Source organism: Myotis yumanensis, unplaced genomic scaffold (genome assembly GCF_028538775.1).
Source record: "Myotis yumanensis isolate MYYU_CA2020_CCGP unplaced genomic scaffold, mMyoYum1.0.hap1 SCAF_19, whole genome shotgun sequence".
NCBI lineage: Eukaryota > Metazoa > Chordata > Mammalia > Chiroptera > Vespertilionidae > Myotis > Myotis yumanensis.
In genome coordinates, this window is record NW_027223770.1 from 27,553,728 (window position 1) to 27,606,361 (window position 52,634).

Genomic DNA, 52,634 nt, shown 5'->3' on the forward strand with positions numbered 1-52,634 from the left:
CAATAAAAAAATAATAATTTAAAAAATAATAAAATAAAAAAGAAGCCATAGCCAGTTTCCTCAGTGGTTAGAGCATCAGCCCGTAGACGGAAGGGTCCCGGGTTCGATTCTGGTCAAGGGCACGTACCTCAGTTGCAGGCTCCTCCCCAGCCTGGGCCCTGGTCGGGCGTGAGCAGGAGGCAACCCATCGATGTGTTTCTCTCATATGGATGTTTCTCTCTGTCTTTCACTCTCTCTAAAAATCAATGGAAACATATCCTCGGGTGAGGATTAAAAAAAAAACCCAAAAAAAGAAAACAGCATTCACCCGGCCCCTCCCCCCTCCCCCTCCCCCCTCCCCCTTCCCCCTCCCCACTTCCCCTCCCCCTCCCCCTCCCCACTTCCCCCTCCCCCTCCCCCCCTCCCCCCTTCCCCACTTCCCTCGCCCCCCCCCCTGCCTCCCCCCCCCCCCCCCCCGCCCTTGCACGCAGGGAACCCGCTGCCCGCCCCACTTCAGCACAAAGCCTCCCCTCCAGGCCCGGCCTGAGAACCGAATGTTCCGTGTTCTGCAAGCTCACGTCTCTCTTCCCGCCCGGAGCCGCCTCTGCAGGGAAGCCGCTCCTCGGGGAGGCCTCTGAGTCAGGGAGCTGAGCTTCTGCAGCAGGAACCTCGCTGCCTCCTGCCCAGCCCCACCCCACCTGCGGGGCGGGGGGGGTGGGGGGGGCGCTATGTCGGCACCTGCCCCCAACACCAACCCAGCCCCCCGGGGCTCACGGGGGCAGGGCAGCCAGGCTGGCTCTCACCGGGGAGCCCTGGGAACGGGGCAGGGACAGAGGCGGGACCCCAGCCTAGAGCTCTGGGGGGTCATTCCCTGAGCGGGTGCTGGGCCCGGCCCTGGTCTCAACACCCCAACACCCCATCTTTTGATCGTCACCATCTACAAATAGAGGCTGGTGTCCCCGGGCCCCGAGGGCAGAACTGAGGCTCGGAGCGGGGACTTCACTGAGAACTTCACTATTATTTTTGCTGCTGTTAATCCTCACCCCAGGCTATTTATTCCCGTGGATTTTTTAGAGAGAGTAGAGGGAGGGAGGGAGGGTGGTGAGAGAGAGAGAAACATGGATGTGAGAGAGGCCATCAATTGGCTGCCTCCCACACGCACCCTGACCAGGGCCCGGGATCAAATCTACAACCCAGACACATGCCCTTGACCGGAAATCGAACCTGCAACCCTTGGTGCACTGGCCGCGCGCTGACCACTGGGAAACACCAGCCCGAGCAGCGTTCTGTGTTTTTTATCCCCAAACGCACACACCATCCTCATCGCTATCAGAAGAACTGCTGTTCTAAACGCCCCCCACGCCGTTGTAAGAATTTGACTTAAATTCACCGACAGATTCCCAGCCTCACGAGGCAAATAAAGGCCCGTTGTTTGTGGTCACGGCTCCTTGGGGCCACTTGTTACGCAGCAACCTTTTTGTTTGTTTTTTAATCTCAGAGAGGAAGGGAGAGGGAGAGACAGAAACATCAATGATGAGAGGGAATCATTGACTGGCTGCCTCCTGCACACCCCCCACTGGGGACCGAGCCCACAACCCAGGCACGTGCCCTTGACCGGAATCGAACCCAGGACCCTTCAGTCCTCAGGCCAACGCTCTACCCACTGAGCCAAACCAGCCAGGCATTCTTGTGCCAACGGGTAACCGATACAACGCCCTGTGAAAGGCCTCCATGCCTTCACTCACTCACCGCACGGTTCCAATACCTACTTACTGAGCATCTACTCTGTATCCGGGCCGGAACTGCGGGCAAGGCCTGCGTGGAGCCCACAGTGGGGCAAGGGGAACCCAGTGCTTATGTGAATCCAAGCTGTGAGAGGCTTCAGTGCAGGGGCTGGGGAAACAGCGAGTGGGGGAAGGCGCATGTCCAAGGCTGGGCGGTCAGGGAAGGCTTCCTGGAGGAGGAGTCCTGGCAAGGGGACACCTGGAAAGGTGAGAGGCAGCTGGTGTGTGTGTGTGGGGGGGGGGGGGGGCTGTGTGCCGGCAGGAGGGTGTCTCAGGCGGGAGGGAGGAGGGAGGAGGGTGCAGGGCGTGGCTGGCGGCGGGGAAGAGCCGCAAGGACCCTGGGAACGTTTTGCGGGCCATTTCGCAGCTGGGACGAGGGTCCAAGGGGCCTCAGCCTGCGCTGCCTGGTCAGACCAGCACGCGAGGAAGGTCACGGGCAGCCGCGGGGGCGGGGGCAGGGGTGTCAGAAGAGCCACGACGAAGCCCGCCCGGCGGCGCGGCTGCCTGGAGAGCAGAGGTCCCTGTGCCAAGCGCACTGCGGGCGGGGACGGTCCCGGAGCCCGGCGCGCAGGTCGCCGCTGTCCCCGGCTGCCCGCTCCCCGCCCAATCGGCTGGCCCCACCCGCTGCAGACGCCGCCCCGCCCACCCATGAGCCAGGACAACCCCCACTCACCCCCGCCCCCCCAGCGCATCCCTGGAGAGGGAATTCGCTGATTGGGGCAGTGACCGAGGGCAGCCAGCTCTCCAGATGTGCCACCTGGCCCTGCAGCGGGCACCCCACCCCAGCAAGGCCCCCCAACCCCAGCAAGGCCCCCCCAACCCATAGCAAGGCCCCCCAACCCCAGCAAGCCCCCCCCCCCCCAGTCGTACCGCCCGCCTCCATCACTCCCGGGAAGGGACGCGCAGACGCTGCCGGTCCCGTGGGGGATTCAGGTCCCGCTGCGCGCGCCTCCCGCCAGCGTGCATTTCTGATAAACGCTGTGACTTTGCCTTGACATTTAGAGGCAGCGGGAGACCATTACCGCCGCAGCGTCCGTTCCCACGACATTATTTCTTAATTATCAGAGGCAGCCGCGCTGGGAAGCGGCCCAGAACCGCGCTCGGTTCCGAGGGGCCGCCTCCGGCTTGCGGGGCGCAGGGCATTGCATTCAGCCCTTCAGCCCGTGCAATGCGGGGGACACAGGGGTGCGGGGCCGCGTGCGTCCTGCCTGGGCGGCGGCGACAGCGCGCGGGTGGCAGGGGTTTCAGGGCATCGGCCTGGCCTCTGCCGCCCCAGGCCCCTCCCCGCCCCTCCACGCGCATCTCAAGGCCACAGGCGCCTCCCCCACAGCACTGAGCCCCCCCCCCCCCCCCCCCCCCGCCCGCACCCGGTTCGCTGCTGGGCAGGGGACAGAGGGGACAGGAAGAGCCGGCTTCTCCGCCCGGCCAGGGAGGTCCAGGGAAGTTTCTGGGGGAAATCCCATCTGCAAGCCCTCTGGGTCTTTAGGAGCCTAGGAAGGTTCCCCCAAGTTCAGAGGGGTTGGTTCTGGGAGGGGGTCCCCAGGCACAGGGGGACAGGAGGACAGGGGGGAAGGACACGGGACACACCATCAGACCGGTGGACAGCGGAAGAGCTTTTTTTTTGCTTTTTAAAAAAATGTATTTTTCTTGACATCAGAGAGGAAGGAAGCGGGAGAGACAGAAACATCCACAATGAGAGAGAATCATGGACCGGCTGCCTCCTGCACACCCCCCACGGGGGATGGAGCCCACAACCCGGGCCTGTGCCCCGACCGGGAATCGAACCCTGACTTCCTGGCTCATGGGTTGATGCTCAATCACTGAGCCGCACCGGCCGGGCTGCAAAGGCCCATTTCTTGCGCCAGCCGCACAAGTCCACGTGGCCGTGCCCTGCGCTGGCCTCCTGGTGGGAGCCAGGCTGACGGAGCAGCCGCCACCTCTGCCTTGCCTGTCGCCCGCAGAGGGAAAGGGGTTCTGAAGGTCGTCACCCCCAGCAGTTCAGTGCTGCAGCCCACGGGGCCGACCAGCGATATCCGCTCTCAGCCCGTGGGCCAGAGTGAATAAGGGGGTCCCCCCTCCACCCCCAGGGGGCCCAGAGGGAGGACAGGAGATTTGGTGCACACATCACATTGGTGTTCTCATTATCCCCATGTTTGCACAGAAGGATGTTGAGGCTCAGAGAGGTTAAGTGACCTGCCCAAGGTCACACAGCGAGGAAAGAGTGGCCCTGGGACTCACACCCAGTTCTGTCTGACTCTGTCAGTCTCTCAGCTGTCACCACTGATAAGCCCCGAAGTGCCACCTGTTTAATCCTGTTTGTGCAGAAGATGAACGCCCGCAGGGAGGTCAGAGGATGGGAACCACCCACTCCGCCCTCCAGCAGGGGGTGCACCGCCCGAGACCCCGAGACGTGCACCCAGAAATCACACAGCCACCGGGGAGGGAAGCACTGGTCCAACACCGGCTGGCTCAGTCCTGTCCCAGACACGTTTCACGTGGCCCCATAGTATTTAATTTAAATGGAATTTGTTGCCAATAATGAGAAATCAGTAGATTCCAGAGAGGAAGGGAGAGGGAGAGAGAGAGAGAGAGAGAAACATCCATGATGAGAGAGGGTCACGGATCGGCTGCCTCCTGCACGCCCCACACTGGGGATCGAATCTGCAACCCAGGAATGTGCCCTTGACTGGAATCGAACCCGGGACCCTTCAGTCTGCAGGCTGACACTCTACCCACTGAGCCAAACCGGCCAGGGCTTCTATGGATTTTTAGAGAGAGTGGAAGGGAGGGAGAGGGAGAGAGAGAGAGAGAAACATCCATGCGAGAGAGGGAGAGACACATCGATTGGTTGCCTTTCGCTCCTGCCCCGACCCAGACGGGGACCGAGCCTGCAACCCAGGTCCGTGTCCTTGACTGAGAATCGAACCCGCAACCCTTCGGTCCGCTGGCCAGCGCTCCAACCCCTGAGCCACACCGGCCAGGGCTGAAGGGCACTTTTCTGTGTGGAAAGTGTTAACGTGTGAAATGTGCACATACAGGGAGCACCGTGCGTGAGGCCCTGGTCCATCCACGTCTCCTGTGGACTGTCCCTGTACCCAGAGCCACGAACACAGCCCGCGGCTCCGCCCGCAGGGGGCCCCAGGTGGGCACCGGCCTTCGCACCCTGGACCCTGCGGAGGGCGGGCCCACAGCGCCCCCTGGTGGCCGCGCCTGCACTGCCGGCCTCGGGAGGCCCTGGGCCGGACTGGGCCTGAAAACGGGAGGGGGAGGGGAGAGGTTAGGGGAGGGGAGAGGGAGAGGGAGGCGCCGAGAGGGGCAGCCACACCTGGCGGCTCTGCGCTCCTCCTCCTGCAAGTCGCCCCCATAACCCCCGCTGCTCCCCCATCATTCATTCAACAAAGACTTGTTCGCACTCACCCGGCGGAGCCAGGCCCGTGCCAGGCGCTGGGGCGCAGGGGTCACCCGCAGAGACGCCGCCGGCCCAACCTCGGGAGCTGGGGGTCCCCGGACCCAGGCGGCGCGAAGCCCATAAAGATCCGAATGCGAAGGGCAGGTACCCGGGCGCCTTGGAGGGCAAAGCGGGGAAGCCACCTCCCCGGGAGGAGCGGCCGGAGGCCAGGGGCGTCGAGCGGCGAGGCCCGGCCTCAGTTTCCTCACCTGTCACGCTGGCCTCCTTCTCCTGCTGGGGCGTCTCACCGGCGGCGCTCGGTGGTCCCCAGGACAAAGAGGAGGAGCAGGAGAGGTTTTCCCAACTGCAGCCTCCCTCCCTCCCTCCCTCCCTCCTTGCGGATCCGTCCGCACCCACACCTGCGGGCACCGCGATCCCACTCCATCCGCACCCACACCTGCGGGCACCGCGACCCCACACCGTCCGCACCCACACCTGCGGGCACCGCGATCCCACTCCATCCGCACCCACACCTGCGGGCACCGCGATCCCACTCCATCCGCACCCACACCTGCGGGCACCAAGATCCCACTCCATCCGCACCCACACCTGCGGGCACCGCGATCCCACTCCATCCGCACCCACACCTGGGACACTGCAATCCGACACCCCACAGCCCAGGAGGATCCGGCCTTCCCCCCGCACAAAACCCGCCAGCGGGTTCTCATTGTGGTTAAGACCCCAACTACAGGGCCCTGCGGCCTCAGCCCGGCCTGACTCTCCAGCGCCCTCGCCCGCCCGCTCACTACACTCCAGCCACACCCACCCACTTCCGGCCTGTGCGCTGCTGCCTCAGGGCCTTTGCACAGCCAGGCCCGTTCCTAAAGTGCTCTTTTCCTGATTCCTTCCAATCCTTCAGGACGCGGCAGAGGACACTTCTAGAAACACTCATCTCAGTGGCACACACCCCCCCCCAACACCTCCTCTTATCACATCACCTCGCTTTTCCTTCTTCCCGGCCACCCAGTGCTCTCTGCAGGCATCTGACCTACTCGCGTCCCTGTTCACTGTCCCCCCTCAGGAGGGCAGGGACCACTCCTGCTTTGTCCGCCACAGTACTTCCAAGGTGGGGAACACTGGGGCGCTACCAGATCCAAATAGACCCCCTTCCACTGTTTCTGGGGACCCCCGGCTGCCACGTGCTGTCACATCCCAAACCCAGATCCTGCGGCTCTTCCTTGGGAAGCTGGAAGCCCTGGGACAGCCCTTGGCCAAGAATCGTTGCCTCCGCGTCTGCAACTGGGGGACCCAGCCCCACGCAGGTCCCAGATGTACACAGAGGGTCTGACACAGGGTGGGGACCGCAACGCAGTTGTCGGATGGATGAATGAATGAATGAACGAACGATGGATCTACATGGCCCTCTCAGCTCCACTCCTCAGTGCCCAGCAAGTGCTCTGCACACAGTAGGTATCTAATCAATGCTTGCTGGGCGCCCTGCACCTGAGGTCTTCTATTAGTCCTCAACCCCACAGGGCAGGCTCCATTTCCATGGCACCCTCATCGGGGAGCTCAGAGAATCACGCGTCTGCACGCCCCCGATTCCGTTCCTTGCTGAGCCACGGCAACTTCACATACGTGGCCCTGGCTTCGATTTTACTTGCCCACACGATCCATGGAGAGAGGGTCGAGACCCCTTAGAAAATCTGAAGACTATTCAGTAAACGCTTCCCGGGGGGGGGGGGGGGGGGGAATGCCTGGACACACGCGTGAAATGCAACCTCGTAAGGTTACACGTTCCAGGAGCCAGGCTGTGACCTCGGGCCACCCCCACCCCCAATTTAAGGAGGTCTCCTGCAGCCCCTCTGAGAGCGCAGGTCCCCGGACAACCTGCGGGGACAGCTCGCCCCCAAGTGGCCGAGCCAGGAATTGCCCGGAAATGAACCTATTTGTGTAGGGCCCCGAAGTGGGACCTGGGACCAGGCCCTGTGCCTGCTTTGCCCTGGTTTATGGGACGGAAACCCAGCTGCCCATCACCGGTCGGGAGCCCACCACCCTGTGATGTAAGAAACGCACAGAACGGAGAGTCTCTGAGTGTATCTGAGCCAGGCTGGCGGCCACTCCCAGGAGGCAAGCTCAACTGCGAAAGTGTGCAGGTTTACAGCCTTTAAAAAAAAATCTCTCTCTCTCTCTCTCTATATATATATATATTGATTTCAGAGAGGAAGGGAGAGGGAGAGATTGAAACATCCATGATGAGAGAGAATCATGGACCGGCTGCCTCCTGCACACCCCACACTGGGGATGGAGCCCGCAGCCCGGGCCTGTGCCCTGACCGGGAATCCAACCGTGACCTCCTGGTTCCTAGGTGGACGCTCACCCACTGCTGGGCTGTTGAGCAGTTTTTATGCCCAGACCATCCTCTGTGGTTACTTTCGGGCTCTGGGTCTGCAGGGCTCCCCTGAGCGGGTCAGGGTGAGCACCGTTATTGTCCACAATCCTCACCCCAGGGCCGTGGAAGGAGGCGGGGGCGGGCGGCTGCCGAGGTCGGGGGCCCCATCCCAGAGGCTGACGCGGATGCTCAGTGACCGGAATCCCACCTGCGTGTCTGCCCTGGAGAAACGCGTCCGCCCAACCGCGCTTGGGTCCCTGACACGTCCCAGCTCCTAGCACGGCGCCTGGCGTACCGTAGGGAACGGAGGGAGAGGATGCTGGGAGAGTTAGCCACAGGGGCCGACGGGAGACAACTTCCATCCGTGGGGAGGGGCCCTGGGGTCATGTGTACCTTGGAGGCCATGCAGCCATGCAAAGGAAAGCGGAGACTTGCCCGGCCGGCGTGGCTCAGTGGTTGAGCATCGACCTATGAACCAGGAGGACACGGTTCGATTCCCGGGTTGTGGGCTCGATCCCCAGTGGGGGGCGTGCAGGAGGCAGCCGATCCCTGACTCTCTCTCATCACTGATGTTTCCCTCTCTCTCCCCCTCGCTTCCTCTCTGAAATCGGTAAAAATGTATTTTAAAATAAATAAATGCATACGTAAAATGTGAAATACACGCCACGTGGAAATTATAAAACAACGGAGAGGCAGGTATGCAGCCCAGCCTGAGGCTCGGCAGCTTCCGGAAAAGAGATATTGACTCAGAGCCCAAAACGTCCCAGAAAGCTGCCCCCACCCCCCACCCCCACCCCCACTCCCCCGCTCCCACACCCCTACCCCCCACCAGCAAACAGGCCGTCTCAGACTCGTGCTCGCTTTTTTAAAAGGTTTATTACTCCAATAGTGAATTCTTTTAAAAAGATGATAAAACTCATTTTTCTTCCAGTAGAAAAGAGACAGAGGCGCTCTCGGGGCGGGAAGCCGTGAGTGGACAGGCCCCCGCCAGGCCGGACCCCCAGGCTGCAGGGCCCTGACCTCCCCGCCTCTGGCCCGGCACCAAATGATGGGGGCCCTCATGGGGGACAGCTGGGCGGGGCCTCCGCCACCCCAGGGGCCGGCTCAGGAATGCAGCTCCATGTCAGTGTCGCGGGAGGGAAGGGGCTCCCCACCGCCAGCCCCAGGAGACCAGAGTCCTGTGGGGGTGGGGGGCCGGCTCCGAGGCCTGTGTGAGGGGCTGTGCCCACGGCCCCCCTCCACCCGGCTTTGGCACGAGAAGTCTGCGCCCCCGGGCTGGGCTTCGGGACAGTGGCCGCCCTGGGAGGAGGAGCCCTGTCTTGCTGGCTGATGGACAAGGCGCTGGGGCCCAGTGGTCCCGTGGCTGACCGACTCGCCCACGGGCCCATGAGGGCCTTGGGGAGAAGGTTCCAGAACAGTCCCCGCTGGTGCGCTGCTCCCCGAGTCCCCCCGGTAGCATCCCCATCCCTGAGCGTGTCTGACACACCTGTGCACACGGACAGGTGTGGGGGTGTGCAGTGTGTGATCACACGTGTGCAGTCAGACGCTGGGGCCGGCAGGCTGTCCGCTGAGAGCGTCCTGAAGAAGCGGGGTGCTGGGGCTGGGGAGCCTGGCTGGCTGAGCAGCAGGGCTGGGCTGGCTCTTGGTATCTCGGGGAACCTGTGGAGAAAGGGGGAGCTGGGTCATCAGGCCCCGCCCACATCCCGCCCAACCTCCAGCAATACTGTTATCACAGCCAAACTGCGAATAACGAAATGCCCGTCACCAGGAGGAAGCCAGCAGCCGGTGACACATACACTCTGACACCCAGACAAGGCGAAACGCGGCAAAATGTTAGCCCTTAGCTTCGGCAAGTTAAGGATCTTAGTGCTGCCAGCGAGGCTCAGGGGTTGAGCATCGACCTGTGAACCAGGAGGTCAGGGTTCGATTCCCGGTCGGGGCACAGGCCCGGGTTGTGGGCTCCATCCCCAGTGGGGGACGTGCAGGAGGCAGCTGGTCCATGATTCTCTCTCATCATGGATGTCTCTGTCTCTCTCTCCCTCTCCCTCTCGGAAATCAATAAAAATATATTTTAAAACATATCCTTCTGGACTCGTGGAGGCCGTGTTTCCTGCCTTCTCCCAAGCAAGGCCGCCCCTCGGGCCACCCCAGCACCCGGTGCAGGGCAAGCTCCCCAGGGCCCGGCTGTGGACACAGCTGTCCACCCCTCCCCCTCCCCCTCTTCCTCCTTCTCCCCCTCCCTCTCTCCCTACCCCGTCCTCCTCTTCCTCCTCCCCCTTCCCTCCCCCTCCCCCTCGCAGGGCCTGCAGCACCTGCCAACACAAACACACCGGCTCCCACTGATTCTCATTTTCTACTTTATTTCCTCCTCCGCCTGGCAGCCAGCAAGTGGGAGGGAGGCAGCCAGCGGGCCCCACACAGCAGGCTGCGTCTCACCGGGCTCCCGGCTCCTCCGGGGCTCAGGGCGGCTACTAAACCCCCGCAGGCCCAGAAGCTGGAGGGGCCGCACGTTATTCAGAAACAAAGTGACATCCCGGCTGGGTGACTGGTGAGCCTGTCCTCCCGGGACGGACGCCAGGGCCGCGGGTTCGATCCCCAGTCGGGCTGTACCAGCATCCACCCGTGAACACATCCATAAGTGGAACAACAAACTGGTCTCTCTCTCTCTCGGATCAATAAATAAATTTAAAAAACAAAAACAGGGACTGGGCCCAGGAGGGAGGGCTCCCCACGGCCCAGCTGCCTCCCCCACCGACGGGTGCGGTGCAGTCAAGGAGCCCGACTCAATTCCGTTCCCAGGGGAACCGCGAGGGGCTTTCCAAACCCGAGGAGCAGGGCTCGGTCACCGCTCGGGGCACGCTGGTCCCAAAGCCGCTCCCTCTTCCCCTGAACTCCAGTCGGACTGGGCGGCCTTTTGTTGCTGTTTCTGCCTCGTTGTGTGTATCTGCCTGTTTCCCCTCCATCCAGGCGACCCTACCCTCAGGCTGAGGGCGGCTATTCAGTGGGCACCCCAGTTCTCTTGGCCAGTCCCCCCCAGGTTCACGTGGGCCCGTGGCTGCAGGATCCCCTCAGGGGCCGGGGAAACAGCGTCCACCAGCCGGTGAGGGAGGGGCTGCCCTGGCAGCGAACGTCCATGAAGAGGCTCCCGCACCAGAGCTGCTTTTCTTTCTTCCTCCTCGGCCCCAGGATATTTTCCCATTTATTTATTTTTAACATTTAAAAAAATATATTTTTCTACTGATTTCAGAGAGGAGGAGAGGGAGGCAGAGAGACAGAAACATCAGCGATGAGAGAGAATCCTGGGTCGGCTGCCTCCCGCACGCCCCTGACCGGGGATCAAACCGTGACCTCCTGGTTCATAGGGCGACGCTCACCCACTGAGCCGCCAGCGGGGCCATTTTTTTTTTTTAAGAGAGAGTGGAAAGGAGGGGGAGGGGGGGGCGCGAGAATCATCGATGTCAGAGAGACACATCGATCGGCTGCCTCCTGCAACCCGGGCCGGCTATCCAACCTGCAACCCAGGTATGCGTCCTGGACCGGGAATCAAACCCTTAGGTCCGTGGTCGGCAAACCGAGGCTCTCGAGCCACATGCGGCTCTTTGGCCCCTTGAGTGTGGCTCTTCCACAAAATACCGGCTCTCCCACAAAATCCCGACTTCTGCGCATGGCCCACGAAGTTTCCATCGCATTGTACGTGCCTGCCCGCTCGTGGTATTTTGTGGAAGAGCCACACTCAAGGGGCCAAAGAGCTGCATGTGGCTTGCGAGCCGCGGTTTGCCGACCACGGCCTTAGGTGCACGGATGACGCTCTAACCATTGAGCAACACCAGCCAGGGCGAGGCTGTCGCACCCGAGCATTGAGAGGCCGCCGTCCCACACCTGGATCCTGCCTTCACCAACACAGCCTCATCGTCGATAAGACACCAGCCCACAGAACAGGAGGCGCCCCGGGTGGGGATGGGAGGGCGGGGGGCGGGGGGAGGCTGCCATTCGCTGGGAATCTCAGAAGAGCGGGTGGTGCGCCCAGAGGAGAACAGACAAACGGGGTCTCTCGGTACCTCGACCCTCCAGGGGGATCCGGGCCGAAGAAGCCGACCAAGCCCGCCCGTGTCCGGGGTTCTACTTGCTACGGGCGGGGCGGGTGGGGCGGCCGGGAGTACCTGGTACCCACCTACAGTCGGGCCTCCTGCAGCACCGTGCCCTTGGGAGCTGCCGCCATCAGGGACTCGGAGTAGGCCTGCATGGCCTCCTTGTCCCGCGAGCCCTTTTTATCTCGGCTCCAGAACAGGTAGCACCTCTCCTGGAAGAAACCAGCGCGGTTACGGGCGGCGGGAGTGGGTTACGTGGCTGGTTCCCGGAGGTTCCGGAGGCCCGGGGTTCTGGAGTCCAACACCCGAGCGAGGGGGGCTGGCCCAGATGTGGGGAGTCGCGCTGCCCTTCCCCGGGGACAGGAGAACCCGTGTCTTTGGGAGACACGCTTGGTGCGTGGGACAGGCCGTGCTGAGAAGCCTGCGTCCACTTGAGAATTTAGGAACTGAGGTGGGAGGAATCGGCCGGGAATCAGCGGGTCGAGCAGGTGGCATTTTAAATCAACCAGAAACAGAGATTTTTCTGCTAAAAGACTTTTGATTTGTCCGGTTGGCGTGGCTCAGTTGAGCGTGGACCCATCATGCACCAGGAGGTCACAGGTTCGATTCCCGGTCAGGGCGCATGCCCGACTTCCCGGCTCACGCACCAGTAAGGGGGTGTGCAGATGGATGTTTCTATCTCTCTAACCCTCTCCCTTCCCCTCTCTTTAAAATCAATAAAAACATATTTTTTTTAAAAAAAAAGCGAGTCCTGCATTAAAAAAAAAAAAAAAAGGCTGTTGATTCTTTGTAAAGAGTGAATGGAGAAGAAACACTTCTCTGAAATTAAAATATGTTGAGGTCACCAGCCAGGTGACCCTTTTGTTGCTGTTTTCTGGTTGCTGTTTTTTAAAATACGTTTTTATTCATTTTTAGAGAGAGAAGAAGGGAGAGGGAGAGGGAGATATAGGAACATGGCCAATGAGAGAGGAATGTCAATCAGCTGCCTCGTGCACGCCCCCTACAGGCGACCGAGTCCACAACCGGGCCGGTGCCTTCTTGGTGCATGGGACAGCGCTCAACCACTGAGCCACCCTGGCCGGGCATGACCTTTCTCTTTTTATTAATCAGGACAAGCATAGCAACATTTCAGGCTAAGCCGAGACCTACATCATGGGAGAAATTTCCACCAAGGGGCGTCCAGTGAGACCTGTGGGGAGGGAGCCCATGGGAATAATGGAAGCAACGGCCTTCTCCCTGGGTTTGGGGGCCGGACTCGGAGCTGGGGGGTGAGGCAGGGAAGGGGCCCACGCCAGCCTGTCCCGTGGTGTCCTCGCTCTCCTCCTGGGCCCCCTTTCGGATGGACGATGAGGAGAGAGACAGAGGGGACAGGAGCCCAGCCCCTCCCCGGCTGCCCCCCTCGGGGAGCCCCCAGGTGGGGCTGTCTGTTCACAAGTGGAAACCCACGCAGGGAGGCAGCCACGGGCTGGGGGCTCTGCTCTGGCCCCGTCGCCCTCCCAGCGTCATTTAAGCCAAAGAACTGTAGGGGGTTCCCTTCTCACGGGAGTGACAGCCCCGCTCAGCCTGGCTGGGACCGGAGCAGTGAAGGGCTCAGGGGCCCCAGCAACGTCCCTCGGGGCTCGGACACCAGGGGCCGTGGCGTCACCCTCGCTCTCGCCAGTGTGAACCCTCCCCCACGGGAGGGGGGTCTGAAGGCCCAGGCTGAGCCCCGGGGAAGCGTCGTTACTGCCCAGCAAGCAGGCGAGCGAGCACCTGCCCCGAGAAAAAGAGAGAGAGCGCGAGCGAGAGCGAGCTCGGAGGCAGAGAGTAGGCGTTGCAGAGGGCCCGGGGCAGCCGGAGCTGGGCAGCACCCCCAAGGCCTGGCCTGGGGCCCCAGGGCGAGGAGGGGCCACCAAGGTGGCTTTCTGGTTCGTGGGTCCCCAAGGGCTTCTCCGGGCTCCCTGCCACGGAGTCGTGTCCCCCCCCGCCACGCAGCTGCCACCCTCCCCACGGCCCCCGGAGCCCTGCACTCACAGGCCCACCCCGGGGGGCGCACCTGGTCTCAGGCTCACGCGCCAGCCGTTTCTGTGTCCCCCAAGCTGCACGGAGCCTCAGAATCGGTCCCCCGCTCACTCACCGGAGGGGGGTCCATGCCATGAATGAATAACGAATGAACGAATGGCATCGAGTCAAGAAGGGGTCCTTCTTGTCACCCCCTCTTCTTCCTGCCTCTAGGGGTTGGGTGCCTTCAGAGCCCGTCTCCGACTCGGCCTCCTTCCAAAACCAACCCGTGCCCACCCTGGTCCCAGCCGCCACCTCGCTCACTGGCCCCGGCGTCTGCCCCTCCCACCGAGGACCACACAGCAGCGGACCCAGCCCTGCTCCCCTGAAAAGCCTCCAGTAGCCCGGCCCGGGGGGCTCAGTGGCTGAGCGCCAACCTATGAACCAGGAGGTCACGGTTCAATTCCCAGTCAGGGCACATGCCCGGGTTGCAGGCACGATCCTCAGTGGGGGGCGTGCAGGAGGCAGCCGATCCGTGATTCTCTCTCATCATTGATGTCTCTCTCTCCCTTCGTCTCTGAAATCAATAAAAATATTAAAAAGTAAAAATAAAATAAAATCGCGCACGTGGCCCAGGCGCGTCCCTCCTGGGCAGCCCTGCTCTAGCCCCTCCCGTTCGCCACCGCCTTCTCATCTGTGACTTGATCTCGTTGATTTGCCCGGCCTTCCCCTGTCTCCCGGCGGGAATGCCAGCCCCCGGCCCCGGGAGCCCCGTTCGCTGCCCTGAGCCCCGCCCCTGACAGCCTGGCTCCCAGCAGGTGCCCCCGTGATGAACACGCCATTCGACCCCAGGCCTCCCAACCCCAAAGCCCACCGCGGCCCCTCCATGGCCGGGGTCCCAGGCCTCCCAGGACAGACGGAGAAGTGGCAGGCAGGACAGGAGATGCAAGCACCCAGCGACAGCTCCCCGTCCCCAGCACAGACCCCGGACGCTGCCCGAGGTGGGCGCCAGGGTCCTGCAGGCAGCAGGGAGGGACGGCCGCCACTTACTTGGCTCCGGATCTGGTAGATGACGGGGACGAGCAGCAGGAGGCCGCCCAGGGCCAGGAGCACGTACTGCGCGTACTGCAGCACCTTGGGCAGCAGCACCAGCTGCAGGTAGAACTTCTGCAGGGGCTCGCCCTCCATGGCCCCCCTCTGCGGAGCGAGAACGACAAACACGTGGGCTGGGGCCACACGCATCCCTGTCCCCCAGGCCCCTTCCCCATCTCAAGCCTGCAGGGGCGTCCGTGTCTTCCGGGGCCACACGGAGAGACTACATTTCCCAGGCTCCCTTGCGGTTGGCAGGGCCATGTGACCGCATTCCGGCCAATGGGACGAGGGCACGGTGATGCGAGCACTTCCACCCCTGGCTGGTGAAAACCTCTCCATCACTATCCCCACCCACTGAACGCGGATGGATTCGGAGGGTTTCCAGGCGGGTGGGCCCAGGACGGGAGGAGCCTGGCCGGCCCCAACGGCTGGCCCGTATCAGACCGGGCCGTGAACTTGACGTTCTGAGGCTGCCTGTTCTGGCCCCGAGTTCACTCTAGGTTTTTTTGTTTTGTTTTTTAATATATTTTTATTGATCTCAGAGAGGAAGGGAGAGGGAGAGAGAGAGAAAAACACCAATGATGAGAGGATCATGGATCGGCTGCCTCCTGCTCGCCCCCTACTGGGGATCGAGCCCGAAATCCGGGCCTGTGCCCTGACCGGGAATGGAACCGTGACCGCCTGGTTCATGGGCTGAAGCTCAACCACTGAGCCACGCCGGCCGGGCAGGAGATCACCCTGGTTTAAAATGAACTAGGCCAGGCCCTGGGCCGTGTGGCTCCGTGGTTGGAGGGTTCGATTCCTGGACCAAAGGGTCACGGGTTTGATTCCTGGTCAAGGGTGCGTACCGGGGTTGTAGGTATGATCCCAGCCCTGGTCGGGGCATGTGCAGAAGGCGCCGTGTCTCTCTCACATCAATGTTTCTCTCTCTCTTTCCCCCTCCCTCCCTTCCACTCTCTCTCTCAAAAAAAAAAAAAAAAAAAAAAATCAATGGAAAAACATCTTCTCGAGTGAGGATTACAGTGAACTGGGCCAGCCCTAACCAGTTTGGCTCAGTGGATAGAGCGTCGGCCTGCGGACTCAAGGGTCCCGGGTTCCATTCCGGTCAAGGGCATGTACCTTGGTTGCGGGCACATCCCCAGTAGGGGGTGTGCAGGAGGCAGCTGATCGGTGTTTCTCTCTCATCGATGTTTCTAACTCTATCCCTCTCCCTTCCTCTCTGTAAAAAATCAGTAAAATATATTCTTTTTAAAAAATGAACTGGGCCAGGCCCTGGGCAGGGTAGCTCCGTTAGAGCGTCATCCCGATACACCAAGGTTGCGGGTTCGATGCCTGGTCAGGGGGCACATAAAGAATCAACCAATGGATGGAACAACTCAGCGTTGCCCTCTCGCTTTCCCTTCTCACAAAGCGAGCGAGGCCAGAGGAGCCCTGAGAAGCCGGGATGAAAGAAGTTCCCACGCGGAGCTGACGCCCGAAAGCAGTCGCGGTACTTTCAGAAAGTGCCCTGCCCTGGGGCTCGGGCTGCACCGTGTGGGGCAGGTTCCTGTCTGCGACGGGCGAGGTTTCTCTGGACTGTTCTAGGTCCCACCGTGGCTCCCCTGGCCCCACCCTCCTCCAGCCTCAAGTGCCCGCACGGCCTCCCCACTGTGGCATCAGGAGCCCAGCGCAGGGACCGCCAGGCGGCCTTACCTCCTCAAACCACACCAGCGGCATGACCACGGGCGCGATCTTCCTGGTTTGCCTGGAAATAAGGGAGACGGAGCCAGTGAGAAGCCTCCTCACGGCATTATCCGTGGGTGCGGACGCGGTCGGACACCCCGTCGGACGCTGGGGGGCAGGAGGGCTCTAGCAACGACGCCGCGGTGCGGGCTGGAGGGGAGGGCATTTCCTGGCAGGGAGCCGCCTGGCAACCAGACAAGATCTTTTTCAATTAAAAACTCACAGCCAGCCCGGCCGGCGGGCTCAGGGGGTGAGCATCCCCCCATGAAGATCAGGGTTCAATTCCCGGTCAGGGCACAGGCCCGGGTTGTGGGCTCAGTACCCAGTGGGGGGCGGGCAGGAGGCAGCCGATCCATGATTCTCTCTCATCATTGATGTTTCTCTCCCTTCCCCCCTCTCTCTCTCTCTCTCTCTCTCTCTCGCTCTCCCTTCCTCTCTCTGAAGTCAATAAAAATATATTTTAAAAAAGGGAAACACTCAGTGTGGGAAAAGTGCTCCGAGTTGACCACTATCGTCCCTGTTAGCAGATCTGAGCCCCTCCCTGCGGGGTGTGCTGAGAGGCCCGCTGCACAGATGGGGGGTTGGGGGGGGCAGGCTCAGCACAGAAAGCCACAGCCCGGCCACAGCTCCCCAAACTCCCTGGGGCCACCCGCTGGCTGAGCCTCCTGCAGGGCAGCGAGTTCACACAGCGCCACCCGCAGAGCTGAGGCTCAGAGGACACCATAGAAACACGCCTGTGTTTATAAAAACGGAGAGGAGTTCAGGGCAAACAGACCAGACCTTCCCAGCAAGCAGCCCAGAAGGTCCCATGCCGTCCCTCCTCCGCCCTCCAGAGGGCGCTAAACACCGCGGGGAGACCAGCTCCCCCGAGAAGGCTGTCCCAGCCGCAGGGACATCAGGTGGCGGTGTGGCCCCCCTCCCGTTCACAGGGACACAGTAGCCCAGGAAGGTCAGGGTAGCAGCCCCCCGCCCCGCCCCCCACCATGGGTCCTGCTGGCTTGAACTCTGAGCAGCCCCCATATGGGCCAATGAGAAGCCCAGTGAGGGCCTGAAGGGTCTCGGGTTCCAATCCCGCTCAAGGGCACACACCTGGCAGGCTGCAGGTTAATTCCCGCCCCGGTGGGAGGGGGGGGCGGGGGGGACATGCGGGATGCAGACCTCAATGTGTCTCTCACGTCGATGTTTCTCTCTCTCCTCTCTCTCCCCCTCCCTCCCTCGCTTGCTCTCTAAAAATCAATGGAAAAAACATCCTAGGCCCGGCCTGCGTGGCTCAGTGGTGAGCGTCGACCTATGAACCAGGAGGTCACGGTTCAATCCCTGGTCAGGGCACAGGCCCGGGCTGCGGGCTCCATCCCCAGTGTGGGGCGTGCAGGAGGCGGCCGATCCATGGTTCTCTCTCATCACTGATGTTTCTATCTCTCTCTGTCCCTCTCCCTTCCTCGTCTGAAACCAATAAAAATATATTTTAAAAACTGAAAACTAAAAACAAAATCAGTGCTTAAAAAAATTCCCCCCACGAAGTGAACTGTCACAGCAGAGAACGCTGTCTGGTGGGTTCCGTTGTCACACACTTGGTTTGGCCCCGGTTTGGTTTCTGCCCCTGGCTGGGCGCCAGGCACGCAACTCAGCGGGAAACTTCTGGGGGGGGGGGGGTGCAAATGGAGGAGAGAGTGGGGGTCCTGGGGCGGGGCCTCCGGCAGAGCTAAGACTCCCGTTAGGGGAACGATGGCCCGATGGCCCGGACCAGAGGCCACACCCAGAGGCCGCCCCTCCCGCAGACCCCGTCCCACTCACCCGATGCCTTGCACGGCCTTGATGTACAGGCTGAGCTGCAGCTTCACCGAGCAGTTCATGGGGATCCCCGTGACCTGCGGCAACACGCACAGTGAGGGCCTGTCCCAGCTCCCTGGCCCCCCTCCACCCACTCTAGAGCAGGGGTGGGGAACATCCGGCCCGCGGGCTGTATAAGGCCCTGCCAAGGCATTAGGGGTCAGTTAATGAAATGTTTGACCGGCTGGTGTGGCTCAGTGGTTGAGCATCGGCCTATGAACCAGGAGGTCAGGGTTCGATTCCCGGTCAGGGCACAGGCCCGGGTTGTGGGCTCCGTCCCCAGTGTGGGGCTTGCAGGAGGCAGTGAATCCATGATTCCCTCTCCTCATGGATGTTCCTCTCTCTCCCTCTCCCTTCCTCTCTGAAATCAATAAAAACATATATTTAAAAAGTGTTTGACCAGCACTGGCCGGGGTGTCTCTGGGGTAGAGCGTTGGCTCCTGCACCGAACGGTTGTGGGTTCGATTCCCGGTCAAGGGCGCATGCCTGGGCTGCCCGCTAATTCCCTGGCCCCTGTCAGGGTGCTTGCGGGAGGCAACCCATCGATGTGTCTCTCTCACATCGATGTTTCTCTCTCTCTCTTTCTCCCCTGCGTCCCTTCCACTCTCTCTAACAACCGATGGGAAAAAATGCTCAGGTGAGGATTCGCCACAACAAAAGAACATGTTTGAGCAAACACAGCGGCTGGTGTTTAAGCTGGTCATCGTGTGTGGCCCTCGAAGGATGTTATAAATGCCCCCATGGCCCTCGGCACAGAACTTCCCCGCCCCCCGCTAACGCTCCTCTCCCGCGGCGCCCACAGCACCCAGAACGAGGGCCTCTCCCTCTCCCAGCCTCTCCCTCTCCCGGCCTCCACGCCGACCTGGCCCCTGGCTGAACTGCCTGGTCCTCAGGGTGGGGGCGGGGGCGGGGGCGGGAGGGAGACCCACCCGCAGGAGTGAGGGCCCCGTGAGAACGCAGGGCATTATCTGCAAGGCATCCCGGGCCTGGCTGGCACCTGGAGAACTTTCTGGTAGGCCGGCAGCCTCCGGTAATTGGCAGGCTGATAAGTCCTAATTAATTTACTGTCTTATGATCCCTTTACAGACATCCCTCCCTCGCACAGAGATAACCACGCTCTTGAACTATGGAGTCGGAGCAAAGGAGGGACCTTTGATGGTTTGATCTCCCAGAAGCTGCGGAAGCCAGAGAGCCGGGGTTCCCCGTCCCCCTCCCCCTCCCCCTCCCCGGGTGCCTGGGGGAGGGGTGGGCCAGCTGGGCACCAACCAGGAATCCCCCCAGAAGTCCCGCTCACCGGGTGGACGTCCAGGAAGAGGGAGTGCTCCTTCTCGCTGGGGTGCAGGCCCAGCACGGCCTCGGCCAGGGCGGGGTCCGCGTTGTAGAAGTGCGGGTGGGAGAGGAACAGGGGCGCGTCTGGAAGGCAGAGGGGGCGTCAGACGGGCAGAGGCGCTGGCACGTCCCGAGGCTCATGCCAGTCCCGGAGCCGGACACGGGGATGCGGGACGAGGACGGGCAGCCACCCCCTGCCGAGCGTGCTGTGCCGATGACACGATGCAAAGGACAGTGACTAGACAGAGAGGAGCCTCCATTCGGTCTGGGAGCCAGCAGGGGGCGAGCTCTGTGCCAGGGGCACCTTCTGCGGAAGGACGAGGAGGTGCCAGGCGCAGGACGGAGGGTGGAGGGCGCGGCATTCCAGGAGGAAGGGGGCAGGGGCAGATGCAGGAGGTGGGAGGGGCACGGGGAGCAGACGCTGTGGAGGGGGCTGTGGGAGCTGAGGCTACAAAGGTGAATCGAAGCCAGATTGGACCTTGGGGGGCGGGGAGGGGGGAGCATCGCCAAGCCGCCGGGATCACAGGGGCTCCGGTGTGCACGCCCGCGGCCAGGTCTCCCGCTGCCCACGGGAGGGAAGAGACACACCTTTGCTCTCGCCCGGCGGCCGGTCTGCGGGAGGGACGCCAGCGGGGGTGAGCGGGAAATTCCCACCCAGAAACGTGAGGTCAGGCGTCTCCGCCAGCCGACCCGCGAGGCAACCCTGGCACATCTGCCCAAGGTCAGGACAAGGTCAGGACAACGGCGGTGCCGCCAGACAGGGAGTGCCCGCGGAAAAGACGGAGCTGGCCTCTCAAACCTCCCGAGGAGGCCCGGGCTGGTGTTGCTCAGTGGTTAGAGGCCAGCCAGCTCACCAGCGGGTGCTGGGTGGCAGGTCCAGTGCCCGGCCCCGGTTGGAGGGCAGGCGGGAGGCGATCTATCGACGTGTCTCTCACATCGATGTCTCTCTCTCTCTCTGCCTCTCCCCCTCCCTTCCACTCTCTCTGAAAATCAATGGGAAAAATTTCCCTAGGTGAAGATTAACAACAAGAGAGGGAAGATGCGCGCTGGAAAGCCGCTCGAGCCTCGAAGCACCAACAGACACTCTCTCCTGGAGACAGACAGACAGACAGACAGAGCATCGGCAACAGACCCTCCTTCCCCGCGTGGGTCCCCGGTCTCCAAAGCCGCCTCCCGGCACCTGTGACGTCACTGCGCACCCGAGGGCGACGTCCCGCCATCCGGACGACCCAACTCCCATCTTCCCATCTGCACCGCGGAAGGACCCCCTTCTCACAGGGGGCGCAACGCGGGGGGCTGTCGGCGAGGGAGGCGGTCCCCCAGCCCGGCCCTTGAAGGTGGCGCATCTCCACCAGACCCCGTGGCCACGCCTCCAGGGCTGGGGGAGCGCAGTGGGTGGGGCCAGGTTTCCATCACCTGCCCCGGCTCTCGCCTGGCTCCCCCCACCCCCCCCCAGCCCATTTGGCGTTGTGCCAGCACCCAGGCCTGCGCTTCCTTCTATTTTATTACCAAACAGCCCCGCGAGGACCGCCCAGGTTGCAAGTGCTAATTAATTTATAGCTTTATGGCGTCTGGCCTTATCTAATTGCCTGGATCACCTTTGATTGTGATGGGGGGCGGTATGTGGAGCCTGAGGCCCTGGGTCCAAGAGCTCCTCTCTGGTAAGGGAGGTTGTGGGTGTCTTATCTCCAGATAAAATGCCACAGGAAGGCAGGACCACGCGCCCCAAGACACGCACAGGCACGTCCCCGCCGCCCCAAAGGTCACGTTTTAAAACCCCAGAAACCAGATGCCCCTGAGCATAAAAGAGGCGAGATGTGTCCCCGGTGGAGCACTATACAGCCAGGAAGAAGGCGCTGCCCTCCCAGGACCACAGGATGGGCCTCGCGGATGAGACACTGGGCAGAAGGGTCCGGGAAAGAGGACGGAGAGTGCACCCCGATTCCATCCGCACGAGCCCGAAGGCGGGCAAGGCAGGGCCCACCGCCCGCCCGCTCGCTGCCCCACTGGCTGAGGGAACGGGGGGGGGGGGGAGCTGCCCCCCAGCGTCCACATGGAGCCGCTGAGGCCAGAGAGCACTGTGCCCACCCCACAACCGCCCGGCGAGATGTTCCAGAACAATCGGACCAGCGTCTTTTCCTCCGGGGACACGGGACGCGGTGCAGGGGGCCTGCCGGAGCCTCCGGACGAGCTCGGGAGGGGACGCGGCCCCAGGGAACCCGCCCTCGGTGGGGCACGCGGCCTGGATGACCGGGCGCTGCAGGGCCCTGGACTGCACCGAGGTCAGGGACGCAGCCACAGGGCGGCTCGGGGACCTGACGCGGGAATCAGCTGTTTACAGTCGCGGTTTGCGTCCCAGGTGACGGAGGTCCTGGGATTTGTTGCGCAGGCAACTGACAGAGCGGCTTCTTTCTCTCAGATTATCTTTCTGGCCCGACTAGCTTATCAACGGCGCAGAGGCCAAGACTGAGCGCATAGCAGGTATGACCTCACCCACCCGCCCTCGGGCCTGAGGTCACAGGGCTGGGGTGTCCCGTCCCACCCTCGGGGCTGGGGTCAGGGAGACCGTCCCGCCCTCGGGCCTGAGGTCAGGGGTCATGGTGACCGTCCCGCCCTCGGGCCTGAGGTCACATGGCTGGGGTGACCCGTCCCACCCTCGGGCCTGAGGTCAGGGGTCCGGGTGACCGTCCCGCCCTCGGGCCTGAGGTCAGGGGTCGGGGTGACCGTCCACCCCGGGCGACGACACGTACTGAACCTGCAGGTGCTGACGTTCTGGATGCCCGACTCCCGGCACGGACAGAAGCCCTCGTTGGGCGGGTAGACGGACCCGTTGGCAAATAAGGTGTTGGGGGCCTTGAACCTGAAGGTGGGGATGCCCTGGAACACCCTGGCCTCCTCGTAGACCAGCTTCATGGACCTGGGGGGACAGACGGGTGGGGTGACCCCCGGGACGTGGCGCTGCCACCAGCAGGAGGCAGCCGGTCCGTGATTCTCCTCATCATGGATGTTTCTCTCTCTCTCCCTCTCCCTTCCTCTCTGAAATCAATAAAAAAGCATATTTTTTAAGACTAAAATAAAAATTTTAAAAGTGAATACACACAACACACTGGCCTGGGCCCCCAGCCAGGACACAAGCTCTGGGGACCAGGGACCTGTCCCATCCCGTCCGGCCATGTCCCCAGCGCCTCGCCCACCCGGGAGGCAGGGAGCCCCCGCTCACGCTGAGGAGTTCCCAGGGGAAGGGGGACAGACAGGACCCCGGCCTGGCGCCCCTGGGCTGGCCTCCGCGGCTGCACCTCCCAGACCCAGGGGCCCAGGCGGACGCACCCAGAGGTCCCCGCGCCCAGGACCCAGGTGGAAACTGGCCCAGCCACAGGGCGCCAATCGTGGCCTTGTTTCACTGCCCCCCGCAGCCTCGATGGTTTCCTGCCACGGCCACCCACACCCCACGACCACCCGTGGCCAGCTGCCTCCTTCGCCCTCTGCCTCCTCCAGCTGCTTCCCTCGCCCTGTCCCTGTACCAGCTGCCTTCTTTACCCTGTCCCTGCACCAGCTGCCTCCCTCGCCCTCTCCCTCCTCCAGCTGCGTCCCTCGCCCTGTCCCTCCTCCAGCTGCCTTCTTCACCCTGTCCCTGCACCAGCTGCCTCCCTCGCCCTGTCCCTCCTCCAGCTGCCTCCTTCGCCCTCTCCCTCCTCCAGCTGCCTCCCTCGCCCTGTCCCTGCACCAGCTGCCTCCCTCGCCCTGTCCCTCCTCCAGCTGCCTCCTTCGCCCTCTCCCTCCTCCAGCTGCCTCCCTCACCCTGTCCCTCCTCCAGCTGCCTCCCTCGCCCTGTCCCTGCACCAGCTGCCTCCCTCGCCCTGTCCCTCCTCCAGCTGCCTCCTTCGCCCTCTCCCTCCTCCAGCTGCCTCCCTCGCCCTGTCCCTCCTCCAGCTGGCACGGCCGGAGCCTGGCTCCTCCAGGTGAACCAACAGAGCCTGCGAGGGCCCCGAGGGCTGGCGAATGCCCGGGGAGCCCACGCTCTCTCTGAGCCACGACAGAGGCCGAGCCCCGCCCAGGGCCCGGCGGGCGCTCACCGGCAGGCCTCGGGGCTGTAGAACTCCAGCGGGGTCTCGGGAGTCATGAATGGCGCCCACATCTGCCCGGACGTCCCGTTGATCATGTTGCACTGGTCCGAGTGCCAGAAGTTGACCTGCGGAGGCATCCAGGCCAGAGGGTGAGCGGTGACGGGAAACAGCGTGGCACCGGGAGCCTCGGGAAGGCCCGGGCCGGGGCTGATGACCAGGGATCCCGTGGGCCCGGGAGGCCGGGGCTGATGAACAGGGATCCGGTGGGCCTGGGCGGCCGGGGCAGGGGCCAGTGAGGAGGGTTGGCACGCACTTCCCATCTGCCTGGGCTATAAGCAGAGGCACGTGCTGGGCGGCCCCGCGGCCCCGGTGCTCACCTTGCTGAGCCCATTCCACTTGTCCACGAGGTGGACGAGGCTGAAGTTTTTGATCCCTGTGTACACGGTGAAGAGCCCAGAGTTGGAGTTGTTGAGCTGCGGACACAGCAGAGAACAGCAGCAGCTGTGAGCCTCGGGGCGGGGGGGGGGGGGGGGGGCACCCAGGGGCTGGCCCGCAAGCCCGCCCCCCCCCCCCGCCCCCGCCCCAGTTTAGTCCCAGGCAATCCCTGCGTCCCCAGTGCCGGGGGATCAAGAGGAGAAGGACCAGCCCGGCCGGCGTGGCTCCGTGGCTGAGCGTGGACCCAGGCACCGAGAGGTCTCCAGTTCCATTCCCGGTCGGGCACATGCCTGGCTGCAGGCTCAGTCCCCAGCAGGGGGAGTGCAGGAGGCAGCTGATGGATGTTGCGCTTGCGCTCTCTCTCTCTCCCTCTCTCTCTTCTGTCTCCCTTCCCCTCTCTGAAATCCATAAAAACATCTTTGGAAAAAAAGAAATAAAAGAGAAAAAAAAAAGGAAAGGAAAACCAGGCAGCTCGGATCAGCACTATCGTCGCCAATCACATCACGGGAGCCTGGATCAAACTGTGCCTGAACCCATCCTTGGGGTTTTCAGGTACATGAGCCAGTAACTCCTCTGTTTGATTTAAGCCAGTGAGAGGGGCTGGGCTTTCTGCCAGTGACAATCCGCGGCCCCAGGGCCCCCCCGCCAGCCCCCACGGCAAGCCGGGGGCTGGAAACGGGAGCTCTCCGTTACACTAGCAACAGTAAAAATATATTTTTTTTAAAAAAGCCGGCGTCTGGCCCTGGCCGGTTTGGCTCAGTGGAGAGAGCTTCAGCCTTCGGACTGAAGGGTCCCAGGTTCGATTCCAGCCAAGGGCACGTACCTGGGTGGCAGGCTCGATCCCCAGTGGGGGGCGTGCAGGAGGCAGCCGATCCATGATTCTCTCTCATCACGGATGTTTCTATCTCTCTCTCCTTCTCCTTTCCTCTCTGACATCAATAAATAAATATATTAAAAAAAAAAAAAAAGCCGGCGACTGGCCTCCGGGATGTGTGGGCGGGGGGACGAGGGAAGGTCTCCGAGCCGCGCGTACCTCCGAGAACAGCCCGAACTTGCCCTTGATGGGGAACACGCCCGGCAGGTACTTGTTGACCAGGTTGACCAGGGGGTCGTCGTAGCCCCACATGACCTCGCCCACCGTGCGGTTCATGAAGGCGCGCTGGCGCAGGCTGCTGAAGGCCACGGTCATCAGCATCTTCAGGGCCATGGGCTTCGCCTCCATCATCATGGCCGCGCTCTGCAGAGCGAGGGGACAGCTGGGGTCAGAGGCTGGGCGTGGCCGGCCCGTTCCCCCTGGGCCTTGAAGCCCGGCCTCAAGGCAGAGAGCCCCGGGGGCACCTGGCCCTTGGGGCTCAGGGGGCTAAGCGTCCGCCTAGGAACCAGGAGGTCACGGTTCAGCTCCCGGTCAGGGCACAGGCCCGGGTGGCGGGCTCGATCCCCAGGGTGGGGCGTGCAGGAGGCGGCCGGTCAGTGATTCTCTCTCATCATTGATGTTTCTCTCTCCCTTCCTCTCTGAAATCAGTAAAAATATATTAAGAGAGAGAGAGAGAGGAGCCCACCAGGGGACCTGTCTAGCTAAGGGCGAGGGCGTGGCCAGGGCGGCGAGGGCGTGGTGGGGCGTGGCGGGGGCGTGGCCGGGGCGTGGCCAGGGCGGCGCGGGCGTGGTGGGGCGTGGCGCGGGCGTGGCCGGGGCGTGGCCGGGGCGTGGCCAGGGCGGCGGGCGCCTCACCAGCACCATGATGTTGGGTATGTTGATGTAGTCGCTCTCCAGGCCGCTGGACTTGTGGGGCTGGAACTCGAACCTGCGGTACTCGAGGAAGGAGACCGTGTCGTTGTCGTTGAACGTGATGTTGTCCTTGTGCCGGTACTCCCTGCGGAGAGGGGGCTGGTCAGCGCCCAGGGGAGTGGGGCGCCGCCTGGCTTCCCGGGGGGCCCGCGCGTGCGCGTCCCTGCACATCTCCAACCTGCCGGCGCCGCAGCTGAGCCTGGACACCCCCCCAGTCCGTCCTCCCGCCGTCTGTCCACCGCAGGACATGCGAGGCGCATCGGTGCCCAGGAGAGCGCCCCAAAGCCCGACAGGTCCCCTCCACCTGGCCAGCCCGCCTCCGTGAGTCTCTGCTCACGTGTCACCTTGTCCGAGAGCCCACCTGGTCGTCTCAGACCTAACGTACCGCACCCGACACAGCCCTAGGTCCCCCTTCCCCGACACTAACATAGGATTTTACTTATTCATCGTCACCCGCCCTCCCCCCTCGGCTGCAGGCGGCTCAGTGCTTCTGTCCATTTTGGGGTTCCCTGTGCCTAGAACAGCCACAGAAATCCACGGGGTGAACGAGTGAGCGAATCAATGAATGAATGAGTAAATGAGTGAGTGAGTGAATTGAATGAGTGAGTTAAAGAATCAATGACTGCGCTAACCGGTGTGGCTCAGTGGATAGAGCATCGGCCTGCGGACTGAAGGGTCCCAGGTTCGATTCTGGTCAAGGGCATGTACCTGGGTTGCGGCACATCCCCAGTGGGACATGTGCAGGAGGCAGCTGATCAATGTTTCTCTCTCATCGATGTTTCTAACTCTCTATCCCTCTCCCTTCCTCTCTGTAAACAATCAATAATATATATTTTAAAAAAAGCAATGACTGAAGGAGTGACTAATGAATGAGTGAATCAATGAATGAACGAATCAATGAGTAAAAGGGTGAGTGATTTCAGTGAATCGGTGAGTGAATGAATGAGTGATTAATAAGTGAATAATGAATGAGTGAGTGAATGAATAAAATAGTGAAGGAGTAACTGAGTGAAGAATGAGTGAATGATGAATGAGTAACAGAGTGAAGAATGAATGAGTGAATGAAGGACTGGATGAGTGAGTGAATGAATGAATGACTGGATGAGTGAGTGAGTGAGTGAATGAAGGACTGGATGAGTGAGTGAGTGAATGAATGAATGACTGGATGAGTGAGTGAGTGAGTGAATGAAGGACTGGATGAGTGAGTGAGTGAATGAATGAATGACTGGATGAGTGAGTGAATGGGTGAATGAATGACTGGATGAGTGAGTGAGTGAATGAATGAACGAAGGACTGGATGAGTGAATGAATGAATGAAGGACTGGATGAGTGAGTGAAGGCTTGCCTCTGTGACTGCAGTGTCTGACTCCCAGGCCTCGGGCACAGCTGTTGAGTTTCACGCCTGGTTGCCCAGAGCCGGACTGTGCACGGAACAGCCAGCGCCCTTCCCGCCCGCGCTGTCCCCGAGCCAGGGCCTGCTTCTGGAGTCACCGCTGGGGCTCAGCATGGCAGCGCCCCATCCCATCTGCCCCGCCGGCCCCCCGCCGCCCCGCCGCCCACCTCCCTGCTCACCTGTACACGTAGGGGCCGCGCTCCCGCACCCGCGGCTTCTGGCCCTGCAGGACCTCGCTGGGGTTGACCACGTCGAAGAAGTAGACGGAGAGGTAGAAGGGGACGGGGATTTCCTTCCACATGTTGAAGGTCAGGCTACTGGGGTCGATGCGCACGTTCTGGGGGCGAGACAAACGCGCCGTGAGGAGCGAGGAGGGCGACCAGGGCCTCGCGCCCGCCCACCCCACACAGCCGGCCGACACCGGGCCCCCACAGCACGTCCGGAAAGGGGTTTGCACAATTAAAGTTAATAGGGAGCCCTAACCAGTTTGGCTCATTGGATGGGGCATCAGCCTGCGGACTGAAGGGTCCCGGGTTCGATTCCAGTCAAGGGCATGTACCTTGGTTGCGGGCACATCCCCAGTAGGGGGCGTGCAGGAGGCAGCTGATCGATGTTTCTCTCTCATCAATGTTTCTAACTCTCTATCCCTCTCCCTTCCTTTCTGTAAACAATCAATCAAATATATTTAAAAAAAATAAAGTTCATAGGGAATCTAATCAGCTGGTGTGTGTGTGTGTGTGTGTGTTGTTGATTTCAGAGAGGAAGGGAGAGGGAGAGAGGAATAGAAACATCCATGATGAGAGAGAATCACTGGTCGGCTGCCCCCTGCACGTCCCCCACTGGGGACTGAGCCTGCAACCCAGGCCTGTGTCCTGACCTGGAATTGAGGGTGACCCATGGTTCCTGGGTCAATGTTCAACCCCTGAGCCACACTCAGCTGGGCTTTTGTGTGTTTTAATAACAACAGCCTGATCAGGGGACCCTGGCAATTGAGAGAGACTCATTGATCAGCCCACAACCCGAGCAGGTGCCCTGGACCAGAATCGAACCCAGGACCCTTCAGTCTACAGGCCGACGCTCTATCCACTGAGCCACACCGGCCAGGGCTGTTCTCAGCGCTTCACCACAGGCCCCCTCCCTCAGCAGCGCCTCCACCCCCCGCCCGCCCGGCAGCCGCGACAAGTGTTAGGATTGTCCTCGCTTCCCCCTCACTTGGAACGGGGGGGCCTACGTGAGTGAGCCGCCTCCGCAGGCCTGACCCTGACCTTTGTCCAGGAAGGTCCTGCTTGGGTGGGGAGGGGGAGCCCGGACCACGGTGACGGATTTCCGCTGACCCCTTGGCTGTGAGGTGAAGGCCACAAGATTGGGGCGTGCGGCGGGGGGGAGACGGGGAGGGCCCTGTGTGCCAGCCGTGGGGAGCGAAGGGCCTGTCTGCAGCTCAGTCCTAATGTGGACGCGGTATCTGGGACCCAGAGGACCACTGGTGTGTGTGTGGGGGGGCTGTGGTGCACTGATGGGGTCACCCCCAAACCAAAGGCATCGGCGGCCACCGCCCTTCCAGGCTCCTGCGGCCCTGAGGGCTCAGTTCTGCCAGATCCCCCCACATTTCATGAACTTCTTTTTCTTTTTCAATGTATCTTTATTGATGTCAGAGGAAGGGAGAGGGAGAGAGAAACGTCAATGATGAGAGAGAATCACGGATCGGCTGCCTCCTGCACGCCCCACACTGGGGCTCGAGCCTGCAACCCGGGCCTGTGCCCTGACGGGGAATCGAACCGTGACCTCCTGGTTCATAGGTCGATGCTCAACCCCTGAGCCACACCCCACATCTTCAGGCCACAGCTGGCTCACCAGCTACCCTGGCATCACCTCCCGGAAGGGGTGACCTTCCTCTGGGGAGAGGGGTGACCCCGGGCTGGACGCCACCCCCCCCTTGTCAAACCCTTCCCTGCACAGGCAGGAGGGCCGCCCGGACAGGGGGCAGTGAGCTGGGCGCCGGCACCGGAGCGGGGCTCTGCGAGGAACAGACGGGGCGGGGGGTGGTGGTGGCGTGTGATCTTGGCCGGGGACTCAGCCGGGCAAAGGCCAGGAAGGAAGCCGGACGTATCCACACGTCCGCCAACAACGAATGCGCTTTAAAAACAGGTCTTAAAATAACCCGAGTGGCCATCAACAGGTAAACCGCCGTGGCCCCGAACAATGGATGCCCCTCAGGAACAGGAGGGAGCCAGCTGCCGGGAAAGCCGCTGCGGGCGGGCGGGCGGAGCCAAGCAAGGCCGGGGGGGGGGGGGGGGGGGCAGGTCCAGGAGGTCCCCAGGCGGAGAGCCCCAGGCCTCGCGGGGACCCTCCTCCCCCAGCGCATCTGGTCCTGTGGTTTGGGGTCTGGACCCCCTGGCCTTTCCTCCCTGAGACACCACCTAGGCCAGCGACGGCGAACCTTCTGAGCTCGGCGTGTCAGCATTTTGAAAAACACTCACTTAACTCTGGTGCCGTGTCACATATAGAAATTTTTTTATATTTGCAACCATTGTAAAACAAAGACTTATATTTTTGATATTTACTTTATATATTTAAATGCCATTTAACAAAGAAAAATCAACCAAAAAAATGAGTTCGCGTGTCACCTCTGACACGTGTCATAGGTTCGCCATCACTGAACTAGGAGGTCAGAGTTCGATTCCCAGTCAGGGCACCTGCAGGAGGCAGCGATCCATGATTCTCTCTCATCATTGACATTTCCATCTCCCTCTCCCTTCCTCTCTGAAATCAATAAAAATATATATTTAAAAAAACAAAACACAGAACACCAAGCAGGGGACACATAAGGCCACACGTGGAGGCTTGCACGTGGCAGGAGGTTTGCCAGGCCCACGAACCCGTCCACTGTGAACGGTCCGGGAGCTCCGGCCGACATCCGCTGTGTCCCCCGCCGCCCCGGGCCTGGGCGGTGCGAGGCGCCCAGCAGGCCCCCAGCAAGCGCTGCAGGCGACCGGCCGCGTGAGCTCTGCACGCACGGAATCGCCCGGAAGCACCGGGCGCGGTCTGCCACATACTCCTTAGCCTATGTTCTCGTGACTCATCGTCAAGCGTAAGTGTTTTCAGAATGCAGAGTACGGCCGGGCAGTGGCTCTGCGACCTTGTGACGGAAAAGAATGAAAATTTCATCCACGTTCATTTTTTAGCTCTTAGCCTATTTTTCTGTTCTTTTTTAAAATATGTTTTTATTGATTTCAGAGAGGAAGGGAGATGGAGAGGGAGCTAGAAACATCCATGACGAGAGAGAATCCCGGATCGGCCGCTTCCTGCACGCCCCACACTGGGGATGGAGACCGCCACCCGGGCCTGTGCCCTGACCTGAGTCGAACCCTGACCTCCTGGTTCCTAGGTCGACGCTCAGCCACGGAGCCACACGGGCCGGGCATGTGGCATGGACTGACGATGACGACCACAGAGCCGAGCTGCTCAGACAGCACCAGCGGGGCCGGCCAAGCCGAAAGCACGAGTTCTCTGTCCCTTTCTAGTCAGCTCGTCGCCAGGCCTCTCCTCCCGCTCCCGACTGGCCACGTGGCCACGCGGACGTCGCCCCTTCCTCCCCGGTGGCGGGAGGTGACAAGACCCCCACCCGCCTGCCCCGACGATGGCAGCGGGCGGATCTGTGTCACAAGGACTATTGCCCAGGGAGCCGTCCTCGGCGGCCGTGGCCGCGTTCCAGGAACACGAGGCGGGGTCGCCAAGGCCGTGCCAGACGGGACAGTGGCTCCGCCTGCAGGGACCCCCGGCCCGGGGCTGCCTCCCTCAGAGGCTTCGCCCAGCGGTCGCCAGCCTTCCCTCTCCCGGCGCGCGCACACGCGCACGCACACACACACACACACATGCACACACATGCACATGCACACACGGCACATGGCACACACACGGCGCACGCACAAGCATGGCACACGGCACACACACGTATGCACACACGCGGCACCGAGAAATACACGCTTTGCCGATCTGACCAAAACACTAGGTCTCGTTGTGAATCACGCACCCTGGACGGCTGTTGTTTGTTGGCTGTTGGCTTTATTTTTTTAACAACCGAAGGGAAAGGGGTCAGTGTCCCTGACTAGACAGTCCGCCAGGAATTGCACATTTTATAAACACTGGGGGCGCGCCCGCCGGCTGGAAGCCGAGGGTTAATCTTTAGCAAGAGGCAAGGGGTGCTGTCGTGTCCCCAGGGCCCTGGGTCAGGGCTGGTGCCCACTCCCACAAGGTCGAACCCCATAGGCCTGGCCAGTGTGCTCAGTGGTTAGAGCGCCGACCTACGAACCAGGAGGCTTGCTCCCCGGTCAGGGCACAGGCCCAGGCTGCAGGCTCGATCCCCAGTGCGGGGCGTGCAGGAAAGAGGCAGCCGGTCCATGATTCTCTCTCATCACTGATGTTTCTCTCCGCCTCCCTCTCCCTTCCTCTCAGAAACCAACACAAATATATTTATTAAAATAAAAAATAAACTCCGCCCGTGGTCCCACATGGCCTGGCCTGCCCTTCCTCTCACCAACGTGCCTGTCACTCCCCCCAGCCACTGGCCTGTCTCCTCTCCCTCCAGCCCATCAGCAACTTTCCGTCTCCGGGCCTTTGCACGTGCTGTGCCCTCTGCCTGGCAGGCTGTCCCCAGGCCTGCCTGTTCCTCGGGGACCCTTCCCCACTGGCCACCTGAGGCCACTCGTCCGCCCTGCCCCCTCCCTGCCTGTGAGCAAAAGCCTTCAGAGTCTTCTGTGCATTTCTTTAAAAATATATTTTATTGATTTTTTACAGAGAGGAAGGGAGAAAGAGAGGGACAGAGAGTTAGAAACATCGATTCAGCTGCTTCCTGCACACTCCCTACTGGGGATGTGCCCGCAACCAAGGTACTTGCTCTTAACCGGAATCGAACCTGGAACCCTTCAGTCTGCAGGCCGACGCTGTCTCCACTGAGCCAAACCGGTCAGGGCTCTTCTGTGCATTTTTAAAAAATGTTTTTATTGATTTCAGAGAGGAAGGGAGAGGGAGAGAGAGAGAAGCATCAGTGACGAGAGAGAATCATGGACCGGCTGCCTCCTGCACGCCCCACACTGGGGATCGAGCCTGCAACCCGGGCATGTGCCCTTGACCGGGAATCGAACTGTGACCTCCTGGTTCATAGGTCGACACTCAACCCCTGAGCCACACCGGCCAGGCCCAATCAATAAATTTAAAAATAGCCCAGGCCGGATTGGCTCAGTGGATAGAGCGTCGGCCTGCGGATTGAAGGGTCCTGGGTTCTATTCCGGCCAAGGGCACATACCCGGGTTGCAGGCTCCATCCCCAGTGGGGGGCGTGCAGGAGGCAGCCGATCCATGATTCTCTCTCATCATTGATGTTTCTCTCTCTCTCTCTCCTTCTCCCTTCCTCTCTGAAATCAATAAAGAAATATATTTTTTTAAAATAAATAAATTTAAAAATAAAGTAAAATGGACCCCCACCTCCGTGGCCCCCAGGAAAGGTGGCCTCATGCTCTGTGAGGAGGGACGGCAGCTCTGCCTTTGTGGTGCCCGGGAGGCCTCCCGCCGCCCACAGGCGTGTGACTTCTGTGCCAGAAGGAGGACCGCCCAGACCCACGAGGCGTCAACACGGTGGGGAGAGGCTGAGGGACGAGGGCCGCGAGTCCAGGGAGGGGACATCCTGTGGACGAACGCACGGCTTCGGAAGGAAGCCCGGACCCGCGTCACCTCCGGGCGAGGACCCGGCGGGCGAGGAGCGGCCTCTCGCGGAGCCTTCCTGTGTTCCCGCGCCCGCACCCTCTCGCACGCGTTCTCCTCCGTGTCCTCCGGCCCCAGGTTCTACGCTGCTCATCTGGGTCGGTCCGGCTGTCACGGTGCCGTGGCCGCCGAGCCAACCGCCCGTCTGCAGCAGAGGGAGCAGCTCTCAGGACCTAGTCACGCTCCCGGGAGCCCAGGCACCGGGGTCGGAGCTGCACCCGGCGTCCCGGGGGGGACAGGGCCGGGGGTCAGACGGTGTCCCCCCAGGATTCACGTCCACCTGGGGCCTCGGAGCAGGGCCTTATTTGGACGCGGCCTCCTCGCAGATATAATTAGTTCAGGCTCTCAGATGAGTCATCCTGGGTTCATGGGGCCCTGACTCCCAGGACGGATGTCCTTATAAGAAGAAAAGAGGCCGGCGGCAGGCTCAGCGGCTGAGCGTCCACCTAGGAACCAGGAGGCCATGATTCGGTTCCCGGTCCAGGCACAGGCCCGGGTTACAGGCTCCATCCCCAGCGTGGGGCGTGCAGGAGGCAGCCGATCCGTGATTCTCTCTCATCACGGATGTTTCTCTCTCTCCCTCTTCCTGTGCTCTGACATCAATAAAACTATATATATATATTTTTTAAGTGTTTTTAAAAAATAAAAATAAATGCCATGGATGCCAGAGCCACCTCATGGCACCAGCCCCCAGGCCCCAGCCCCACTCCTCTCACCCGCATGGATGTGCTCACGTCCACCCCAGGGCACCTCCCAGCTCACCGAGGGCACCTCCCAGGGGCCTGGCCGCGCAGGGGGGCCCCTCCCGGCCACACCTCCGCCCAGTCCCAGGGGAAGAAGGTCGCGCCCGGGCATTGGGACAGGGCCAGCTGGCTGGCGGCCCTTCCATCCATCGGGACGGTGGCTCATGGCCTGACAGGAGTCCGGGCCATGCTGCAGAATAAACCTGCCGGCTACGTGTCCAGACCGACTCCTCCGCATCTGCCCGGGCAGGTTTTGGCAAAGGGCACGGAGTCCTCGGCTCGCCCCCGCGCCCTCCGGCACACACAGGAGCCTCCCACCTGGGGCAGCAGACAAAGCCTGAACTTCGGCACAACCCGGCCGACACCTCTCCCCGTTCACGGAACCACAGCTCCTCCCGACCCGCCGCCGGGTGTGGGCGGCAGGGGAGCGGCTGCCCGGCCGCCTGCGGTGACCGGCGCCTGCAGCTGCGCGGCCTCTGCCGGGTCCCGCTCCCCGGCCCCTCGGCCTCCGCCTGCCTGGCGTGACCTCCCCCTGGGGTCCCACCTGCGGCCCTGCGCCCCCTGGGTTTTCTCCCTGAAGGAAAAAGGACAGATGGCACCGAGCGAAACCCCAGTTCCCTGCCTAACCACCCGAGACGGGAGGACCCCTTCCCCGGTAACACAGTTAGCTGCTGCCCGGCCGGCCGGTGCGGCTCAGTGGCCGAGCTTCCCGGAGGGACACTGTCACGTGACCCCCGCGGCGTGTTTACTGTTTCTTGTCCGTCGGCCCCGGGAGGGCAGGGACCTCGGTGCTGTTCGTCTCTCTGTCCCCCGCGCCTGGGCTGCTGCCTGGCACAGGCCCACGGGTTCTCAGATATTGATCGAATGGGCGTTTGGAAGACGGGGCTGGCTTCACGGGGAGCGGGGGGGGGGGGGGGGACGTGGCCAGTGGCCGGTGGTGGCCCTGCACGGGGCCGTGGGGCCGGCTTCTCCCCCCTGCACGGCCGCTCCAGACTCGGACCACACCGTTCTCTCTGCGGCCAGAATGTTCTCTCTCTCTCTCTTTTTTTAATCGTCACCGGAGGATATTTTTCCCCACTGATCTTTAGAGAGAGTGGAAGGGAGGGGGAGAGACAGAGGAACATCCACGTGAGAGAGACACATCGATGGGTGGCCTCCTGCATGGGCCCCGACCGGGGACGGGGATCGAGCCTGCAACCCAGGTAGGTGCCCTTGACCAGAACTGAACCAGAGACCCTTCAGTCTGCAGGCCGAGGCTCTGTCCCCTGAGCCACACCGGCCACCCAGAATGCTCTTTTAAAAGAAATGCAGATTGGAGCATTGCATGCCCCTGGTTGAAACCTCCCCCGTGGTGTGACGCCCATCCGATCCACAGCCTGTGAGTACCTTCTTCACAGGCCCCTGCCCACCTCCCAGGCCTTCTCCTCCAACACACCACACTCTTTCCTGCCACAGGGCCTTTGCACATGCTGTGCTGCTCCCTGGCATTCTGCAATGTGTTCAGGTTGCGGCTCCGTGCTGACAGTCTTAGAGATGCTTTGTTAGACTCTGCCCAAGACCTCTGTAGGAGGTGGTAGCTGAACAGCTCATTAATTTTTTTAAATATGTTTTTATTGACTTTAGAGAGAGAGGACGGGAGAGGGACAGAGAGATAGAAACAGCGATGATGAGAGTCAGCGATCGGCCGCCTCCTGCACGCCCCCTCCTGGTGATCAAGCCTGAAACCCAGGCATGTCCCCGACTGGGAATTGAACCGTGACCTCCTGGTTCATAGGTCAACGCTTAACCACTGAGCAACGCCGGCCGGGCCTGGGTCTGTTTTGAAGCCTTAAAACCTCCTGGTGGTTTGCCCTGGCGGGTGCTTCTCGGCGGTGGCAGTGTCAGCCTGAGGACCAAGGGGTCGTGGGTCCACTTCCCGATGAAGGGCATGTCCCACCTGGTTGCAGACCAGACCCCAGCCCCGCTCAGGACCCGCGCAGGAGGCAGCCAACTGCTGTGTCGCTCTCACATCAATGTTTCTCTCTCTCCCCCCCCACCCCTCCCGCCCTCCCTCCTTCCCTCTCTCTCTCAAAATCAGCGGATTTTTTCTCACCCCTTCCAAGTGGCGTGAGGGTCCCCAGATCATGTAAATCAGACTTTGATTTCCCTGATTAATCAAAACATTAATGTGTGCACGAAAAATCAACGGGGAAAATACCCCCAGGTGAGGATCAGCAATAGAACGGGCAGTTCCACGGGGGAAGCGAGCAGAAGGTCAAGGCTGTGCCTGAGACTCTGGGCGAGAGCGGCCAGGGGGACACGGCAGCCACCACTGAGATGGGACCCACCAAGATGGGACCGAGGCCGGAGGGACGGGCCGTGGGCAGTGATGAGCAGGCGGGCGTGGCCGGCTGAGCCGCCTTTGACCACCGGCTGGAGCTGGAGCTGGAGCTGGAATTCAGGGGGAAGGTAGGGGCCCGGGACGCCCGTTGGGAACAAAGACGGGGCGTGGACAGAGCGGTGTGGGCCGAGCTCTCCAGGGAATGCGTGAGCACACAGCAGGCGCCCGCGTCCCGACACCCCAAGGTCAGGAGGTCAGGAGACAGGGCCAGAGGCACATTCAAGTGTCTGAGGAGCCGTCCATCTGAGAGCCTCCGAAAAGGGGAAGGGACCTCCCGGGAGGCGAGAAGCGAGCAAGGGTCAGGCCACCCCCGTTCCTTCCCCTGCCCGGGCCCGGGGACAGGAAGAAACGGGGGGCTGGGGGTGGTGGGGTGAGAGAAAATGAAGAGGGTGACGGGGTCACAGATCTCTGGGTCACAGGCCGTGGCCTCCGGGCTCAGGGGCTCCCGCTGCAAACCAGACCGAATCAGCCTGCCGGCCAGGACCCCGCCCGGCCCCACGGAGCCATGGCTGTCGTCCTGCTTCTCTTCCCATTTCAGCTCCTGCCGGCCTCTCCCCCGGGGCCTGGCCGCCTGCGAACGGAGGGGAGGCGGCACCTAAAAGGCAGCCTGCTGTCTGGTGTTTTGTGCGTTTGTGTTTCTTGGTGGAGCCCGACACTGGATTCTCCGCAGAGGAGGGCGCTCCCGGTGCAGGCCCTCGGGTGCGGGAGGCCGCCCTGGCTCCTCGGCCGAGTCCTCTATCAGCTCCGCACAGGGAATCTGTCCCGTCAGCTGCGGCGGGAAGCGGCCTGGGGTGGCTGTGGCCCCCGGGGCCCCTCTGCGGGGGACACGGATGTGGGAACAGCCTCCTGGGAGCCAACGCCCAGCGAGGGCCCCGCAGCCTGGACGGAGCACACGCCCAGCGAGGGCCCCGCAGCCTGGACGGAGCACAGGCCCAGCGAGGGCCCGCAGCCTGGACGGAGCACACGCCCAGCGAGGGCCCCGCAGCCTGGACGGAGCCCACGCCCAGCGAGCCGGCAGCAGCGCGCTCTGCCCGTCGGCCGGGGGCGATGCCAGCAGCCGCCAGAGGCGAGTTCTGGGTAACGCACTGCCTCTCCCGGCAGCATGGAACCCCTGGGAACTGTTCCCCAAAGGAGAAGCAGCAGCCCTGGGGAGGCCAGGCCCCATTGGGATACACAGCACACGTGTGCACCCCAACACAGAAACATAGATCAACATACATGTGCACTGTGTTCTGTGTGTGTCCACATACCAACACAGAGACTTATGTCAACACTTGTGTGCATGTGCCCACGTGTGGTCATGCACAGCGGCATGGGGCCACATTAATGTGTGCGCGCACTTGCCCACACATGTAGTCACACACGCACACGCACCAGCACCCATTGCCATGTGCGTGCGCATACACCCACACACGCAAGCGCATGGGCACATGTGTGTTTGTTGGTGTGTGGGCCCGTGTCCACACATGTATGCATGTGTTCTATGTACACACCAATACAGAGGCGCGTGCCTGCAGTGCTTTGGCATGTGATCACACTAAAACACACAGGTGCACATGCCCACACAGGTGCACGGGCCACCAGTCACGCATGCACAGTTGGCCCACGTGTGCACACAGAACACCCGTGTGTTACACCTACATGGTGAAGCTGAGAGAAGCAAATCCCCGGGAGCAAAGCAGGAACCGAAAATGGACGACTCAGGCACATGTGCTGCTTCCCAGCGGCACCACGGAGCCCGGCGTGGCCCTCGCACGCCCGGGGACAGGAAGTGCCTCTCGGGGGCAAGAGAGGAAGAAAACAGAGCAAACGGAGCCGGGCGGGAGCACCCGGCCACAGCCCCAACCCACGGCTCCGGCCACAGGCACAGCTCAGTTCCCACGGCCACGGCCCCTGAGCCATGGCCCAGTCCCGTGGCCACAGCCACGGCCCAGTCCTACACCCGCGGCCCAGTCCCACGGCCCCGACCCACGGCTTCCCTAAGCAGCCAGGCGTGGGGCCTGCAGGAAGCACCCAGCCATGGCCCCGACCCATGGCCACAGCCATAGGCACAGCTCAGTTCCCACAGCCACGGCCCCTGAGCCACGGCCCAGTCCCACGCCCACGGCCCAGTCCCACGCCACACGGAAGGCACTGAGCCAGTCCCGTCCGTGTACCACACGGTGACCCACAGGAAGGCACAGAGCCGGTCCCGTCCGTGTTCCACACGGTGACCCACACGGAACGCACTGAGTGACGGTGTCTGGCGGACTCCGCGCTCATTACTGTTATCTCCGAAGCCTCACCTTCTAACTGACGGGCCAGGCTCTGCCAAAGGGCACGAAGGGCGGGGAGGGCGGGGGAGGAGGAGGCACCGGAGGCCGAGGCTGGGCCAGGCGCGGGGAGGAGGTAAAGGAGCAGGTGACCTCACAGCGCTGCCCTCTGCTCACGCCACTGTCCCCGCCGCCAGCCCGCCTGGGCCGTGGGGACGCCACCGGGACCGTGACAGCCCAGCCCCTGCCCAGCAGGCTCCCTGCTCACGAGTAAACATACAGAACAATGGGGTCGACTCTCAGGGAAAGAAGGGGTGAGCTACGCAGACATCTGGGGGGGTGTGAGCCTTCCGGGCAGAGGGGAGAGCAAGCCAGAGGCTCCGAGGGGGACCAGGCCTGGCGGCGCCAGGACCACCCGGGAGGTGAGCACAGCCCGGCCGGCGGGTCGCCAACCCAGGAACCAGAGGTCACGGCTCGATTCCCGGTCAGGGCACAGGCCCCGGGCGAGCAGGAGGCAGGCGATCCATGATCCTCTCTCGTCGTGGATGTTTCTGTCTCTCCCTCTCCCTTCCCCTCGGAAACCAATACAAACATATTTTAAAAATACAAAGGTGATCTCCCTTTAAAAAGAAAACACACGCGCATGTACGCCCGGGGCCCTGGGCTGTGCCCTCCCTGGGCGCTGGAGGCCAGAGGGCCAGGCACGCAGGCTCCGTCCTACGAGGTGGCTGCAGAACTCCCCAACCCCCCGCTGGGTCTGCCTCCGACAGTCTCTCTCTCTCGCGCTCTCTCTCTCTCTCTCTCTCTCTCTCTCTCTCTCTCTCGCGCTCCCTCTCTCTCTCCCCCCTCCCCGCCGGCACACGCACATACCAGCGAGTTCACCTGAGGCAGGTGACTACCGCGAGCTTCTATGATGATGAGACGTACGTCCCAGAATCCCCCAGGACTAAAGGAGGGACAGTCACAGAGACCCTGACCCCTGCCTGGTGCCGGCGACAGGGGATCCTGCTCCTCGGGGGGCTAGTCTGAGCACCTCTCATCTGGTCCTAACCACGGGGGGGGGGGGGGGGAGCGGGAGACAAAAAAGCGACTCTCGCTTTCTCCCCCAGGGCTATTCCTGGACCTCGGGACACGGCGCTCCGCTCTGGCCTCCTGGTCCGGGGTCTGATCCATTGGCCATTCTTTGCAGAAAGCTACGGACTTGCTACTCTTCTGCTTTATTTTATTTAAATATGTTTTTATTGCCCTGACCAGTTTGGCTCGGTGGCTAGAGTGTCGGCCTGTGGACTGAAGGGTCCCGGGTTCGATTCCAGTCAAGGGCATGGACCTTGGTTGCGGAAACATCCCCAGTAGGGGGTGTGCAGGAGGCAGCTGACCGATGTTTCTCTCTCATCGATGTTTCTAACTCTCTATCCCTCTCCCTTCCTCTCTGTAAAAAATCAATAAAATATATTTTTAAAAAATAAAATAAAATAAATATGTTTTTATTGATTTCAGAGAGGAAGGGAGAGGGAGAGAGAGAGAGAAACATCCATGATGAGAGAGAATCAGCTGCCTCCTGCGCACCCCCCGTGGGTGGGGAATGGGACCGATGGGACAGCAACCTCCCGGTTCATAGGTCGACGCTCAACCCCTGAGCCAGGCCGGCCGGGCTGGAGTTCTGTTCTAAACGCGTGAATGCCACCAGCGCTCTTCTCGGTCGCGGTGCGTGCGGCCCTCCCGCTCAGACGCCGAAATGCACGTCCAGTTCTCCGGCCCCCTCCCTGGGCCCGTCTGCCTCCGGGAAGTCCACCGACCAAGAGCTCCCGCCGCACCTCCTGTGGCCCAGGTGTGGCGACGAGGCTGCTGCCCCACGGCCACAGCTGTGTCACCCGCCCGCCCGCGCTGACCTCTGCTCTGCCTCAGTCTCCTCATCCGCGGGAGGGATCACACCACCTCCTCCGCCTGTTGCACAAGAGGCTGTGCCTGGATTCCAATGAGAACCGAGGTGCACCCGGGCATTTCCACACACACACACACACACTCACACACTCACACGCATGCACACACACACACACTCACACGCATGCACACACGCAGCCGCCTTTGTAGTCACAGTGTCGCCAGCAGGCAAACCGGATGGGCCCCTGACAGACAGGTGACGTGATGAGCCCAAGGTCCCCCTGCCCCCCCCCCCCCCTCGTCCCGCAGAACACGGCCCACAGGGTCAGCAGCCCTGGGCTCCGGGAGCTGGCAGGGGCTGCAAAGCTCTGCGTCGCTACCCAACCCCGTCAGCAACCTGAGTAACGTACATCGAGGGCACCAGAGTAACAGACAAATAACAGTACGAGCCCGGCCGGCGGGCTCAGCGGTGGACCGTCCACCTATGAACCAGGAGGTCAGGGTTGGATTCCCGGTCGGGGCACAGGCCCGGGTTGCGGGCTCGATCCCCAGTGGGGGGCGTGCAGGAGGCAGCCGATCCGTGATGCTCCCTCATCATGGATGCTTCTGTCTCTCTCTCTCCCTCTCCCTTCCTCCTGAAATCAATAAAAGTATATTTTAAAAACATATATTCACGCGTAGAAGCAAGTGCTTGTCACATCGCTATTGGTCAAGGTCTGGGAACGACGGCGGAGGGCCTATCGGAGCTGGGAACGAAATGAGGAAAATGCTCTCTATTGTCCCCATTTGAATCTTTTTTTTTAAGTAAAGGCGCCCAAAAACATCAAAACAGGGAAATCAAAGCACAAGCGTCCCATTCATGTTGCCCGTGGACGTGCGCAGCCAAAGGAAACACGGCGCAGCCCCTCCCGCCCCGTCCGAGGGGCCCTGGACACTGGCGGCCTTCTTCCTGAGGAAGCCGGGCCGGGGCCTCGGGGCCTGGCGGGGGGCGGCGAGCTGGGCTGGGCCGGGCTGGCCGGCGCCTTCACGCCACTCGGCCTCAGACCAATCGCCGTTGAGAGTCACGGAGGATGCCGGTAGCTCTCGCTCCTCTTTCAGCCCAGGAATCCCAGCCCCGGGACAGCTGGGGACGACGCAGAAGTGGGGAATCAGGCGGTGCCCGGGCGCGCGCGCACGCACACACACACACACACACACACACGCACACGCACACGCACACGCACACGCACACACACAAGGCACATGCTTAACCGAATCCACAGCCGTAGAAAGAAAACCCCACGGAAACAGGCCCAGGAATGACTGAGCTGACAACTTTCTCCCCCATGACCCACCCGCCCCCCACCGTCACCCCCCAAAGCAAGAGGCCCCCCACGCTCACACGCTCACACGCTCACGCCACCTGAGCGTCAGCCCCTCCGTGCACTCAGCACAGGTTCGAGGCGGCTCCCAGAGATAAAGTGCTCACTTCGAAATCATTTGGGAAAGGATCGCAGGCGTCCACCCCGGCCGCCTGGGCCAGAGAGAAGCAGGTCTGTGCTCTGAGGTTCCCACTCCCGCTTTTCCCCACCATCCCCAGCGGACGAAACAAAAAACAAAGAAGGAAACCCCAACAAGACTCACACACACAGAAAACACACAAAACACACACAAAACCACACCGAGGAGGAACTCGGTGACATCACAGGGATCAACTCCACGCCATCAGATTACAGGGCTCAGGACAGATTTGAAAACCAAAAAAAAAAAAACACAAAAAAAACTGAACACTGTGGCCAAGATGACTCAGATCAGACAACCGCTCCCCAGAGACCTTGAGAAAGGCCTAACTTTGTCCCTGCCTGGCCGGGTCCCAGGAAGGGTGGGCCAGGTCTAAGCAGGTCTTCCTTCACTCGCTCATCCATTCATTCATTCATTCATTCGTTCTCCAGGCCCCCAGCGCGGGGCAGGGAGGGGGGAATTCGGGCAAGTCTCTGTTCTTGAAAAGTCGCCTGAAGCAACGCAGGCGGAGGGAGAGAGAGGTCACCTGGCGAGGGACAGACAGTATCCGCCTCCACGCAGCTCCGGGCCTGCGGCGGGATCGTGGGCAGAGGTGAGCCTGCGGCTGCCCACCTGGGCCAGGAGCAGGTGCTGGCTGTGGGCTCACAGCTCTGAGCCACTTGGACTCAAGTGCAGCCTGCAACCTCCCTCACCCTTTGGCGACTCCAGACTCATTCGAACAGGTCGCCGGCCTCGCAGGGCAGGACCTGAGCGGCTGAAGGCCACCTGCCCCGTCCTGGGCCCGGTTTAAAGGGCAGGATTGTGCAAGTGGGGGGAGCCTGGCTGTGGGCTCCAGGGACCCTGCCTACTCAGCCCTGGGCCTGTGCCCGCCCCTGCAAGAACCCGGAGAGAAAAGCCGCTTACCCTCTGCGCCAGGGAGGCAGCGCAGGGGAGGAGGGAGCTGTTGGCCTCCGAGAGGGGTCCCCCTGGAGAGGGGCTCTCCCGGAGGGGCTGGGCAGCAGAGAGAGTGGCTGCTGGCACCGACTAGGCCTGGCACCCAGGGGCGCCCCTTAGGCGCACACGAGCGCTGGGCTCCTGGCCTCCCCGGCTCCCGGGGAACAGGCGGAGGCAGCCCTGGTTTGAGCTGACACCCCCGCGGGCGCGCTCCCCGGCTCCCCGCTCCAGGACCGGCCAGTGGGGGAAGCCCCGAGCGCGAGGTCGGGCTCCCGCGTGGTGGGCCACCCAGGCCTCCCCAGCGAGCCTCCAGCCAAGCCCCACGGCGCTCCCCTGCGCTCCCCCCCCTCAGCCAGACGGGGGGCGCCGTGGGGAAGGGTGCCGCGGCCGCTCCCCCGCGCGCCTCCCCCGCTCCCCGGCGCCCAGCCGGCCAGCCCCGTCGCTCCCCGCCAGCCCCCGCCCCCCGGCGCCCGCACCCCGGCACCCACCTTCAGGATCTGCTCCCTGATGAGGGACGGCACCGACACGATCATCACGGCGCCCAGCACCGCGCACAGCAGCCCGAGGACGCCCAGCGCCGCGGCCGCCCAGCCCGCCTTGGCGCACCCGCCCATGTCCGCGCGCCCGGGGCCCACGCGGCGCTCCGGCAACTGCGCGCCCGAGGGGAACGGGGTCCGGGCGCAGAGGCGGCAGAGGCGGCGGCTCCGGGGACGCGAGCGGCGGCGGCACGGCGGGCCCGGGACGGCGGCGCGCGGAGGAGCAGCCCGGCAGGTGGCCCGCGGCTTTATGCGCCATCCGGGCGGGCGCCGCCGGACCGCCCCCGGGCGCCCGGGGCACCGGGATTCGGGCAGGCGCCCGCGGCGGGGGCGGGGCCGGGGCGGGGCGCGGATCGGACGGTCCGTAGGGGGCGGGGCGGCCAAGCCTTCGCTTCCCTTTTGGGGAGGCCCCGCGTCCCGGGCCTGGGAGTCCGTTGGGCCAGCCGCCCGCCCCGCCCCCCCCGCCCCCCCCCCCCCCCGCTTCCTGCTCCCCCTCCCCTTCCCACCTGCTCCCCGCTCATCCCTCCCCTTCCCCCCGCCCCCCTCCCCGCCCACTTCCCCAGCCTTGATCGTCCTCATGGTTCACTTTTTTTTAAAAAGAGTGTTTTTTCTTAAATAATTTTTTATTGTTGAAAGTATCACATATGTCCTCTTTGTCCCCACTGATCCCCTCCAGCCCCCCCTGCCCGCCGCGCCCCAGGCCTTCAGCAGCCTATTGCCTGTGTCCACGAAGGGGTTTTTTTTGTAAGATTTTTTTATTCATTTTAGAGAGGAAGGGAGAGGGAGAGAGAAACATCAATGATGAGAGGGAGTCACCGATCAGCTGCCTCCTGCACGCCCCCTGCTGGGGATCGAGCCCACAACCCGGGCCTGGGAATCAAACCTGGGACCCTTCAGTCTACAGGCGGACGCTCCGTCCACTGAGCCACGCCGGCTGGGGCCTGGTTCACTGTTAGTCAGACTTTCCCAACCCAGAGGGGGGCCTGGGCACCCTCATCTCTGCCCCCCTCCCCCCCTCACTCACACACACACACACACACACACACACACACTCACACTCTACTAGCCTCTCCCTGCTCGAGCCTGGGACTCCTGCCTCGGGGTCCTGACACCCTGGACTTGGAATTGCACCCCCAGATATCTGCCCAGTCCCTTCCTTCTGGGCCGCGGGAAGCCACCTTATCGGCAAGGCCTCCTGCCACCCTGAGTCAAAGGAACTCGTGCCAGCTGGCCCAGCCCACCCCCTGCCTTATCGCCCCGCGCCACCTGCCGCCTGGCCCACTTGCGTTCGTGTTTTGCATTCGGATCTTGCCCCCCCACCCCGACTTGAAGGCTGCGTGTGAAAGCCGGCCCCTGCCCCGTCCGGCTGCCAGGAGGGACCCCACGCGCAAACAGAAGGAGCCGAGGAGGAGTCTTCCGGGTGCTGGGCCCTGAGCCAGGGGCCTTGCACGGGTGGCCCCGGGTGACAGAGAAGGGAACAGGCCCACAGGGGCGCACAGAGCTAGGTCTCCGCTTCCTAGTGAAGGGGCGATGGATGACTAGGAGTGAGCCAAGGAATGGTGGGTATTTGCAGGTAGCGAGCGCCCCAGGGAATTAAAATAGGTGGGCGCATGTCCCCCCAGCCTTACCCAGGCCTGCCCTGAGTTCTGGACCCCGGATGCAGGCCATTCTTCTCCTTCTTATTCTTCTTCTTCTTCTCCTTCTTCTTCTTCATTTATTTTTATTGATTTCAGAAAGGAAAGGAGAGTGAAAGAGAGAGAGAAACATCATGATGAGAGAGAATCATGGATTTATTGGCTGCCTTCTGCACGCCCCCCATTGAGGATCAAGCCTACAACCCGGGCACGTGCCCTGACCTGGAATCGAACCCGGGACCCTTCAGTCCACAGGCCAACGCTCTATCCACTGAGCACCACCAGCCAGGGCCAGGGCATTCCTCTCATTCTTAGGTGGGGTTCCATGGGGATGGAGGAGGGTGTCCCCGATACCTGGGAAGGCAGGCCGGGCCCCGAGGGCTCAGAGCCAGGCCTCTGGAACTCTCTTCCACCTTGGGGGGGCCAGCAGCGCTCTCCAGGCCTGTCCCTGCGCGGCCTGCCCTGCCTGAGTCAGTGTTTACTGAGCACCTACTGTATGTTGGCCAGAGAGCCTTGCCTGGCACTGCCTTCGCCGCCGCAGGAGACCCAGCCTTGCCCAGGGTGCCAGGAGCAGGGCCCCACCCTGACCCCGATCAGTGTGGCTAGGGCACGGCTGGGTGCCCGAGGGGAACAGACTCCCCAAAAAATCCATCCTCCTGGGGTTTCCACCCCAAAGTCCTGGGGCACGTGGCTTGGCCAGCTCTGCGCCTCCGTTTCCTCTTCTGTCCAATGGGGAGAAGGGCCTCTCTCCAGGGGCTGCAGGGAAGATGAAAGGGGTTGGGCCCCGGCCGGTGTGGCTCAGTGGATAGAGCGTCGGCCTGTGGACTAAAGGGTCTTGGGTCCGATTCCGGTCAAGGGCACACGCCCCTAGCTCTACCAATGGATGTGTTCTCTCTCTCTCTCTCTCTCTCTCTCTCTCTCTCGCTCTCCCCCTCCCTTCCACACTCTCTAAAAATCAACGAGGGAAATATCCTCGGGTGAGGATTAAAAATAAATAAAATAAAACCCCTGCTTAAAAAATAAAGAAAAAGAAAGGTGAAAGGGCTTGGGAAACGGTGACAGTCGTTACCCAATAAACACTGAAGTCACCCCCTGACTAGTGAACTCGTCCCTCAATCAGGTCGCACACGGATTCACCCGCAAACATGTCGCGTCGCGTCCGGAAGAGGTCAGAGGGCATCAGCCGGGGGACGGTCTCATTTATGCGTTACATGTTACGTGTGTCCTGCTTGGGGCGGCACCGACTCCCCACAAGCTGGCCCCGGCCCCCGCCCCCGCCCCGAGCAAGGCCCTCTGGCCTTGGACATCTCCCCCATGTCCGTGTGATTTATCGCCGCGTCTCCAAGGTCGGAACGTGCGTGGTGCTTACCCAGACGCCCAAGGCCACGGAGGGAGGCCGTCATGTCACGCCACGCGGTCACCTGACCGGAGAGAGAGGCGGAGAAGAAAGGAGGTGGGACCCGTGACCTCCACGAGGGGAGGCCCTCCCGATGGGGGGGTCTCAGGAGGGGGAGCCTGGGTCAGGTTTTAGAGGGAGGCCGTGCGGGAGGAGGCAGGGCCAGGATGCGGGAGAGGGCTCCACGCTGAGGTCAGAGAGGCCCCCAGAGCCACGTCCCCAGGCTCTTCCCGGCTCCACACCCGCTCGGAGGGAAGGGGGCGGGTGGGAAGGGGTTGCTGGGGGGAAGGGGACATCTGAGTCACTTTCAACAATAAAGATGAATAAAAGCAAAACAAAAAACTGGGCCCAACCGAGCCGTGGGCAAACTACGGCCCGCGGGCCGAATCCGGCCCGTTTGAAATGAATAAAACTAAAATAAAAAAGACCGTACCCTTTTATGTAATGATGTTTACTTTGAATTTATATTAGTTCACACAAACACTCCATCCAGGCTTTGGTTCCGGCCTCCGGTCCAGTTTAAGAACCCATTGTGGCCCTCGAGTCAAAAAGTTTGCCCACCCCTGGCCCAATCAGCATGGCTCAGGGGTTGAGCATCGACCTAGGAACTAGGAGGTGAGGGTTCGATTCCCGGTCAGGGCACAGGCCCAGGTTGTGGGCTCCATCCCCAGTGGGGGGCGTGCAGGAGGCCGCCGATCGGTGATGCTCTCTCATCATGGATGCTTCTCTCTCTCTCCCTCTCCCTTCCTCTCTGAAATCAGTAAAAATATTTTTTTAAAAAAGAAGAAAAAGAACGTGCTGCGCAGCGGGGTGGCGGGGACGTCGCTTACTGCCCCTGGGCCCGGCTTCCCTATCAAAGCAGCAGGGATGGGGCGCCCACCGCTGGGCCTCAGGAGGGTAAGTGCGCTCACCTGGTCACACAGGGAGCAGGTGCCCCGGCAGGTGGATCCTCGCTCCCTGCCGGCAGCCCACCCACCCCATCGGGGAGTGACCCTCCCACAGGCAGCGTCGCCAGGCCGCCAGCTGGGGCGGGCGTGGCCTGAACCAGGTCACTAGGCCCCAGAGCCCGGGCAGATCCCTGGTCTGCGCTGAGGAGGAACAAGGGGAGGAAGGGGAAGTGATAGAAGGAAGAGAGGCGCGAGGGGGAGGGGGGCAGGCGTCAGGGAAAGGCCACCAGGAAGAGGAAACCATCGCCTCTGGCCACATCTGGGCCCCACCCCGGGCGAGGACAAAGCAGGAGCTCGCGTCCCTTCCTTCTTTCAGCCCGTCCTGGCTGCGCACCTACTATGCGCCGGGCGCAGAGCTGGGTGCAGGGGCCACAGCGGTGGACGCGGGGAAGCTCCCAGGCCTGGCGGATCTCACGCGCCAGCAAGATCGACCCGTGACCGACACAATCGCCGGTCATTTTATAACAGGTCGGAGCTGTGCTGTGCGATCCGGTCGCCGCTCACGTGGGGCGACTGCGGAGACTGGGCCTCCCAGGGAACGGCGCCGGGTGTGAGAGGCGCAGGAGGAGAGCGGGGTCACCACACAGTCTCAATATTTAGGGTCGATGACATGTCAGGGTCGGACATGGTGGGTGAAATAAAACACGCGGTTAAAATTAATCTTGCTGGTTTCTCCTTTACTTTTTAAGATCAGCTACTACATTTTTTAAAAATATTTGTATTGATGTCAGAGAGGAAGGGAGAGGGAGAGAGAGAAACATCAGTGACGAGAGAGAGTCATGGATCGGCTGCCTCCCGAACGCCCCCCACTGGGAATGGAGGCCGCAATCCGGGCCTGTGCCCTGACCGGGAATCAAACCGTGACCTCCTGGTTCATAGGTCGAAGCTCAACCACTGAGCCTCACTGGCCGGGCAGGAGGACTCCATTTAAAGGGGGTGGTTGGGGGGGACCCTGTGAGAAGACGGCATTTGAAGGCCCTGGCCGTTGGCTCAGTGGTTAGAGCATTGGCCCCCATACCAAAGGGTTGAGGGTTTGCTTCCCAGTCAAGGGCAGGTACCTGGGTTGCAGGTTCAATCACATCAAAGTGTCTCTCTCTCTCTCTCTCTCTCCCTCTCCCTCCCTCTAAAAAAATCAATGGTAAAAATATCCTCGGATGAAGTTTAACAACAACAACAAAAAAGACCCAAAGAAAGAGCAGGAAGGAGCCCTGCAGAAATCTGGGGAAGAGCTTTCCACAGCCTGTGCAAAGGTCCTGGGGCAGGAGAAGCCCTGCGAGCCTTTCATTAGGTGCTAGTTTCTCACGCGGAGGCAGGTGGCTTCTGAGCAACTGCTTTCCGTCAGCAGGTGAAAATGCCCCTCCAGTTTTGTGACCATCGGTGGAGGCCTCCACAGCTGCCCAACACCCCGCCCCCCCGGGGGGAGACCCAGCCCGGCCCCTGCAATCCCGGGTCCCGGGAGTCATCTCCGCGGCCCCTGCGTCTCTGGCCTCTTCTTCGCTAAGAGCTGGCAGCTGAGTATCACCTTTGCCCCCAGCTTTCGGGCCTTGAGACATCGCCTCTGTCAAGAGCTAAGCCTCCAACCAACACGAAACGACTTTCCAGGACAAAGGTACAAGTGCGTGGGGCCCTCGGCCCACGGCCCTGAGCAAACAGCTGCTCCCTTTCTGCCAGGAAGGAGCGAGGCCCTATCTGCCCCTCAGCCCACAGCAGCCGGAGACAGGAGCCTGGCTCCTGAGGGCGCCTGGCTCTGCTGCCTCCCCCCGCCCAGAGAGGAGAGGCACCCACTCACTCTTTCATTCATTCATTCATTCACTCCTGCAGCACAGACCTGCTGCCACCCACTCTGTGCCAGGCCTACTGTGTGCTGGGGACAGGCCGTAGCATCGTGAGCCACACAGACAGATTCCCGAGGTCCTGGCCTTCCTTTTTTCTTTTCTTTTTGTAAATATATTTGTACTGATTTCAGAGAGGAAGGGAGAGGGAGAGAGAGAAACATCAATGATGAGAGAGAGTCATGGATCGGCTGCCTCCTGCACGCCCCCTACTGGGGATGGAGCCCACAACCCGGGCCTGTGCCCTGACCAGGAATGGAACCGTGACCTCTTGGTTCATAGGTCGATGCTCAACCCCTGAGCCACGCTGGCCCGGCCGGGCCTGACCTTCCTTTCTGAGTGGAGGAGAGAGATTTAGGAACAAAACAACAACCACATAAACAAATAAACAAGGACTTGCGCCGCTGGAAGTGCTCCTGGGAGAAACGAGTGAAGTAATTCCGCAGAGAAACGCGGGGGCGAGACCTGGAGGGTACGAGCCAGGGAGGACGTTCCTGGCAGAGCGACGAGTCGGGGCAAAGGCCTTGGCCGCGGGGCCAGACGGCGCTGGTTCACGGAGCAGACGTGCAGGGACGCGCCCTGAGGACCCTCAGACGCACGGCCACCCAGGTGCGGCCTCTTGTCCAACAGCATCTTTTTTTTTTTTTTTTTAACATATGGATGGTATCTTTATTGACTACAGAGAGGAAGGGAGAGGGAGAAAGAGATAGAAATATCCATGATGAGAGAGAATCATGGATTGGCTGCCTCCTGCACGCCCCACACTGGGGATGGAGCCTGCAACCCGGGCCTGTGCCCGGACCGGGAATCGAACCCGAGACCCTTCAGTCCACAGGCCGATGCTCTATCCACTGAGCCACACCAGCCAGGGCCCAACAGCATCTTGACAGCATCCCTTTCACCCTCAGTGTCTGCGCAATCAGTTACGTGGTCCCCTCTTCCCAGACAAGGCAGAGAATTCGGATTTCAGTCCTGGTGGCCTCGCGGCGGAAGGGTTCCCTGATCTGATGTAGGTTTTAAGGCATCTTTCAGCCCTGGCCGGGTAGCCCAGGGGTTAGAGCGTCGCCCCCCCCATACACAAGGTTACAGGTTGAATCCCTGGTCAGGGCACCTACAAGAGACAAGCACTGAATGCAACAATACGTGGAACAACACATCGATGTTTCTCTCTCTCTCTCTCTTTCTCAAATCAATCAATCAAAAATAATGGTGAGCGCGGCCAGTGTGGCTCAGTGGTTGAGCATCGACCTATGAACCAAGAGGTTCATCTCCCGCCCTCCCCCCGCCCAAGGCAGGGCACACACCCTGGCTGTAGGCTTGATCCCCAGTAGGGGGTGTGCAGGAGGCAGCCAGTGGATTCTGTCTCATCATCGATATTTCCATCTCTCTCTCTCTCTCCCTTCTATATATATTTAATATGTAAATTAAATATATTTAATTTTTTTAAAAAGAGCCAGTGAGATGAGGGTGGGTCTTGTCTGTACCCAGGAGAGCATTTGGGGGCGGGCACAGCGAGTGCGAAGGCCCTGAGGGGGAGGGAACTGTGTGTCCCGGGAGCCGGGAGCCGGGATGTGGGCTGGGTGGGCGGCGAGACGCTGGCAGCAGCTACACAGAAGGCCGCAGCCCCAGGCCTCTCCTCCCGCCCTCCCTCCCTCTGTCTCTCTCTCTTTTCCTTTTTCCTTCTTTTCTGAGGGCTCTTGTCCCCAGGCCCGCAGTGGAGGAGGGCCGGTTGGTGAAATCTGGGCTTAGCGCTCGGCCTTCCCCTCCGAACAGGAGGAACCGCCCCCGCCCCCCCCCCCCCACCCTGCGTGGGCCTCCCTGGACCGCCCCACGGCAGCGGTCCGCTCTGTTTGCTATTCTTCCTGCCAGAGCAGCACTCTGCCCTGCCCAGGAGGCTGCGGCTCCCGTCACCGCCGCCCCCGCCACCCCCACACCTCGGCCAGGCCGGCCAGGCCGCCAGCGCCTGGGGACAGGCCACAGCCTAGCGCAGAGGCAGCAGGCCAAGGTTGGTACAAAGAATGCTTTTGAGTCCTGGCCAGTGTAGCCAAGTGGTTAGAGTGTCAGCCTGTGCACAGAAGGGTCAAGGGTTCAATTCCCAGTCAAGGGCATGTACCTGGGTTGCAGGTGTGATCCTGGTGTGGGAGGCAGCCAATCTCTCTCTCTCTCGCTCGCTCTCTCTCTCTCTCCCTCTCTCCTCTCCCCCTTCCTTCCACTCTCTCTAAAAATCAATGGGGAAAAAATATCCTTGGGTGAAGATTAACAACAATTTTTATGAGACCGACGCGCTGCCCACTGCACCAAGAGGGCCGCCAACAACAATTTTTAAAGGAACTGGCTTTCACCCTCGCCAGCTTTGCTTCGTGGATAGAACATCGGCTGCGGACTAAAGGGTCCCGGGTTCGACTTCTGGGTAGGGGACATGCTCGGGTTGTGGGCTCCATCCCCAGTGGGGGGCGTGCAGGAGACAGCTGACCCATGATGCTCTCTCACCATTGTTGTTTCTCTCTCTCTCCCTCTTCCTTCCTCTCTGAAATCAATAAAAAAATATATATATATTTTTAAAAGAGCGCTTTCAGTAGGAAAGGCCTCTGTCCTCTTAAGAAAAAAATTCACCCACAGAACTGTAGCAAAGGTGCCAATCCCCCCCGCCCCTCCCAGGGCTTCAAAATTGTCCCTGGCTCCAGGCGGAGGCGGATGGCAGGGTGGCTGGAGCCCAGGTGGCGGCGGATCCTAAAAATAAAATACTCTCCGGAAAGCAGTGCACTGGGCCCATGGCAGGATGGCCGCCAGCAGCCGGGACCTGGCCGGTGCTGGGAGGGGCAGGGGGGCATTGCTTACGGGCAAGGGGCCCCTGGGAGCGCGAGCCCTGGCCTCCCCCGTCCCGTGCCCGTGGGGACAAAGACATTACTCCCGGGCCAGTGAGTCCATAGTGACACCTGAGAAAATGCTTCAGGGGAGGGGACCCGCGTCGGTGGGGGAATCTTACCGAGGCCACGGGCAGACCGGCCTCAGAGCCAACAGGATCGTGTTACTTCCTGCCTCACCCTCCTCTGGTTCCCTCTCACGAGCATAAAATTCAGACCCTGCCCGGCCGGCACGGCTCAGGGCTTGAGCGTCGACCTAGGAACCAGGAGGTCACGGTTTGGTTCCCGGTCAGGGCACAGGCCCGGGTTGTGGGCTCCATCCCCAGTGGGGGGCGTGCAGGAGGCCGCCGATCCATGATTCTCATCATTGATGTTTCTCTCACTCTCTCCCTCTCCTTTCCTCTCGGAAATCAATAAAAATATATATTTTTCAAATCAACAGAAACATATTTAAAACAAAGAATCGCTCCTTCCCGATCCGAATCCCACGCTCTGGGGTGGGCCCAGCGAGGACAGGCCCCTGGGCCACGAGGAGGAGGCGGGTGCGGGGAGGGAGGACACATTCTTCCAGAAGCCTGGCCTGGGTCCGAGGGACTCCGGTGCCCAGCGGCCGGCCCTCCGGCTCCTCCCCCGGGGACAGGCCCTGGCCGCCGCCGCACATTCCTTCCCCGGAGGCTGATGAGCCGCGGTCCCCAGGCCCCTGGGACCTGGCGCTTGC

General features: G+C 61.7%; 1 protein-coding gene across 2 annotated transcripts; it reads right to left on the reverse strand.

The window, feature by feature from the left end:
• Positions 1–8,400: 8,400 nt before the first annotated feature.
• Positions 8,401–43,506, reverse strand: SCARB1 (scavenger receptor class B member 1). 2 transcript variants are annotated; one of them, XM_070399516.1, is made up of 13 exons: positions 43,196–43,506; positions 27,442–27,599; positions 25,813–25,954; positions 25,117–25,320; positions 24,026–24,121; positions 23,658–23,773; positions 22,335–22,501; positions 19,550–19,668; positions 18,220–18,293; positions 16,396–16,447; positions 14,662–14,808; positions 11,715–11,843; positions 9,113–9,202 (listed from the first exon to the last, which is right to left on the reverse strand). In XM_070399516.1, exons 1-12 carry the CDS (start codon positions 43,319–43,321, stop codon positions 11,715–11,717), a joined length of 1,530 nt encoding a protein of 509 aa, XP_070255617.1. In that variant the 5' UTR covers positions 43,322–43,506; the 3' UTR covers positions 9,113–9,202. The 2 variants fall into 2 exon arrangements, with proteins under 2 accessions (XP_070255616.1, XP_070255617.1); XM_070399515.1 differs by lacking the exon at positions 11,715–11,843 and having other exon boundaries at positions 8,401–9,202; positions 43,196–43,403.
• Between the last annotated feature and the right edge of the window lie 9,128 nt (positions 43,507–52,634).

Bases quoted from the DNA above. Each gene is read 5' to 3' on its own strand.
- SCARB1 (XM_070399516.1), bottom strand. From the start codon at position 43,321: ATGGGCGGGTGCGCCAAGGCGGGCTGGGCGGCCGCGGCGCTGGGCGTC. The intron at 19,669-22,334 runs GTACGTGTCGTC...TCTGCCTTCCAG, and splicing joins CGTCAGCACCTGCAGGTTCA to ACGCGCCCCTGTTCCTCTCC. The intron at 18,294-19,549 runs GTGAGCGGGACT...GTGTTGCCGCAG, and splicing joins TCTTCCTGGACGTCCACCCG to GTCACGGGGATCCCCATGAA.